General features: G+C 37.2%; 1 protein-coding gene across 1 annotated transcript; it reads left to right on the forward strand.

Annotated features, from left to right (window-relative positions):
* Positions 1–28,405: 28,405 nt before the first annotated feature.
* LOC122045426 (nuclear pore complex protein NUP88-like) lies at positions 28,406–59,501 on the forward strand. Its single transcript, XM_042605649.1, has 9 exons — positions 28,406–28,932; positions 29,907–30,055; positions 42,170–42,292; positions 43,980–44,124; positions 46,610–46,671; positions 46,870–47,086; positions 57,334–58,254; positions 58,652–58,901; positions 58,976–59,501. The coding sequence occupies exons 1-9, from the start codon at positions 28,501–28,503 to the stop codon at positions 59,230–59,232; spliced, it is 2,556 nt and encodes an 851-aa protein (XP_042461583.1). The 5' UTR covers positions 28,406–28,500; the 3' UTR covers positions 59,233–59,501.
* The last annotated feature ends 12,588 nt before the right edge of the window (positions 59,502–72,089 follow it).

The raw sequence follows: 72,089 nt of genomic DNA on the forward strand, positions 1-72,089 counted from the left end.
TTGATGGTTATCACCAAACTTCAAGTTCAACAATCAAGAATTCTATGATGGGGTCCCATCCAAAACCACTCATACCATTCTTGAATATATCATAACTTGAAACCAACATCTTTTAATATGTTTCATACGATTTTGATTCTTGTCCTTATCCATAAGTTTGTCAAAAAAATTTACTTTCAATTCATTCACAATATTTTCAAATGCATAAAGGATCCATCAACCATATTGCTTATATTATGTTGGTTCAAATATGCATCAATAAGAGTATCATCTATTACTTTAGTCCAGACACACTGATTATTCACCTTGCTTGCACTAGCATTTGTAAGTCCTTTTTTGGCATCCTTAAAAAAAAATAGTAATAATCAAACACATAATAACATAAAGAATCATATGATATAAAATTCGAGTAACATAATAAATTAAAATGTCAACATTTATAATCATCCCATTACAAGAGAATTTGTCCAAAATCATGAAGTAAACAATATCACATATTATAATCTAATCACGTAGTCATAGCTATGGAATCCCTAAGCAATTCTCCCCTTCTTGCATCTTCACTATCATCTCTATTACTATGATTTTCCTCTTGATATTCACTATTATTATTAAGTTGATATTCACTATTATTATTAAGTTCAGCATCAACCTCAGCAAGCAATCCCTCATCTGGATCAACATTAATCAAGTAATTGTGTAAAATACAACAATAGAGAATAATTTATTTTTGTGTTTCAATTCCATAACGTGGCTCCATTAAACTTCTTATAATATCAAATCTCTTCTTAACGACTCCAAAAGTTCTTTTAATTGCATTACACAAAGAAGAATGTTAAAGATTAAATAACTCCTGAGCATTTTGTGGTAGATTACGGCTATATTCTTTCAAATGATAACGTTCTCCTCGATATTGTGTAATAAGACCACTTTTCAACATGAATCCAACATCAACAAGATAATATTTTCCTAAAAAAAATATGTGTTATTAAATTGTAAAAGCAAGGAAAGTTTAATCACAATATATGTCATTTAATTTACCTTCTGGAATTTTAAGACACTTTTGTCTGGTTAATGTATTTTTTTTTATTATTCTTGAGTCAGCTGTCCCTTTCCACCCAACTAAGACATAAGTGAATTTCAGAACAAATTTGCATGTTGCTAAAACATTTTGAGTTGGAAAATCCTTTCACAACAAAACTTTGGGGCATCAAAGGGTGAAACTTTAACATGAATATGTGCTCCATGTATTGCTCCAACACAATCTTGATATACTATCTCTAAATTATTAATAATTATGAATATATAGACATGCAGCTATACTGGTCAAACGATAAGAATAATATTTTCACCTTAAAAAATGGGTAGAATCGATTGCTATTGAAGATTTTTTGAAGGAACTTGTGACCCATCTGGTTGTTTGATAAATTTACCCTCCAACACCATTATAACTCTTAAAACATTATGAAAATGATGACTCACTGCTTCTCCTGATCGATAGAAAAACAAACCAAGTGCATGATTTATAACATTGTGACCTAGCAAATAGAGTGATTTTGCTACTTGTTCTTCCATAGTAATCCTTGTTGTATGTTATAAACCACCTTCTTTGACTAAAAGATTACACAATTCCAAAAATACAGAAGGATTCATTCTAATTATATTATGACATTGATTATTAGTTAGCACTTTGTCATTAATTCATTTCGTATACGTTCCCCTTTTAACCATACAACAAGAGAAATTTAATTATTTTGTGTGTGCCTATTTTGTGCATACGAAGCTGCAAATAAACAAACAACTTGTGCTGATGCAAGTTGATGCATATGATGAAACTTAATGAAATCCACTACAAAAAAATAGGTATTATGGGACCAATTTATTTATTAAAAAATTGTCGCATAATTTTTTGTGACGAAAATTGCAATGAAAATAAATTCGTCACCAATCAGCCATCGCCAATTTTGCGACGAAATTATGAAAATTCATAGCAAATTTTGCGATGAATTTAATTTTCGTCACAAATTTCATGAACTCAAATCTGCGATGAAAATTTCATGAACTCAAATCTGCGATGAAAATTTATTTTCGTCGTATATTGGCAATGAATTATTTTTATTGCCAAAAACATTGCATATTTGCGAAGAAGCCATGCCAAAAAAATGCTCTTTTTTGTCATAGATTTACGACAAAAACATATTTTCGTCCCAAATTTGTGATAAATCCAAATTTATAATAAACTTAAGTTTGTGATGAAAATATTTTCATCCTAAATTTTGTCACAAAAATCAAATTTTTTTCACACTGTTTATGAATTTATGATGTTTACATTTTTACATATCACATATCAAACATATAACACATCATAATCATCCAACACATCCTACAATTAACATTTCCAACACATCCTATAATTTTCATTTCCAACACATCAAATTAACATTCAAAGAAGTCATCCAAAATGAAACACTTCATATTCATACACAATTAAACAATATCCAACACATCATATCCATAACAACTAACATCCTACACACATCATACAATATTAACATTCAACACATCCTACAATTTAACATTTCCACCACATCCTACAATTTAACATTTTATCATTCAAAGAAGTCATCCAAAATAAAGTTCAACTTGAAACTATCATATCCATAACAACTACAACTACAAGTCATGTAACATATCAAAGTTCAACAATGTTAGGACCAAAAGTAGCTAGAGGGGGGGGGGGGTGAATAGCTCATCGCTCGCTCGTTGCTTGGCGTTGCTTGTTTCTTCTAAGATGTGCAGCGGAAAATACAGAAACAAATCACACAACGCTAACACGGTTGGTTTACTTGGTATCCACCTCACACGAGGTGACTAATCCAAGGATCCACACCACGCACGCACCTTCCACTATGAAAACACTCCTTTTCGGTAACTACCGAGGGCGGAGAAGCCCTACAAGACTCTCAGTACAAGAAGAAAGGAAAGGGAAACAAAATACAAGCGCAAAGCTTACAATGAGTACAGAAAACCCTAACCCTAGCTTCTCTTCTTGCCTTTGATCCGCCTCTTGACTTGGAAAGCTTCCAAGATCCTTCAAGAACTGGCGATCTGATCTTTGAGAGCGCTGTGGAGGAGTTGGCGAGAGATCTGGAGTGAATCGGTGAAGCGATACCGAAGGAATCGTGCGCCTGCGGCCTTTATCGACGCCAACGGTCGGATCCCGATCGATTCGATTATTCCCAATCGATCGGGGAGGCTTTGGATCGATCCATGGATCGATCCAGAGCGCCTCTGTGCTCTGGGAAAAATACCTAGATCGATCCACGGATCGATCCAGCGCTTATTGCGCGAAGCAGCAGTGTCCCAATAGATCCACTGATCGATTGGGACCTCTGGATCGATCCACTGATCGATCTAGAGGCTTTCTGTTCGCTGGGAAAGGTCTGGATCGATCCACTGATCGATCCAGCACTTGGTTTTTGCCCAAAACCAAGTCCCAAGCCTCTCCAACCAACATCCGGTCAACCTTGACCTGTTGGTACATCATGCCTAGCATCTGGTCACTCCTTTGACCTGCTAGGTCTTCCCACCAAGTGTCTGGTCAATCCCTTTGACCCACTTGGACTTTTCTCTTCGTGCCAAGTATCCGGTCACTCCCTTGACCTACTTGGACTTCCACCAGATGTCTGGTCAACCTTGACCCATCTGGATTTCCTCGTGCCAAGTATCCAGTCAATCCTTTGACCTACTTGGACTTCCACCAGATGTCTGGTCAACCTTGACCCATCTGGATTTCCTCGTGCCAAGTATCCAGTCAATCCTTTGACCTACTTGGACTTCCCAACACCAGATGTCCGATCATCCTTGATCCATCTGGATTTTCCCTTGCCTGGCTTCACTCACCAGGACTTTCACCTGGCTTCACTCACCAGGATTTCCTTCTGCCTAGCTTCACTCACTAGGACTTTCACCTGGCTTCACTCACCAAGATTTCCTTTTGCCTAGCTTCACTCACTAGGACTTTCCAGTCAAGTATCCAGTCACTCCCTTGACCTACTTGACTCTTCCTCAAACAATTTCTTATTGTCAAACATCTAAACCCAAACCAAGACTCAGCTTGGTCAACCAGGTCAACCTTGACCTGAGGGATGTTGCACCAACAATCTCCCCCTTTTTGATGTTTGACAATACCACAATAACACTTACAATGCCACATGTAAGTTAGGCTAATCCCATAGCCTCATTCTTCATGCCACTAGGTAATGAAAGCATAAGTTAAGCTTTTTATTCTCCCCCTAAGAGGGAAAACTCCCTCTTAGATAATGAAAGCCTAACTTACTCCCTTTTACAAGTCCTTTCATTCTCCCCCTATTGGCACACATCAAACTCCCTCGTAGGGCTTGCTCAACCCATCTTCAGGCACACATCAACCCATGCCTCAATTTCGGGCATATACTTCAACAAATCCATTGTTGACTCTCCCCCTGAAGAGTTGCCCATCGTTGTTCACAACATCACTCGTTGTGATCAACACGATAATGAAAGTCCCATACCCTTCATGTATCCTTCACTTCTTCCTCAATGTAGACAAATGCCCAACCTTGAGCATTTTTCAACTACTTGAGACCACTTGAAATACTGAGGATATCCACTCCCCATTTCAAGTTCAGACACTCATCCATGAGCAATTTCTTAACGGAAGGTTAACCACCTTCCAAGGTTTATGAATAATAATTTTCATGTCTTTAAAGAGCCCCTCCCCCTACAGACATGGTGGTAAACTTCTGTCATTGCACCAACAATGACTTGGAATCCCTAAACCTTTAGGAAACCCAAATTTAGAAGTTTTGAGGTTCAAATGTTCAAAATTTGAAACAAACCTCAACCTAAACTTCAATTTAGTCTTCCTTAACCGATCCATTCTTGTTTTCAACATGAAAACACCCTTTTTATGTATACAAATGTATTTTGAGGGTTTGGAATGGTTACTTAGACTAAACATGGTTCAAAGATGCTGAATTCAGGCCTTCCCAGCCAAAATCAGCAACTTGAATCGATTGAAGTTGGGTTCCAATCGATTGAACCTCTCTGAATCGATCCACTGATCGATTCAGACTTCCTGGATCGATCGGCTGATCGATCCAGCGAGCTTCTGCTCGCAGGAATCATCTTCTGAATCGATCCACTGATCGATTCAGTCTTCTTGGATCGATCGGCTGATCGATCCAACGAGCTTCTGCTCGCAGGAGACTTGCCTTCTGAATCGATCCACTGATCGATTCAGGCACTCCAATCGATCCATGGATCGATCGGAGCTCTGATAGTTGCCGAAATTCCATTTCAGTCAACTTCAGAAACCCCTAGAAAATTCTACAAAAATCCAAAAATCATGAAATTTCGTGTAGACATTATTTAGGGCAAACTTTATCAAGGAAAAATATTTTTCTATGAAAATACATCATATTTTCAAAGATTGACACAAACTTGAAACCTTGCTAAAACTTTAGTGTTTTCTTCAAGTTTATGTCTAACTATCCAATGGTGATTACTATCAAAAGATAGCCTTCACCAAGGTTTTCCAAAAGTTTTTTAAAACATTTTTCAAAACCAATATCCCACCATGTTCCTTGGGCATAATGCACATGACTTGTACATTAACTTTCCCAATGATGGGAAACACACATAACTATGTGTTTTGATGAACCTAAAACTCAAAAGAATGTACTAAATCAACATCTTGAGTTTTGTTCATCTTCCTAACATCTCACTTGTATCTAATGTGCACTAAAAACACATACAAGTCACCTTATAGTCTTTGTGAGATGTAGATTTTGGTTTTGCCCTAATCTAGGGATCATGCATATCTATCTAGGCATTTTAGAGATATTAGACATCCACCTAGGATGTCACTTGTTAATAAGTGTTGTTAAATGCCATTTGTCCTTAATTACAAGGAATTAAACTAATGCATGATAATGTTATGGCATACATCAAAATAAAATAACTTTCAAAAGAAAGATTCCTACAACTACATGATGTATGAATGTCATGACATGGTATTTTTGGATTTTTCATAATAAAACATGAATGCTAAAATAGACATGATGTCATGACATATGATGGGCAAACAATCATGGCAAGATTTAGCATAAATAAAATATACCTAGATTAACTATCTAAGTATCCTTAAAACCTTAGCTAAACTTACAATTTAAACCTAGATTGCCCTAAAGTGCTTCAAGAAAATGCCAAAGCCTAAATTGGCATTTCTAATTCCCTTGATTAATTTATGCCAGTCGAAATTAAGCATATCCTCAAATGTTGGCATATTTCATTTTTTTTTTCACAAGAGTAGCACTTCAACATAAGGCCCGGATTGCCTTAAATTTTTCAAGAGAATACCAAAATCCCAACTTGGTATTTCTTAAGGTTTTCCCAAATTTGTGCCATTTTAAGATAAAATCAATTTTTCCACCAATAGGCACATTTCACTCTTTCAAGGAGTAAACGATAATTCCATTCCATTTTCAAAGGTTAACAAAAACCTTGAAAATGCTCCTTGAGTGTCAATTTCCTCAAAGTTGGGTTAACTACCCTTCTAATCGGAGTTGACACTCTCTAACCCATCTATGGGGTAGAGAAGATGTTCCTAGGAACCCAACACCTATTGGTGCTCCTTGGATGCTCTAGGTAATCACTAGGGTTAACTTCCCTAGATACCTTCCTAGTGACCTTGTTGGGCTTCTTAGAAGCCTTGGTCACATTTTCTAGGTCAACTCTAGGGGTGGCCTCCCTTGTGACCTTGTTAGCGACTTTCTTAGACTTCTTAGAAGTCTTAGTCACTTTGGTTGCAAAGATACTTCTAGGGATATCTTCCCTTGTATCCTTGACTTGACCTCTAGACTTAGGGTTCGTTCCATAACTATATGGAACTCTATGATAACTAGGCACATCCTTCTTAGCTTTTGGTTTGTATCCCAAACCTCTATGGCCATTGGATGGCTTTGATTTTCCTAACCCTAAGTTATGCTCATTTTGCCCTAATAGGATATTTTCCATCCTTTTTAGGGTCTTTTCCATTTTATCAAGTCTTGACCTCAAGACTTGATTTTCTCTCACTAGGTCCTTAGTATTTGATCCATGAGCATTTTTGTTTCTAGGCTTATATCTAGAATCCTTAGAGTTATTGCCTAGATTTTTATCTACATTTCTAGCCTTAGGGATAGTAGTTTTGGCATGTAAGGCCACATGCTTCTCCTTAAAGCCCTCATGCTTCCTATTCTTATGGTAAATCGCATTAAAATGATAAAAATTAGAACTATCATGCTTTTTACCATAACGTAAAGGAGTAGGCTCAATAAATGTTACCTTCTTCTTTACCTTGGAGGCTCCCCCTTGACTAATGCCTCCTTGAGCCTTGACCATCTTCTTCCCCTTGGGGCATTGATTTCGGTAATGCCCTTTTTATTGACACAAGAAGCACACAATGTGCTCCTTGCTCTTCTTTGTCCCGGGGGTGGTCTCCTTGGGCTTCTCCTTGCCCTTTTGTGTCACTTGACCCTTCTTCTTGGCCAAGTTGGGACACTTGCTCTTGTAGTGCCCACTTTCCCTACACTCAAAACATATTATATGATTTTTATTTTTAATTGAAACATTTATACCTTCTTGTGTAGGGATGACACTTTCTCCTTTGGATCCGAAGGTAGAAGCTTCCTCTTGATCCGAAGATGATATTCCTCCATTTGATTTTGCTTGACTTGTAGAGGTGGAAGCTTCTTCATCCTCTTCTTCTCTTGACCCGGATGTGGAGGATTCTCCTTCTTCTTGATCCGGTGTCACCAAGAGTTGCTCCCCCTCAATCCTAGAGGTGGAGGCTTCACCTTCTTCTTCATCCTCTAGTACATGAAACAAGGAATATGCTCCTTCCTTGCTCTTTTGATTACACTCCCTTAAGAATGAAGCTTCTTGGATTTCCTCTTCTTCGGAAGTTGAGCATCTCTCAACTTCGGAGTCCTCCTCTTGATCTTGCTCCAATGAGTCACCCTCTTTGGATTCTTCTTGGTTAGGTACAGTGGAGGGGATCTCATGAGCCTTTTCCAATTTGCTCCATAGCTCTTTGGCATCTTCAACTTCTCTAATTTTCTCCAAGATGTTGCTCTGTAATAGATTGACCAAAAGCTTGGTCACTTTGTCATTGGCCTCACATCTTTGGATTTGTTCTTGGCTCCATTTGCTCCTTTTGAGAACTTTGCCCTTTGAATTCCTTGGAGCCTTAAAACCTTCCATTAGAGCAAACCATTGCTCTATCTCCATCATCAAGAAATTTTCAATTCTTGATCTCCAAGAATCGAAGCTTGTGGATGTGTATGGTGGAGCCACCCTTGTATCAAATCCAAGTCCATCTTGGAATTGCATCTTGAAGTTGAGCTTCTTGAATTCTTTGACTTTGATGAATTTGCTCCAACTTCTTCACCCTCTAGCTTTGCTTGTTATGTTTGCCCCTTCCGGCGGTGATTCCGGTGAAGAGCAACCTTACTCTGATACCACTTGTTAGGACCAAAAGTAGCTAGAGGGGGGGGTGAATAGCTCGTCGCTCGCTCGTTGCTTGTTTCTTCTAAGATGTGCAGCGGAAAATACAGAAACAAATCTCACAACGCTAACACGGTTGGTTTACTTGGTATCCACCTCACACGAGGTGACTAATCCAAGGATCCACACTACGCACGCACCCTCCACTATGAAAACACTCCTTTTCGGTAACTACCGAGGGCGGAGAAGCCCTACAAGACTCTCAGTACAAGAAGAAAGGAAAGGGAAATAAAATACAAGCGCAAAGCTTACAATGAGTACAGAAAACCCTAACCCTAGCTTCTCTTCTTGCCTTTGATCCGCCTCTTGACTTGGAAAGCTTCCAAGATCCTTCAAGAACTGGCGATCTGATCTTTGAGAGCGCTGTGGAGGAGTTGACGAGAGATCTGGAGTGAATCGGTGAAGCGATACCGAAGGAATCGTGCGCCTGCGGCCTTTATCGACGCCAACGGTCGGATCCCAATCGATCGGGGAGGCTTTGGATCGATCCACGGATCGATCCAGAGCGCCTCTGTACTCTGGGAAAAACACCTGGATCGATCCACGGATCGATCCAGCGCTTATTGCGCGAGGCAGCAGTGTCCCAATCGATCCACTGATCGATTGGGACCTCTGGATCGATCCACTGATCGATCTAGAGGCTTTCTGTTCGCTGGGAAAGGTCTGGATCGATCCACTGATCGATCCAGAGCCTGGATCGATCCACTGATCGATCCAGCACTTGGTTTTTGCCCAAAACCAAGTCCCAAGCCTCTCCAACCAACATCCAGTCAACCTTGACCTGTTGGTACATCATGCCTAGCATCTGGTCACTCCTTTGACCTGCTAGGTCTTCCCACCAAGTGTCTGGTCAATCCCTTTGAACCACTTGGACTTTTCTCTTCGTGCCAAGTATCCGGTCACTCCCTTGACCTACTTGGACTTCCACCAGATGTCTGGTCAACCTTGACCCATCTGGATTTCCTCGTGCCAAGTATCCAGTCAATCCTTTGACCTACTTGGACTTCCACCAGATGTCTGGTCAACCTTGACCCATCTGGATTTCCTCGTGCCAATTATCCAGTCAATCCTTTGACCTACTTGGACTTCCCAACACCAGATGTCCGATCATCCTTGATCCATCTGGATTTTCCCTTGCCTGGCTTCACTCACCAGGACTTTCACCTGGCTTCACTCACCAGGATTTCCTTCTGCCTAGCTTCACTCACTAGGACTTTCACCTGGCTTCACTCACCAGGATTTCCTTTTGCCTAGCTTCACTCACTAGGACTTTCCAGTCAAGTATCCAGTCACTCCCTTGACCTACTTGACTCTTCCTCAAACAATTTCTTATTGTCAAACATCTAAACCCAAATCAAGACTCAGCTTGGTCAACCAGGTCAACCTTGACCTGAGGGATGTTGCACCAACAAACTAGTCATAATATTCAAACAAGTCTAACAAGTCATCCAAAGGACAAAAAAATATAAATCGTCCTACCTCAAGAGCTTCCATCGCCTTTATAACAAAAAAAAAATATGTCTAACATATCAATGATATCCATGTTATACATTTATAATAAACAAAAGTTAATTCATTATCATAACATATCAAGGGATTAGATGCCAAAAGATGTCATTCATCCTTAATTGCATGAAACATATATATACATGAAACTTGTAACTAAGCGTAACAAAAAAAAGAGTATAGGTTATGTAATAAAAAACTTTGTATCAAATGTTCCATAATATAATAAAAGTATTGAAACCTATATAGTTAACTTTGCATGGATTAATAGTAGGCAAGTCAAAAATATGAAAAATATGGCATAACCTACAAAGTATCAAGGTAAAATAAAACATAGAAGCAACTATAACATGGCATGCAAAAAAAATTCTAACATAAAATTTAATAGGTAAAGACTTACTTCCTTCAACATGGATTTACCATCCATGTTCAAAACAAATTAACAGTATTAAAAATATATATATAAAACAAACTCAATAACAAATGTTTATACAAAAGAAATTCACAAAGAATCATCACCACCACCATCATTATCACCATCATCACCATCATCAAGAGGAAACTGACTTGGAGCGAAACCTAACTGAAGATGTTGCAAAATCAAGACTTGTTGTTGGCACATTTATCTCATTTTTTGATCCCTCTCCAATATAATACCCTTTAAATGAGTAACCTCTTCAGTCAAGTTATGTGTTTGAGTCCTTACTACTGGTGAGGAGGAGGAAGATGTACGATCAATTCTATGGGTTCCGCTCAAAGAACTCATTCCCAATATCCTTCCTCCCCCTTTTGGCCCCCACTCGCCTGCAGTCATAAATCCAAATCATTACCAACAGACGTCTCAAACCCCTCAATATTATCACTAGTAGCACTTAAACATCTCCGAGGGTGATGTATAAGTAGTAAACATTTGTTTAACTATTGGAGGACAACTAGAACTTTCACCATGTAGTTCAGGAATGAAATTTTGACCAACTACATTAATTACTATCCTCTAATATAAATTTAATTAATTATAATACCTTTGATCCTCACTAATTAAGACTTATATATTTTGTCTATAATTCTCATCAGATACAAATGGATCACCATGACACATCCAATAATAATAATTCAGTGTAAAACCAAATCTATAAAGATGTTCTTCAACTTTATCACAGTGTAAAAATTTACCATTGTGACACTTTATACATGAACACCTTATCTTATTGTCATCCATATACTCAACATTAATAGATACAAAATTCAAAAATTGGGTCAACCTAGTCATAAACTCATCAGTTATACCCTAACGGCCAGATAATTTTTTTTATACATCCAACTTCTTTCATTCTACATTTTGTCCATTTCTAATAAATTACTTTAATAAAAACTCCTAGACAATACACTAATGGTCAATATGTACTTAGTAGGGGTAGCCAAGCCACTCATGAGCTGCTCGTGAGCGGCTCGGTCAAAACTCGATTCGAGCTCAAAGTTTACCGAGCTCGAGCCGAGCTCGAGCCTAATCATTATTGGCTCGGTGGCTCATCTAGCCAAATGAGGTAGTAATAATATATATTTTTATAATATAAAATATATTAATTTATTTATTAAAACAATTTTTAAAAAATTGAGCTCAAACTCATAATTAAATATCAAGCTCGAGCTCAACTCTGCAAGCTCAAGTGAGCTCGAGCTTGAGTCAAGCTAGTATAAATTGAATTGACCTAAGCTCAAGCCTAGGCTGGCTTGAGCTAGGCTCGACTCATTTACAACACTAGTAATTAGTTCACATACAAATGAAAATAAAATATAATAAAGAAAATAAAGACATAAGATAGTACAATAGACAAATTAGTATCACTATTAAAATAACAACGGTCGATATTACCTAGCAAAGGTAAACAAGGATAGAGGAAGCTCGTGATCGCCCATGGCCAGCGGTGTCCTCCCACGGCCAGCAGGGGTGAGCGGTATCCTCCCTCTATCATTCCTACACTAATGCCATCATTGTTAAAATAACATGTTTAGATATATATACCTAACAAAGGTGAACAAAGACGAGCGTCTCTCCAAGCCATATCAAATACAAACTTGCACAAACAACAATATGAAGTTTACAATCAAATATAAGAGTCCATAAACAAAAATAGCCTTGAGGCCATTAACATACCACATCTTGTAGCTAGCTCATGGCTAGGGACTAGTAAAGAACAACCGGGGACAGCCTCAGACACCCGCGGAGAGCCAGGGCCAAGCGCGGACGATTACGGCTAGCCAAGGAGGGCCAAGGCCAGCAGAGTTCGACATCGGCCCTAGCGGCTAGGCAAGGTCGGCAGAGGGCCTCCATGGTCAGCCAAGCCCCGCAGCAACTCGTTGCGACCAGCTAACGTTGGTAGCAACACCCACGGCTAGCCAAGGCTGACAACAGCTCCCCACGGCTGGCAGCAGCCCTCGGCACCAAGCCAAGGCCAGCCCTGACCCCCCGCGACCCATTTTGTAAGGCCAGCCGCAACGACAAGACGCGATCACCTGCGGTCCGCTGCACCTGCCGAAGAGTAGAGAGGAGAGAAGATAGGATGCTTACCCACCGGAGATCGTGGCCGAAGAAGATGAATCACGCTGTTGCCGTCGATGCTTGAGTTGGTTACGATATTATTTCATAATTTAGTAATTTCTAATCAATTTCTCAAGTACTTCATCTAAAACACAAAAAGTATTGCTCCAACTTTCAAATGCTATCTATTTTTTAATAGCTGAAAACCATGCATAGTATATTCTGTTGGATTCTAACATCGAGAAACACATCCAAAGAAAAGAAGAAGATCATGCATAGTAGAATCTCTCAAATTCTACCTAGTTTTTAATAGCTAAAAATCGTGCATCTAATTCCAAAGAAAAGAAGAAGAGAACCTAGCACTGAAAAACACATCCAAAGAGAATAAAAGAGAAACAACCTAGCACAACCGAGAATAGAACACCGAGAAACAACCTAGGTTAAATATGGCCATATTCTAACATCGAGAAACAATGCAGAGAATAGAAGAAGAAGAAAAGATTAGGGTTACATGTCTTTAGAGAGATACACTGCAAGAGTCGGTGTTGGCGCCAACGCCATGGAGTGCAAGCTGTTGTAGTCGCCTAGTCGGGCGGTGCAAGCAATTTCTTGTCAGATGAAGTGTCACTACAAGAAAATTCTTATTCAACAACATTTAAAAGACAACGGTTTTATGTCAAAATCATTATTTTTTTTTTACTTTTTTACAATGATTTTAACAAAAACCATAGTCTTTGAGATGTTTTTTTTTAGGCTACGAAAACCATTGTTTATATCCGCCTTTTTTGGGGCTAAGACAACGGTTTTTGAAAACCATTATTTATTTGAACTTTTTTGAGGGCTATGACAACAATTTTATTAACCATTGTGTATTTATTTTTATATAGGAAAAGACAATGGTTTTTTTCCCTTCGTCATTCCTCCCCCTTCGCGTTTCCCTTTGCTGCCACATTTTCGCCTAGAAATTTTTGGCCAAAAATCATCCGTGCCTAAACGCCTTTGTGTTTTTCGCCCTTCACGTTGTTCTTCCTAAACCCTAAGTGCCTAAATGCCCTTCTGAACCCTAAGCGGCAAAACACATCTCCACCCAACCCTTTGCCGTTGCATTTTCTCCTAGAAATTTTTACCAAAAATTATTTGCACCTAAATGCTTTCACTTTTTCCCCCTTTGTGTTTTTCTTCCTAAACCCTAAGTGTCTAAATGCCTTCTTAAACCCTAAAGCGCCAAAATGCATCTCTGTCCAACCTATGATCACTTCGCATCTGTTCACATTTTTCTTTACCTCTCTACCTACTGTCTGAGTCGGCGCTCTCACAATCCACAGTTACCATTGATATACCTCAAATATAGTTGTAAAAAGTGCTTCTTCTAGCTAGTTCCATGTGACCATTATAAAATCTCTTTATATTTGATCTGGTTGAACCTTATGAATGTAGCAATGTTTGTGTGTCCAAATCTCATTTCGAATTTATTTTCATACGTTTATCTATATTCCTGAGATTACATCATGTTTTCATCTGTATTCCTAGAGACATTATTGTAGTTTGTCTAAAAGCATAGAGATTGAACTATTCAAAATCTCATTCTAATTTCAAATTAGTTTGAATCTCATAATTTTTCTTTAAGTGCATAATAGTGATCTACCTAATCAAATGGACTTAATTTGATTTACCTAAAAGTAGAGAGCTATCATGCTTTCTTTGATTAATTTTGAAATATTTGTAATCTGTTGGTACCCCAAGGTAGTTTTGATGTGATCAAACAAGTTAAGTTAGATCCTGTTGTATTTAACCTTATGTCTAAGTATACAGGAACTTAGGAGCACAAAACGTCGAGCAAAAGACGCAGCTAGCGAGAAGGACAGCACGGGAGAGAGCCGACGAGCTCAATGCATCTGAGGGACGAGGTGCTACAGAAGAGTATGCTGGTGGACAAGAAGGAGGCGCGTGGTGTTTCCGAGGGACGAGAAGCCGGAGCGAAAGCTTACTCGAGAAGGCCGGAAGTTGGGTTCGGGTGAGCCCTATTCTAGATGGCCGAAATCACCCAAGCAAGCGAAGCCAAAGTGAAAGACCCGGACTGCATTGAGTGGAACCAAGCAGAAGATCGGGACCAAAAGTCAACAAAAGACTGACTTTTGGGGCTCGGGGCGCCCGGACTCTGGGTGCCCGGAACCCTTTCGAGCGTTCGGAATCCAAATCTTAGCCACATTTGACATGACATGTACCGTTGCATTGGAGATAAAATATTATCTCATTCCAGGCACCTGGAACCCTTCCAAGCGCCCTGAGCAGGGCTATATAAACAACCCTACTCCCAGAAGCTAAAAACAACAAGAAAAAGAGAAATAACACTGGTACTTCTTTAGTTTTCTGTTTAACTTCTGTTTCTGTGCATTCATTGCTGTAAAGAGGCTTCTACGCCTGAAGGAGAAATTAGTGTGACTTCATCTTCCTTGGATTAACAAACTCCCTAGTTGTAACCAATTAAACTTGTTGTGCCTCTTTCCTTTTAGTCTCTTTTATTATTCTTATGCAAGTGTTATTTTAATTAAGTTATAAGTCGAGAAGGGTTCATTTCTTAATTTGTACAGGGGCAATTGCCCCTCTAGCCGCCAAGGGTCCTAACAAGTGGTATCAGAGTAAGGATGCTTCAGGAGGACTAACCGCCAAAGGAAGCACACAAGATGGATGGACCAAGCATCTACCCACTAAAGTTCAAGGGGAGTTAGCGAGCTGGAAAAAGTGAATAAAGGTATTTTTTTAAAACTAATTTTGAATTGATTTTAATAATAAAGTTCAATTTTGTAGCACCTGAAGGTAAGGAAGAATACCAGTGGATGAAGAAGGAGCAGGTCGACTTCGTGACAAACGACAAAGCAGAGTTCCATCTGCTGAACGTCCTACCGTCACAAGAAGTCAACCAGATCGGCACCTATAACTTAGCAAAGGAGCTTTAGAAGAAGTTCCTTGAGCTACACGAAGGAACGTTCGAAACCAAGTTCGCGAGACGGGATTTGCTAAGGAACCAGCTGAGTAACATAAAATTGGAAGTAGAAGAAACCGTTGCACATCTTCACTCGAAAATGAAGGAACTAATCATCGGACTCATGAATCTCGGAGAAAAGGTAAGCAACCAAGATTCACTAAGGTACGCGCTTAATGCATTTCCTAGAACTAATGAGTGGGCATCATTAGTAGATGCTTACTGTATATCTAAAGATTTAGAATCTGTCACCTTAGAAGAAATACTTTCAACATTTGAAGTCCATGAAACGAGATGTGCAGATTCAAAGGAGCCGAAGCACAATATTGTCCTCAAGGTGAAGATGGATGAACTAGATTCAGAATCCTCTCTAGACGACGATGACGAAACGACGATGATGGTAAGGTAATTTAAAAAATTATTTAAATCTAGAAAAACTAACCATCTGCAGGGTAGAAAAAAAAAGAAAAATCAAATGCAACCACTGTAATGAAGAAGGACACGTTAAAGACAATTGTCCTAAGTTGAAGAACAAGGATAAGGGCAAGAACAAGAAGCCTGTCAAATCTAATAAGTACAAAATGCTAAAGGCAACGTGCGACGAAACGTCGTCCAAATCAGAAATTGAAGCCATCATCGGACTTGCGTTAGTGTCAAGTCATCAAGAAGACGAAAACGAAGCAAGCTCGCCCGAAATGAGCATCGATCATGGAGGAGCGACATCGGAAGAAAGTAGCGGTTCAGGAGGAGCTAATGACAACAGGATCGACAAGGTAAGTTAGGTACGATATCTGCCTCCTGATAAATTATTCAAGTTTGTTAAATTATTATCGAAGGATTACTGTAAGCTAGAAAAATAAAACCAAGAGTTAAAATTAATTCTAGTCAAATCTTGTCCATTAGAAGAATTTGACAAAATAAAATTGAAAAATGATAATTTACAAAAAGAAATAAAGAACTTGAAAAATCATACATGCTCATATAATAAAGGTATTAGAAAATTCAATGGTCTAAATTGGTACCTAAATTACCACAAGAGACAAATTAGAAAATTTTCAAAGAAATATCCTCCTAAAATTTTTTTAATTAATCAATAGGTTGGAACCTATATTGGGTTCCAAAATCTTGTCTAAATTAAAATTTAATTGGACTTAGGACTTTCAAAGAGTAGATTAAATGTTTAATTTTCTTAAGAGACTTTGTCTAGAATGTGGTTGTTGCTCCAATAACCAAGAAGGTCTAGTGTCTCGCCACAACCTAGAAGTCAATTAATGAAATAAAATATTTAATTGACTAACTAATAAAGAATTTAATTGTATTTAATACTTTAAATAGTTACACAAACATTTTTTTGACTTAGAATTTTTTTTTCAAAACTTAAAGTTTCTAAAATTATTTACGTTGTAAATTTTTTAAGTGATATCAAAATTATTTTCAAATTTTTTCAAAGTTTTCAAAAACTTGATAAGTTTTTCAAAATTGTTGGAAAATCAGAGTTTTTTTTTAAAACTAAAAACTTTCTTAAAGTTACCCTTAGATTTTTTTAGGTACCCCATTTTTTATGTGATCAAAGGAGGAGAGGGAAGATTAAGTTTAGGGGGAGGTAGTTTAAGCTTTTTTCAATTTTTACACTTTATTGTAAAATTTATTTCTTTTACTTTATGTTGGATTACCCTAACTTAACTTGAGTTGCTCACATCAAAAAAGGAGAGATTGTTGGTACCCCAAGGTAGTTTTGATGTAATCAAACAAGTTAAGTTAGGTCCTGTTATGTTTAACCCTGTGTCTAAGTGTGCAGGAACTTAGGATCACAGGACGTTGAGCAAAAGACGTAGCTAGCGAGAAGGACGACACGAGAGAGAGCCGACGGGCTCAATGCATCTGAGGGATGAGGTGCTGCGGAAGAGTATGTGGACGGACGAGAAGGAGGTGCGCGGCGTTTCCGAGGGACGAGAAGCAGGAGCGAAGGAAGTTTACTCAAGAAGGCTGGAAGTTGGGTTCGGGTGAGCCCTATTCCGGATGGTTGAAATCACCCAAGCGAGCGGAGCCGGAGCGGAAGACTCAGACCATTGCGAGTGGAACCAAAGCAAGAGACCGGGACCAAAAGTCAGCAAAAGGCTGACTTCTTGGGCTCGAGGCGCCCGGAATCCTTCTGGGTGCCCAGAACCCGAAACTTAGCCACATTTGATGTGGCACGTACTGTTGCATCAGGGATAAAATATTATCCCATTCCAGGCGTCTGAAACATATTCAGTATGTTTGCCAATTAACTTTTATAATTTCGTATAGGAATATTTAAAGTATTTTTTTTACTATTACTACTAGAATTTCTATATCAATTCAATGCAGTAGTGCTTACTATTGCAAGAAAGTAAATTTGTGTGCTAAATCCACAGATTAAGCTGTCATTGATTCAATTATGGTAAACCTTATTTGCTCTTGTTTTTGTAGGTTTGAGCATCTAAGAAATCTAAAGATACCGCTAGGTTTAGTAGCTTATGAGTTGTAAAAAGATGTTGTGTAAACATTATGCATGTATACATATAATTTTGTAAATGATGTTGTGTAAAGGATGTTGTGTATTGTAAAAACAGCCGTGTCAAAGATTATGTATATTGTAAAAATAATATTGTAAATAGATGTTGAACATGTATTGTAAAAGACAACGATTAAAGATGTTGATATGCTTACTAATTAATTTTGTAAAAGATGTTATGTATTGTAAATAAATGTTGTGTACAGTTTATCTTACAAAGAATTGGGTTTTTAATTATTGAAAAAATGAATAAAGACAATGGTTATAAATTATTATGAAAAAAATTCAAAGAACAGTTTTTAACCGTTATCAACATATTTTCTAATCAAGATATTTTTATTGTTGTTAAAAGCATTCAACTACAACGGTTTTTAAATATTGTGAAACTGTTGCCTTTGATATTAAAAAGACAACAGTTTAAAATCATTACAGAATTGTTGTCTATGGTGCTCAAAGACAAAGGTTCTAAACTTATTATCGTTTTAGTGTACTTTTAACAATAGTGTCAATTACAACAGTTTTTAATAGGAAAAGACAATGGATCAAGCATTTTTGTTGTAGTGTGTGATACCTAAAATAGCGCTTGGGAATTAGTAGTATGCAGTAAGGATAAAATTGAAATAAAAGTTTTTTTTATTCTCCCAACCCTTCCTTACACCCCAATTTGGGGTGTAAGCAAATCTTCCGTTTCATGGATAAGGAAAGTTAAAGCTTACCCCTCCTTGCCTTTCCTTTCCTAAGTTCATCCCCTCCCAAACAAGGTTAAAAAATTCTCTTTCCCCTTATTTGCCCTTTCCTCTCCTTCCCTCACCTTGTCCCAAATAGGTAAGTGTTTGAGAGAATATAGGGTGAATAAGTATTTGAGTGGGAAGAATAAATCAAAGTCACAAGTTTATGTTGAAATTAAATATTGTTTATGATCGAGTATAATTGATTATATGGATGATTCAATTAACTCATAGTAAAACCAATCAATTGCTATTACTAACCCAATAGACAATGTTCTATAGTTGTATATCAATTCAAATTCTAAAAATCTATAACACTTATATAAGTCTCTAAAAAATCATGAAACTTTTTCAAGACACTTATTATGTGATAATCTATCAAAGATAAATAATTTTTTTAATGAAAAATGCATTTTATTTTCCAAACTTAGCACAAATTTAGAAACCATTAAAAACCTTTTTTTTTTAACTCTAATTGTATATTAAGCATGAACCTATACATAATATGTGTTCATATATTTTTCTAAACTATCTTCAAAAATATTTTGAATGAGAATTTTTAACCATGATCTTTAGATTGTGAACATGACTTGTACATAAGTTTTTCCCATAATCGATCATTTTCATAAGGCCTTTAATTTGATGATATTTAGCTCAAAACATTTTGAATTAAAAGCATCATCCTAACATTTCATTGTTAAAATAAGTGTAATGGATGTCAAACAAGCGGGGAGGAGAGGGAGGTGAATAGAGAATGATGTAGGTCACTTGCAGCCGGTAAGAGGGGGGGTGAATTGTCCTGCATAATAAAATAAGTCAATACCTTTCTCAAACAATCGGGCATAACACAATTACACACTTAATTAAACAGAATAATAAAATCAAAATAAGTACGAAATAAGCAAGGTTTTTTACTTGGTTAGCAACCAGAGGATTGCTACTCCAAGGAAAGTAGACTCACTAAGAAAATCTCCTTCTCGAACAAAATGCCGAAGGCGGAAAAGCCTCAAACACGAAAATGAAACTTGAAAGTGAAGAACTGAATAGAACTTGAAGTATAGAGTGTGAAGTTCAAAAAGGAGAAGACCAAAGCTCTATTTATAGCCCATTAGTAAAAAACGACCGTTTATTGATGTGACACAGTCCAGACGCCCAGACCCACTTCGGGTACCCCCAGCATGGCAAATCTTATCGTCATGCAAACGGCTACACAATGAGCGTAGGATAAAATTTTATCCCGATCGGAGTGCCCGAACACCCTTCCTCAACGAGGCGGGCGTCGAGGTGCCCCTGGGTTGTCCCAGGGGGTCCGGGCGCTCTAACCCAATCCGGATGCCTGGACTGCTCTAGGCACTCAGACTTCGTCTAAGTGCCCAAACAGTCAACATCTCATTAAATGTCCGGTTCTACTCTGATATGTCTTCATTCGCTTAGGTGATCTTGGCCATTCGGACTAAGGCTCACCCGAACTCATTTTTCGGCTTTCTCGAGCAGTCTTTCGCTCCGACTTCTCATCCCTTGGAAACTCCATGCGCTTCCTTCTAGTCTGCCAGTGTACTGCAGCACCTCGTCCCTCGGACACACCGAGCCTGTCGACTCTCTCCCGTGTCGTCCTTCTCGTTAGCTGTGTCTTTCACTCGACTTCTTGTGCTCCTAAGTTCCTGCATACTTAGACACAAGACATCAAAAGATAATAGGACCTAACTTGACTTGGTTGATCATATCAAAACTATCACGGGGTACTTACAAATGATAGTTAATGCTTCTATTTTTGCTACAACACAATCATTTATGCAAATATATAACATAGTTTGAAACCCTTAATCCTACTCTATAACTTATGGTTTGTAGTGATGTTAGATGGGGGATGGTAGAGAGAGATAAAGCATTTGAAATTAATTTGAAACTTTTTCCCTAGTCATCTAAATGCACAAGAAATAAAGTGTTTTCATGTTCTTCAATAAATATCGTAGCAATAAAAAAAGAGTTCATGCTCTTTGAAAAATGCAATTGAGATATTAATATTTTCAAAATCCTATGAAAACACAATGGAAATTAAATGAGCTTTAAAAAAATGCAAGGATATATTTTAAAAGAATAAGTAGTGATCTTACATCAATAGAAAATAATAATCAAATGACTTAGAGCTAATATTGATCAATCGATTGATACAATTAACTAATGTAATTCTTCCAGTGAAGAAGATTGATGCAATCAGGTCAATAATCGATTGGAAGCTGGGATTAGTTGAATAATCGAAGGTTGAAAAGTAGATTGAAGGCTGAAACAAAAATGAAATGTTTGCTTATAAATATGACCAAGGGAGCAAAAAAAAAAACTACTAAAAGTGCTCAATTTAATATATTAACTTAGTGTTCTTGTATTATTATTGTTATTCTTTCCACATGTCTTTTTTACTTAATTCTCTCACTTTGTAATGAAGAGATTTCTTTACTTTCGAAAAGCTTCAGAGAAGGAGGAATTAAACATTCATAAATAATCATGATGGTCAGTGTGATAAGAGCATGTTTATTTTTATTCAATACTCACAAAATTAATTCAATAAATAAGCTTAAATAACTCGTTAAACTAAAAAAAAAAAGCTTGAATGTATATATGTTCAACTCTTTAATATTTGTGAATAATGTTTGTGAACCATATTCATTAATAAGATTTTATCAATATGCTAAATAAATAAAGACACTTTTAAAATGAACAAAAATAAATAAATTATTAAGCTCAATAACTATTCAAACAAACTTAAATTGAGAGCTTAATAATATCTAAATGAATCATGCTCAAGCTAAGCTTGAACCAGTCTCAAGCTCATAAAAAATAAACAAAGTCAAGCTTGAATAATTATTTCAATAGCTTGGTTCAATTTAAGCTGAACTTGACTTGACTTAATTATCTTATTAAACAAGCTTGAACACTCTAAAGTTTGGCTTGGTTTGACTTATTTATGAGCTCAGCCTAGTCCCATGAAAATTTCCTATGGTCACTAGGATAAATCAGAAAGTACTTATGGACAGGGACGTAGCCAACAATGTTTTCTCTAGTGGGCAGAATATTTTTAAATATTAATTTGAACTTCACATAATAAAAATAAAAGAAACTAAAGAAACATACTGAATTCTTATTTAAGTCATATTTTACGATTTTTCAATACATCAGACTTGTTTATGATAAATTTTGTATCAATACCTAGAGCAATATCCCTCTCTATATAAACAACCGTGGTATTGGCTAGAAGGTTATTTTCCATTTTATTACGAAGTGACGTCTTAATGAGTTTCATCCCTAAAAAAAGCTCATTATGTAATTGCTATAGAAACTGGAAAAGTTAAAACCAATCGAACCAACCTATCAATCAAAGGATAGATAACTGACTTCTTCGTTCTGGCCAATGTTTGACACAAATGATGCAAAGAATCAAGATTCTGAAACTGCGCATGATGCGGTACATCAAACTTATAATGATCCGATTCTCTCTTCAAATCTCCTCTTTCTTCTTGATTAAAATCGTGGTAGTAAAACTTATCAACAAGAGAACAAATGTCAGACAGAGAAAATAATTTGAATCCAAATGGGACTCAAAGCATTACTGAGAGTAAGAAATTATATTGTGCCCTCTGGAAATCTCTTGTTCAATTTCATCAACTGGAAATTTATTATGCTTTGAATATTTCAAAATGTTATGATCATTGATTGTTATATTATTTTTATGCTGACAAGAACATTTTATACCTCGTGTATAGCAATCATCAAAGTCTAGCACCTCAACATCATTTCTTTCACAAATCTTCAACACATTCCAAAGAAATCCTTCCCATCTATCATCTCGGATCTACTAAAGATTTAGTCTAGTAGTAGAAACCAAATTCATAGCATTTAAATATCTATGTCACTCTTCTATAATGTCTGACACAACTTATCTGATATTCCCAAAACTTCATGCATCAAAAACAAAGTTTATTCTGAAATCAAATGATTTTATATCCAAGTACAAACCTTTATCCTCTCCTCAAATGTTACTATTGAGACCTTTGCCTACAAGATCTTGAAGAAGTATACTCATTGAACCAAACAAACCAATGAATCTCCTAACAGAGTTGAAATGTGAACTCTAATGAGTAGCTCCAGCTCGTACCAAAGAACAATCTTGATTAGATTTAGAATCAGTGTCAATTTCTCCCAATTTTATCAAATCATTAATTTCAACTTTTCGGGTAGATTTCAATTGAAAATGACGTTTAGCAGATGAACCAACAAAATTAATAGCTGAAGTTAATGTTGAAAGAAATGCCACACATCATGCACCTCTTTAGGAACTACAACTAAAGCAAGTTACAGTCTATGAGCAAAACAATGAATATAATAAGTATATAAAAAATCTTTAAGAAATAAAACTTGGAATTCATTCCATTCTCCACACATATTACTTGTGCTATCATAGTCTTGCCCCCCTAAGATTTTTAATTAATAGATACATTGCATATATCTGTTTTCAAAGTTAATGCACTTGTATTTTCAACGTGAACTTCAAAAAATCGTTCTCCAATGAACCCATTGTTGGAGCAATCTAGTGGCCCTAGGTTTTGATGTTTGGGCAAAGGTTTAAGTTAGGTTTATTGTTGTATTTGATATGCATTGTAAGTGTGCAGGATACAGGTACAACAAGGAAAGTCCAAGGGTGAGTCTTGGCGGTGTAAGTCCAAACATGTAGTCTTGGCAACGTAAGTCCAAGTGTGATCTTGGCAAAGGAGGTAAGTCCAAGTGTGACTTGGCAATGGATGAAGTCCCGGAGGCACGACCTCTTGGCAAAGGAAGACCCGACAACAATGACAAGGCCGATGGAAGCTCCAGAACGCAAAACGTGAAGGATGGGGAGGCATCCGAGGGACGCAAAGCTGATGGAGGAGGCTAGAAGGCTAGGTCTAGGTTGGTCGGGTGAGAACGAGTGCTGAGTGAATGTACTCGGGGTAAAATCTCAAAAATTAGGGTTTACTGTAGCAGCACTATAGCGTTACTGTAGCAGTCGACTGCATGTTTTAGCAGTCGACTGGTGCAGTCGACTGGGGCAGTCGACTGGCAGCGAACAGAATGTGTGAAATCGAGCCGTTGAGGTGTAACGGTCAAATTTCCACAGAGGGCAGTCGACTGCATGTTTTAGCAGTCGACTGGTAGGCGGGGTTTTCAACCCGCGGGCTATAAAACCAAAGCTTGGGAGCTTGGTTTGAGCTGACGAAATTAGACTTGGTTAAGGTCTAATTAGTAGTCTACAAGTGCTCAAGAGTTTTCCTTGTGTCCAAGAGGTCTTGGTGAGTTTGTGGTGAGGTTTCTCCACCCACAAGGAGTTTGAGCTAGCCGGAGGTCTTCCGGGGAGTAATCCACCGACGGATAGGGATCGTCCACCTTACGGACACGCCGTGGAGTAGGAGCTTTATCTCCGAACCACGTAAATGATCGTGTAGCTTGGTTTCCATTCTTTCTTGTCTTGTATTTTGTTTAGCTTGTTTATTTTTGTATTATTCCGCTGCGCAAGCTAACAACGTAGGAAGCGAACGATTTGGGTGAGCCTCTATTCACCCCCCTCTAGCGGACGTCAAGGTCCCAACACCCATCCCGATCAACATATCTTAAAATGATAGCTATTTGTTATTTACTTGACTCATCAATTGCTTCATCAACAAGGATATAAAACTTGGCTTCTCCAATTGCTTTATGAATTTTATCCCTCACAATATCAACAATAATTTTCAAAATCTCTCTTTGAATTTCTGTTGATGTGTACTTTGTATTTTTAAATGCTTATTTTAAAATACTACCGATTTCTGGATTCATTCTTCCCAACAAAGTTACCAATTTCATACAATTTTCATTGTTTTTAGAGGCAACTGATTCATCATGACCCCCTAAAAGCACAACCTTATTTGCAAGAAACTTCACACTTTCTGTGGCCACTTTTAAGAGCAACCGATTTCACTCAATTTTTGCTTAGAAGATTGTTTTTCTAATCTTCTATCAATATGCTGATCAAGATTTTTCAAATCTCTCCATTTTCGCATGGTAAAGCTATGCCTTGAATTCCCATCTCCTTCATGTCTCTTGAATGGACAATTTTTACAATTAACTATTTTTCAATTTTTAAATCCCGTCATAGTGAATGTGTCAAATTGTGCTGAATTAGTGTCAAAGACATAGCAAGGGAAACAAAATGCACTTTGCTTCTCAATAGAAAATTCAAGCCATGGATATTTTTGAAACCAAGAAGATTGAAATCTACGCTTTTGACCTTCACATTCAGTAAAAGGATGATCATATATAGATTGAATTGACCCTTTATCAATATATGCTCTTCTTACCTCATCTTGTAATTTAATGGGATGTTGTAAAATGGGGATGTGAATTCTTGAATTAGAAACATATTGTAAATTGTTACTCGGAAGCGGTTCATCAAGAGTCTCGTTTCCAAGTCTTGGTGTTTTAGTTGACGTTGATTTTGAAATACAAGGAGATATATTATTTGGCCCATTTAAATCAATTGTTGATTCATCATTATTTTTTTTAAAAAAATTAAATATTTTTTGATTCCTCATTGTAATATTTCACTTGTAATCGTAATAAATTTAAGTTTAATTTATTTAAGCTAATTCAATTCAAACTACAAATTCTTTATTTTTTTACATATAAGTTCAATTTTAAAAAAATTCAGCTCAATTATAAATATAAAATAACAAATAAAATCATTTTTGAAAAATATTTTTTTAGAAAATACACTTCGAACACATGAGAAGCTAACAAATGAAACAAATTTGTCTACATTTTTAAATATAAATGATGCAGTAATAAGGAGGGGTCCCACCCCGATGTCACGGGAAAGGTCAAGGGAGGTTAAAGTCAAAATGGTCAACGACCCACTATAACTCGTCGGTCGGGCAAAGTGGTCCTTACGACTGAGATACGAAGAGGTCCGACCCGACAGCATTACTGGTTTGGCTACCAGCTGAGCACCTGGCTACTCCGCTCGGCCTTACATCAATACTCAGAATAGTGGAGTAGAGTCATGGCCGAGCAGACCATACACGGACAACGCTACTACACCAAGTGGCAAGCTTGTTCGGTCAAGATACACGTGTAGTAGTCAGACAGTGGAAGTATCTGTCTAGCGGCTACCTCGCTCGGCCAAGTAGATTCATCAGCCAGACAATGGAGACTCAGGCCGAGCGGCCATCCTGCTCGGTCTAGCAACGGGCAACACTATAGAGGACTTGTGGCCGAGCGTCCATTCCGTTCGACTAAGCAATAGATACAGTAGGATATCCTTCTGCATCCTTTTGGGAGTTAGTGCCGTCGACGGACAGCATGATCAGACAGAAGATCGTACGGTGGAAACTTCCACTTCAGAGATATGTTCGACCCATTAAGGTATTGTGTCAGAGACACTTTTACTGACATGTCTCTTCAGGGAAAACTTGTAATATTGTGCCTGTTTTAAGAAGCGTGCACATACGCTATAGGAGCCTTATATAAAGGGGTTCCAAGTATCGACGGAGGTATGTTTTTCTCGCGAATTCTACTCTTGTACTACAATTCTTTGCTTCTTGCCTAATTGGTGTCTGACTTGAGCGTCAGAGGGCTAACGCAGGGACCCCTTCCCTGGCTCGGCATTGACGTAGTTGTGGTTGCAGGTCGGAGCGGAATCAACACGCGGTCAGCAGGAGAGCCACATATGCAACATTCGTCACCTCGACTTTCGGACATGATCAATGAAGATAAAAAATGTCAACCCTACATTTTCAAATTTTAACCCTAAAATTTTTCATAAATTTATCTTTTTTGAATAAATATAAACTAGATACTAAGTTCAATGTATTCATTTTCAACACTAAATATTAGAAATCTTAAAATATCCGATGTTAAATTTCAACCATAAAAAATAAAAATCTTAATATATTCACATAATATTTAAAAAACGTAAACTATATAATTGATTATACTATTACATATAAATAAAACACAAACCTATAAGAATTTTCATTTCTTCAAACTTTTCCAAAGTTGTTCTTGTATGGTCCCATGGGTCGCTTCTTCTGCGAATGATTTTAATCAGTTACTTTAATGTTTTGTCAAATAATAATTTGACAATCTAATCTAAACATTAATAACCTAACTTCTAAATTGAATTGGGCCTTAAAAATGAATTGAGCTTATTTAATAATTACCTCTAAATGAACTGATCTTTTATATATATATATATAGCTTAAAATTTCTATCGGACTTATGCCCAATTTTACCCATATTATTCTCAGCCCCTATTTACGGAGATCCATCTAAATGATAAGTATTTTTAAGTTTATCATCTCATTATAAAAAAAATCTTTATAGTGCGGTGCAATTGAGCGTTCTTAAATTTATTGTCCTATTAAAAAAAATTCCTATGATACACCATAACTAAAATTCAAACTTAAATAATTATTTGAAGAGCTTTGTACGAAATTGGGGGCAAAAAAAAAATTTCTTGTCACCAAGAAGCGAGGATCCAGAAAGTTGTAAGCCAATCCAATCAAGTTCGAGAATAAGGTTAGTGAGTGAGGAAACAACATTTCTGTATAGTGAACGGCTCGGCTTTTAAGAGAGATATATATTTAAGGGATTTGTGAGGGGGTTTTCTGAATTCATATTCTTGTTATCCATCTGCCCAATTTTCAACGCAAGTAAACGGGCGTTTTCTGAATTCATATTCTTGTTATCCATCTTTATCTTTAGATGATAATTTTCCCCACCGAAAAAATTTGAAATGGGGATGAAAATCTTTGATTTTTTTGTAGAGATGAGGCATGTATGAGAATATTAATAAATTTAATAATCTAAATTAAATTTGAAGATGGGACGAGGATGAGGATTTAATGCCGTGGATTCAGATTTGGAAAATTTCTGAATCCGAAAAAATAGGACGGATGAGGATGGGGATGACAAGTTCGCCCTAGCTCCACCCAACCTAGGGGTGTAAACGAATCGAAATGAGCCAAATATGTAGAAAAATTTAAGGCTTGAATTCGGCTCGAATTAGGTATATTCGAGTTCGAGTTCGATTCGAAGCTCAAACAATTCAAAATGTTTGGTTCGAATTAAGGCTCGGGTTCGAGTTCGGCTCGAAATATTCGAACATGTTCACGAACTATTCGAATTATTGGTCAAAAATATATTCGAAAGGCTCGAAATTTATTTATTTAATATATATTTAATTTATATTAATAAATATTAAGGCTCGCGAGCAACTTGCGAGCAGCTCGCGAGTGGCTCGAATAATATAATTTGGGCTCGAGTTCGGCTTGAAAAAAAGTTTGAACATGTTCGAGTTCGGCTCGAATTTGATAAATTTGAATATGAATCGAATATTTTTTGAGTCGGATCGAAAAGCTCACGAGACGACTCGATTCATTTGCAGCCCTAGCCCTAGCCCTAGCCCAGCCCGCCCAATTACCATCCTTATAGTCCATCTGCCAATTTTCAGCGCAAGTAAACGGGCGTTTCAGCGTCAAATCGAAGCCTCGTCCACTTCGACGAGCCCTCGACTGCGCCTGCGCCTGCGCCTGCAGCGTCATAGCGCACGAAAATGACGAGGATAACAGCGCCGGATGACGAAGACGGAGATGGCGACTCCCCTCCTCTTCCTACTCCTCCTCCTTTTCGTCCTAGTCCGTCAGCGTCTGCCTCCAGTAGAACTCCCTCACAGCGAGCGCTTCCGGACTTCCACAGCAGCTCTCCTACTCTTCTGTCGTTCACTTCCACCAGACCGCCACCTCAGTGGGTTCCTCTCGGCAAGCACCGTTTCTTCTCCTCTGCCGATGGCAGCGGCAGCAGCACCGGGGAATCACTGAATCATTACCCCAGAAGCAGTAATCTCTTGAGCTGGGATGCCGATTCCTCACGCCTCTACGTGTGGGATCCCCTATCCCAAAGCGTACTTCGCCTCTCCTTGCGCTTCCGCGACCCTGAACCCCATTCCTCGTTATCTGCCGTCTTGGAGGCTGCCATCCCCTTTGAGGTCACTACTTTCTGTTATCGTCTTACGAATTTTGTGATCTTCTTTTAAAAAAATATTTTGTATGATGTAAACTCAGCAGCTGTTGAAGATCGTAGTTTTACCTTCCCTGCTCTTTATATTTTTGTCGAACAATTTGAATGCCATTATTTGATTGGGTTCTGTAATTATGTCTCCACAAAGTTGCCACCTGTTGCTTCAAGTTCGTCGTTTGCTTTTGTATTCCCGATCACCATGCTTTGATTTTGCTTATGCACTTACGCTTTTCTTTTCCTCTTCTTTTTTCTTATTTCTCTCCTTACTCCATCCAAAAGAAATTCATTCGTCTCCTTTTTAACTGGGAATACAAAATAGAATAATAGCATAGCAATCAACAGTGCATCTTATGCTATAGAAAGAAGTTAAGTGCAGCCATTCGTATTGCCAGAAAAAAGTGTCATTGATAAGGAAATAGAGTCAGCTTAAGGGGTGCGGCTGCTATTATTCCTTCTAGCAGGATGCAGTCTAAAATGTTGCTGGCAGATGTTTCTAATTACAAAGGCTGGTTATTATACAAGTACTGAAATCTTCCTTAAAGTAATGGAGCATTTAGCATGCTTATCAATAGCATATAAGAAATAGCTAAAATCAAGAAGATTAGAGATTCTTACTTAGTTGTTCTACATTAGCGTGAAAATTCACTATACCTTGTTGATTATATGTGCTCCAAGTTGGTGGATTTTTAAACAATCATGATCTATGTGGACAACATTATGACATATTTTTAGAAGTAAACCGCAGGCTATTATCTAAGTAATACTATCATGGTTCATTTGATTTGACATTGTTAAATTTTGCATGCAGTTGATCTATTTCTTGAAGGATATCTCTTACTTTGTGAACTTCTACAAGTTTTATGTTCAAAATATTTTTCATCTGCATGACATATTCTATAATTACAATTGATAAAATCTACTACTTTTATTCTCCTTGCACAGGTATTGGCTTCAGATATTCAGATTGAGGATAAGGTTGATCATATCTCTCTCAACATAGATGGATCATTATTACTTCTTGCAGGATCCAACAACGTAAGGATCATGCATATAAATGACAAGACACCTGCAATAGAACAACTGACATGCAGGTTGGTTAAGAGAACACTATGCTTCCCTTTTACTATTTTGTATTCTCTCTTTTACTTAATTAGCTTCTTAATGGTGGAACATGAAGTTTGCCTCGACAATATTCCTTTTTGCGAAACTCAATGAACTCTTATGTATGTATATATGTGTGTGTGTGTGTGTGTGTAATATTTTTGTGGAAGCATGAGATGCCACGAAGTGATCTTAATTTTTTCTTCTACCAAGTTTCCTTAATGGTTTATCTCTTGCCAAATGTTTTAGCTTGCGAAATTGTTAATTAAAAGAAATCATTTTACTAATTTTTCTTGCACAATTGAATGTCTAAGGACCACATTTTGTTCAATATCACATTGGTTTGTGTTATCAGCCGGCGATGGAGTTTGTTTTAGTGCACAAAGATTATGGTGAAGAGGAAGGGTTGAGAGGCAAGAAGGAAGAAGGTGGGGAAGAAGGAAGAGAAGTTAGGAAGGGTGAAATAGTAGTTTACTTTGAATTTCTATTCTCTTGTTTCCATTGGTAGTGGTATCGCGAATTCTGTTGTTGTCTGCAACATTCATCAGATTGCTAGTAATAAAAGCTGCATGAGTAGACTCCATTATTCAATGTGCTAGATGACATCATTTACATATTTGTATTAAGAGACTTAGGTGCTTTAAGGTGTGGAAATTCCTTCTATGGGACTAAACAATTGCTCGAGTGAGGCATGAATTTTTAATTTCAATAGAAAAATTATACTTAAATTATGTGAATGACTGGGATACGCAACTATTGAGTTTTCGTATGAACAATTGTTAAAGTCTCTCATGCTGTGATATGCTCTGGATTTATTTATTGGTTAAGAGACTATTTTTTGGGAAAGAATATAGAAAAAGGATTAAAGAAGGAGACCGCAGTGATTGAAAATCAATTTGGGTTCATGCCTGGCAACAACAGAAGCTATACATCTTCGACAACAAATTGAAAAGTATCAGGAGCAAAAATAAGATCTACATATGATATTCATTAATTTAGAAAAAACTTATGATAGAGTCCAAGAGAAATTATATGGAAAATTCTAGAAAAGAGGTGTTAGCATAACATATATTAAACTAATTACGGATATGTATGAGGTTGTAACGATCAGAGGCGAATTAACTGAAGCATTTTCAATAATGATAGGATTACATCAAGGATCAACTCTAAGTCTCTATCTTTTTATACTAATTATGAACGAACTCACTAGATACATTCAAGACATAATACCGTGATGTATGTTGTTTGCAGATGATATTGTTTTGTTAGATGTGACATGTGAAGAAGAAAATACTAAACTAGAATTTTGGTCGGAAACACTAGAAGTGAAAGGTTTTAGGCTTAGTAGAGTAAAGAAAGAATATATGAATTTAAGTTTAGCAATATTAGATGGAATGAGACAATTGTGAAGATAGGAAATGAGGAGTTGTTTGGAACTGAGATCTTTAAGTATTTATGATGAAAGGATTGAGAGAAATGTCTTACATAAAATACAAACATGGTTGAAATGGAGGAGAGCGTCGGATATTTTATGTGATCGTAAAGTATCTCTAAAACTTAAAGGGAAAATCTACAAAATGGCGGTTAGACCCAAGGTTTAAAATTTCAATTCGTGCCGAGGTTTCGCTCCCGGACCGGAACGATACGATTTTGGTATCGTATCGTGCCGTGACGATGCAGTGTTGGTATTTTTTTTATTTATATATAGTAATTATTAGATAAATATATTTATTGTGTATAATTTTAAAATAAGTTGTATATTGATTTATATAAGTTGTTTAAACATGGTTAAAAAAATGATTAAATATAGTTTTCTTAAAAAATGTATTAATTACTCGAATTAAAATTGATACATGATAATTATATAAATGAATTGTTTATTCATTTAATTAATTATTAGTTTAAATCTTATATATTTTAAATAGTAAAAAAATTTAAAATATCAATTAAACAGTAAAAAAATTAAAATAATAATAATAAAGTATCAGAATATAAATATGATTTATTAGAATTTTTTTAATTTTTTTATTTTTAAATAAATTTTAAATAATAAAAAAGAATTTTTATAATATCAATTAATAATTTTTAAATTTTTATTTTTTTAAAAATTTTAAATATATTTTTATATATTTTATAGGGATAATTTAATTAGTGTTTATAAAAGTCTATTCAAAATATCATAGTCTAGTTGGAAATTATTTAATTAATTAAATCTTTTCTTTTGTGTAATAGTGGTCCCGATCCCGTCGCGCGAGTCCTATGAGCAATGCTCACGCAACACTTCCGCCGGCGGCGGAGGCGTCGCGTGACGCCTTCGCCGGAAGCGTCGCGTGACGCGCTTCCGACGACATGGAGGCGTTGATCGCTAATGGATGACGAAGGCGAAATTTGTTCGCCTGTTGTGCCGGTTTCGCTTCCTCACCGAAACGGTAAATTCCGATGGTTTCAGACGATACGACATAACACTTCAAACCCTGGTTAGACCTGCTATGTTATATGACATTGTTGGGCTATGACTTGAGCACATGAGCAGACGATAAGAGTTACAGAGATGAGGATGTTAAAGTAGATGTGTGAACATACGAGGATGGACAAAATAAGAAATAAGAACATTAGAGAAGAGTTGCATCTATTGAGAGAAAACTCTGAGTGACATGTTTAAGATAATATAGACATGTACTTAGACGACCAATAAATGCTTTAATTAGGCGATTTGAAACTATGACAAATGCACATATTAAACGAGGAAGATTCAAAAAACTTGGTTAGTAATAATAATACAAGATAAATTTTATTTAAGTATAGATAATGATATAGTAGGAGATAAAGGCCAATGATATAAAATGATCTATATAGCCGACCCTAGTGGGATAAAGTTTGGTTGTTGGTGTTGTAGACTAGATTTGAAGGGGAGTCTTGGCGTAATAGTAAAGTTGTTGTTGTGCAACTTAGTGGTTACGGGTTCGAGTCGCTGAAACAGACGTTTGTAATGCTAGTAAGACTGCGTACAATAGACCCTTCCCTGAGACCTCAATTGGCGGTTCCAGTCGCAGAAATAATCTCTTGTAATGCGTAAGGCTGCGTACAATAGACCCTCATCGGGATCCCATATTAGCGGAAACTTCATGCATCGGGCTTTTTTTTAGATTGGATTTATTTTAAGTGTAAAGTTATTATTCAATATATAGTTATAAAATTTGAATAGAACTGTCTGGTCAGATTGGAAAAATCCAAATAAGAACATTCAGGAATTTGAGTCTACTCATATATAAAGAACGCAAAAGATCAAGTTGGATTGGTTGACTTAGCCTATCAAACACTAACCAAAACTCTCAAATTTCCTTTCAATGAAAGTAATAGATTGACAAATTTGTCCTTTTATTTTAATAATTCTATCACATGTAAATTTTTGTTAGGGTTGTGTACCTAACAATTTAATAATGTCATATTCTTTACATTTAATATTTTATAATTATATTTGTTTTTTTAATTTTAGCTGAATTATTATGATCTTGTTTACTTTTAATCTTTTGTTATGCATATCATTGTACATCGTTTCACATAATCCTCTACCTACGCAGCTTATGCTGCTGCATAAGCTTATACAACGACATACTATAGGATATCTTATCACCACACACAAAAAATATATTTCCTTGTTAGAGGTTTTAGTATCAATAGGGTTATTGGTGTTGTCAATTTAGTCAAACGTTAGTATTTTAGATTTAGGGTTATGCAAAATTAAAATGTTATGTGGGAATTTTGGTCTATGACTGAAATGATACGATTCTTATATCTTATCGAGCTAATACGATTTTGGTATTTATTTACTTTTAAATATAATATTTTTTTTTTGTAAATATTTGAGAGCAATAGATTATACATTATTATAACAATCTCAACTAGCTTGCTAATAGAAAAGGAGCATTGCGTATTAGATTCGAGCATTAGTTCTTACCACATCCTTGGAAGATCAACACTATAAATTTTTAAAGATTTAAATTAAATAATTATTCTAAGATATGTGATATTGACATTAATTTATCTAGATGTTTATCAATATATCTCAATTCACCATTGGGAATAAAATTAATATAATTATCTTATAAGATAAGGATACATATATGGTCCTGAGTTTTGATATAACGGATCACTGTATGATGCATCAGAACTATAATAAAAAGGTTTACATTATGATGGACCTTGATCATAATCAATCTAGTTAAATTTCCTTGTATATCTTGGTCACAAGCTTCATTTGGTTTGGCGAGTTACTTGAAACTAACACTTAATAGGAGTGTCATGACCATCACCTTGCATTGCATGTGTATAACCTTATCTGTCCACTGTTCAAGTGCTGAAGTCAAGGGAACATAAGTTTACCACACCTAGTGCATCTCTATGGATAATGCCTTCCTTAATAGTTGTCATGTTGTTGGCGTCTCTATCATCATTTCAAACTTCTCGTTAGATTACAGAATGATCTTTAGTCACTCACATCAAGTTCTTGCTTCTTAATTACTTTGAGCGGATTATGATTGGTTATCAGTTTGCTTTTCTCTTGTCAACTACTTCCTATAAACCAGATTAGGGATTTTTCTCTCTTTACTAGAGATTTCGAGGGCTTTGACTTTTCCCTTTAGCTGTGACCTTTGGTTGTATTTGGGGTTAAGGCGGTTGTTTTGGTTGTAGTTGGGGTCAAGACATTTGAGAATGTTTCGATTGAGATGCAAACAATAGAAATTCAGGTCAAAAGATTTAACATCATCATCTTCCTTACCAATATCTTAGCTTGCTCTACTTCAATTTGTTTGGCAAGGAATTGAGTTCGTCATGATGGATATCTTGGTTCATCAAGTAATGAATTTTTGGCTTCAACAACTCTTCATTAATCCATTATTGAATTATTCTCATTCAGGACAAGGCCTATATTAAATGTGTCTACACCACTAGACTCTTATTCTGTTTCTTTCTATTATGACTTAATTTTAGCACTTAATATAATGAACATAGACTATTTTCTTTAAGTGATGATAAGAGAGGCAATTTTAGTGAATAAGTGAGGAAGTTATCAAAATGTCTTTCACAGCCGCATAATAATTATATTTGCCAAGAACTTATACTCAATTTTTTAGGGTTGATCCTTTATGTTGTAACTATTACTTAGCTGTAAGATAAATAAATGAACAAAATTAAAATGGTCTTCTATATGAGTAGATGATGCCTATTTATAAATCATTTTATATTTATCAATATCTAATTTATATGGATATGTGACTACAAAACATCATAAAAAAGCTATACTCCTTGAAGTAATTAACTCTCATTGATAGTTTAAACAACTAATTATCTATTTGATTGTAGTCTTGATATTAACTTTGAGGGACACTAGAAGATAATCATTTGTGGCTAGGTATGTCAATATTAATATTCCGAATTAAGATAAGAACCTAAAATAAACAAACATACATTATTATCAATATTAAAAATTTATTAAAAGAATTATGTGATGCTAAATGAATAATTTTTGTCATTTAGTTGTCTCATCAATATGATTATATAAACACAATTTTAATACGTGGTTGACGACTGTATTTGCTTCTCATGAATCAATTGGTTGAATGTTGCCCATTTGTGGTTTCTTGTCCATGCGGATCTTGTGGAGAACAATGTACAAAGCTTTATTGTCTCAAAAATCTATGCAATATAGTCCTAGAATCTAGTAGATCTAATAATTGGTTGGGCCACACCACCCTCAGTGCAGTATCAAGAAGTTTCTCAATTTTGGAAGTGAATATGTCCTTCAATTTGACTTTCTCCGGGGATGACTTTAAATGAGAAAGTTGCAAATTGAGTTACTTTTGGGTCATACAATCTTCTTTTCAATAAGTTTACTCATTAATTTTGAACCTGATGACAAGTATAAAGGAATTTTATTAATGATTGTCCTTTTTTTATTACCTTTACCATCGAGATTGCCATGCCCATCATCATCAAATCAATGTAGTGTGTTGTGGACGATGACCAGAACAATGTTAGACGATCTTGCTTTAACAACTCTCTCAAGGTTGACACCATTGTTAGTGACCACTGACATTATATGTTCTACTCTTATCTCTCAAATAATATTATCATTAAGTGGTATATATAAGATGTATCACTATATTTTGTAGTGACAATCAACAAATTTATGAAATATACTTGGGTAAAAATCAAAAGAGATCTCTCTTTTATTAGAATCGTCAAAACGACACTCCTTTTTCATTTATCATCAAAACAACGCCCCATCCCTTTTTAGCTCATTTTTGTTTATGAAAATACCCTTGTTTTTGGCACTATTGTAGCAGCTATAGGATCATAACTACTACATAGTTGTAGTAGCTATGAGATTGTAGCTGCTACACAATTGTAGCAGTTATGATCTCATAGTTGCTATACAGTTGTAGTAGCTACGGAACATAACTACTACAATCAAGGTATAGAGTGGCGTTCCATGCCGCTCGGCACAAATGGTTTTTACCTTTTCGTTAGGTGGGTGAAACCGGCAGAGAAGGTGTCTCCGTCTCGGCAGCGCAGGAGTAGAGAACGCATCCGACGGCGCCAGAATCATCAGGACGCTTCTGAAGGCGTCCCGCAATGCCTTCGGCACCGAAGGCGTCGCGGGACTCCTCCTGCAGCGCTGAAGGTGTCGCCGAAAGAGTCCGACGACCCTTCCGACGCCTCCAGACGCGTCCAGTGACCCTTTCGGCAGACGTGTCTCGTGACCTCAGACGCGTCCGACAACCCTTCTGGTGTCACCGGACACCCTTATTTAATTAATTTAAATAATTTATAAGGATGTGTGATATTTTGAAAAAGCTTTTATAAACCCTAATTAAATTATCCTAATAAAATATATAAAAAATATATTTAAAATTAAAATAAATTTTATTAATTATATTCTGAAATTTTAATTTTTAATGTTTTTAAATTTCATTTAATTTTTTTTAAAAAATATAATAATTCTTATTTATATTCTAATATATTTTTTTATCATTTTGTATTATTTTAAATTTCATTTAATTTTTTTTAAAAATTCTAAATTTTTAAAAAAAATTCTAATAAATTAGATTTATATTCTGATAATGTTTATTATTTTATAAATTTTTACTTGATATTTTTTTACTATTTCAAATATATATTATTTAATTAATAAATAAATAAATAAATAAATAGTTAATTTATATAATTATTATATATAAAGTAATATCTTGTATTAATTTATATACTTATTATTATAGATAGATCCATTTTAATTCGAGTTATTGATATATCAATTTTATTTAAATAAAACTATTTTTACGTATTTGTTCTATCAATATTAAGTTGCTCAATAATTGAGAACTTATATAAAATCAATATACAACTTATTTTTATATATACCATAAACATATTTATCTTATAATTATGATATATAAATAAAAAAAATACCGAAATCATATCGACACAGCACAATATGATACCGAAACCGTATCGTTCCTGTCTGAGACCGAAACTTCGGCACGGATCAAAATTTTAAACCTTGACTACAACTACACAATTGTAGCAGCTACGATCCCATAGCTGCTACAATTACATAGTTGTAGCAACTACGATCTCGCAGCTACTACAACTATGTAGCAACAATGATCCCATAACTGCTGCAATATAATGTTGACTAGTGTTGACCAAAGGTAAAGTGTCTATGTTGTAGCAGCTATGATTCATAGCCGTTACAACATAATGTTGACCAATGTGTGATCAGAGATGAAGTCTCCATATTATAACAACTATGGACTGTAGTTGCTATAACATGGTGTTACTAGGATTGATATAATTGAAGTATTCATGTTGTAGTAGCTATGAATCATAGCTACCACAACAACGCCGAACAAGGGTATTTTTGAAAACAAAAATGGGCAGAAGTGGGACATTGCTTTGATGATAAATAAAAAGGGGTGCCCTTTTGTTTTTTTTACCCAATATACTTTTTGTAGTATGGTTAAAAATTGATAATACCCATTCACATTAGTTGGGTTTAGCTATTACACATAAATGTAACCCCATTTTGATTTCGTTGCTTCTTGCACAATGGGATTTATGTCATGATCTTCTTTACTTGTTTGTTTAGGTATGGACTAACAATTACATATGTAGTCTGATTGTAGTCAGAGGTTGGATACCAAGATCAGACTATGTTGGCACCATTCTATAGTAGGATAGTATTGTATGCTGCATTAGGTAGAATTCAATTAAATAAAAACATTTGTCAATATCTACTTCTCCTTTGTGTAGCATTACCAATTCTGGTCTGCTTGTTAGCTTAGTCTAGGCAAGCTATCTGATTAATATCAACAATATATACCACACCCTATAAAAGGAAAGCAATGACCAATACTAGCTTGTGATGAGAGAACATGAATGCTCACACTCCTTCCCAATGTTGTTGCAACGGTTGAACCACTTTCACTAGCATTAGTTGAGCCACTTTTACTGACATAAATTGTGCCACAACTATGCCACATTTGTTGCTCATAGAATTATTCAATTCGAGAAACATGAAGAACAACTAAAAATTCTTGGTCATATTTGTGATAGGAGATTATACGAGTAAAATAAAATTTATGTGCTAGTGAGAACTCAGAGCAACTTCTTCTCCGTGATGACTACTTCACAACTTGCGAATATCTTCAAGCTAAGGAGCTCCTTTAAAGTTTAAACCTTATAATGATTCTGAATTAGTTTGCATGGACTATGACAAGTTGTGCAACAGCTCTGCAAGGATCACACAACTTAGAATATAGCTCCACGAGGATTTTCTTAATCTCGGGAATTGCATCATGAGGACCACAAGAACTCAATGAGTGTTTTCTTCAACTATCAAAGCACCTCTTGAGGGATGAAGTTTCAAATAATTTATGTAAGGAAGAAGTCACAAAATAACTCCTCCAGGCACACAATTGCCTCTTCTTCATTTCCTTCCTTCACGTTTAATTTGTTGTCGATACCATGTTGAAACATTCTAACACAATATCAAATTCCGTGGAGTTTATATCTTATCTACTAATGAAACCACTATGACATAACATTGAAACTATGCAAAGGAGATTATGCTTCTCACAACCCTACCTTTGAAACTAGAAACATCCATCACAACATAACAATTGACCAATCACTGAAATATAAGCTGGAACACCTGCTGGGATAATTCTTGAATCAGGCCGAGGGGACCACGAATCTACTCGCAACTTGGCCACCAAAATTATTGCAAAGGATAGCTAGCTGACATTTGTGCCTCAATGCAAGCATTAGTACCATCAGCTTTGCTTGCAATCCTATTACCTCTATACTTCATCAACTCTCTCCTAAGCATTGTTGGTTAAGGTAGTATCATTGTTTGCATGCTCAAATAACTATCATTGTTTGCATGCTCAAATAAGTACATAAGTGTTATTTTGCTTGCATGTGAATATAGTTATTTTCGTTTTTTTATACTTGTGTCTAATTTATAGTCTTTTTCTAGTTCATGCAACATGCTGGACATAAATAATGTCATCTTGAGGGTTAGTGTTTGAGGGATTAATATTAGGATTAATGGTGTAGCTAGTTTAGTCAATTATTGTCAAGTGTCTTGTGTATATCTTTGTAATGGTTATTCCATTCATAATATAATTATTTTATTTTTCCAAATTTTTACAAGGTTAAAGAAATACCTAGCTCATCAAAGTTCCAATAATTTTCGAGTTAATATTCATATGATTTTTCCAAATGGACAAATTAGAAGCAATATTTATATATTATTTATCCCATAAACAAAATTATTACTATAGATATTGTGGAAAATTATTATTATAGGGTTTGTGACAGTTAAGATGCATTGGTGTATCTTATGTGCACATACACACAAATAATATGTCTCAATAAATTTTTGTACTTGTCATTTCATATATAACATAGTCATTATATTAATATAAATCCATTAGATAAATTTAAATTTTTTGTTCTGATCCAAAGTTCCAATGTCTAGTCGGAAAAATACAATGCTAGTGTCAACTTGGATACTATATGCCAATATGAGGTGTTGCCAACACCTAATTACCAAAATTGTCACTCTCTTTGTGGTGACTACTACATAGTATGCTAAAATTGTAATTGTTCATCATTGTTGTCACCTCTTGTAAAGCAAATTCATTAATGTCGACCTGTGGTGATTTTTCTAGACTATGAAACAAGAAATTTTAGTTGTGCTGAGTGCCGAGATGCTAGGACATTTTAAATTTTGAGTCATCAATACAAAATTTATTTGATAATAATATACATGTAAATAAATATATGGATTTTTTTCATGAGAAATAGAAATTGCTAGTATTTTTACATTTTTGTTTATAATACCAAAATTAATATTATACTATAATTGTTTTTATAAATATTAAAATCATTAAAAATAATTAATCATAAAGTTTAATTTATGAAAAATTTTTATATGTGATTTTCAGATATTTGAAAAATATTTTATCATTATTGATAGTATTAATCCAAAATATCTAACTAAATGACATTAATGAAGAATTAAAAAAATTGTTATGACATATGTCAAATTTTATCTTTTAAGATAACTTGCTAAGGAATAAATATGTGAGAATTCCTTCTGAATAAATATGGATTTGACTTTTGCCAATTCGATTAATAATTTTGATGCTAAATTGCCATGCTATTCCACCTATTGATCCACTGGGGCTACTTGATTAATCTCGATATTAATTTTGCAAATATGAATTATTAGGAATAATTTGGATTTGATGATAAAAGATATAGTTCCAAATAATTTCAAAGATGTCATTGCTATTGACGCACAACTCATTATTACTGTTAGATAATCTTGCTGTGAATGGTCTGCCTCAGTTTTCACCTTCCATCTTGGGGTTTTGTTTCTTTATTATTTTATATTGAATTCTCCTTTAAGAACAAAAATATAAAAGCCAACTACTTGGATAAGTTATTAGGTGTATAATTTGTTAGCCTTTTGCATAGGTTCAAACCTATCTGTAGCAATATTGAGTCTTCCAGTCCAACTATATCCAAGATGGCTTGTGCAAGTAGAATGATATAGCCATGAGGATATTTCTCGATATTTGAATTCTTTAGGTGCTCTTATGGTGTCCTTGAATCATGACATTAGAGACTTGCATGACTGATGCTTTTTACTTAATTTTAAAAATGCAGAAATATACTTAAGAGTATTTGACTGAGTATCTATGGAGTTGTGATTGTTATTCTTGATAGTCGATAGCATAGAGTGATTGCTCAATTAGAACAGTAGAGATATAATTCTGAGTTGAGGGATAGTGATATCAAATTGCTTCTGGTCTATACTAGAAATGTGCTTCATTTCATTGTTGGTGACAAACAAAGTTCATGATTGCCATCAGATAATTCTATGCCAAAAGTTGGTCTCCAATGTTGGGAAAGTCTGTGCTCCTTTTCTGAAATCAAGTCACCTTATGTTTTGAGGTTATGGTTTCTTTTATTATTGCACAATATGTTGCAAAGTCTTTCTATTAGATAGGAAAGCTATCATGCTTGCCATGCCTACTGCGATACCTTACGTGAGTGCCAAGTTCCTAGACAAATGCTCTCCTAAAGTTGGATTGAAGCACCATTGTATTACCTATACTGTCCTGGACACCTAGGTATGTGCCTGGTGCCATTAATGACAGGATAGAATATCTAAATGAAAGAGAAAGATGCAATCTGAAAATCAAATCATTGTACTTATCTTTAACTTATTGGATTGTTTGTAGTAGTTTGTTTTGACATCTCACTTATAAGTCTGTGATGAACATATTTTCCCTTGGTTAAAATTTTGACCTTTTGGATTAATTTGGTGTACACAATGATATGGTGGTTAAACTAGGAAAGTCTCCTACGATCAATAAACATGCACATTTGCTATTCTCTTCATTCCCATTTTTAATATATTTTTGTTCTTGAAACTTATAAATGAGTTTTGCATTGAGTCATGTTAGTTATTACAATCTAAACTCTGAACTACCCAAATTAATGGTGTTTGTTAATGTTTCAAACAGGACAGACTCTGTTGCTGCACAACTATTTTGTGGCCTAAACAATGGCCTACAAATTTTACAAGTATCCTGGCATCCATACAGCAGTTGTCACATAGGCATTTTATCATCAGATTCTATCTTCAGGTAAGTATAAACTTAATAAATATCTAAAGTTAGTTTCTTGTGTGATGAATCTAACAGCTATACAATCTAACTGCTGCATAATCTAGCTGCTGTTATTGTCATGTTGTGGTAGTTAAACTGCACTGTTATTCACTAATTCTGTATTACCGTCTTAGTTATTTATCGTGATATCAAAATTAATCTTGATGGATCTAGGCATCTAGCAATTCATAATCAAGAAACTTTCTGCTTCTTTTATTGTCTTTTAATATTGCATCTCCAGCACATAAACCAAGCTTCTAAATAGCTTGTGCCCACTTATTCATGTAATTGTTCAAGTTTGTTTGATGTCTATAACTAGGCATGTTGGATTTTACTGCATGGTTTAAAAGAAAAGGAGCATACTAGAACGTTTAAAATCTCAAACCATATTGGTGAACTATATGATTTGGGTACCATATGTTCACGCCCTAGTATGATTTTGATAATAATAATAAATTTATTCTATCATTTATATCAAATAAATTTACCTAATCCTAATTTATTTATCATAAATTATATAAGCTAAGTTGTAAATCATATAACAAATTATATAACAAATAAATGTGTACAATCTTGGCAATGGGAGATACAACACCAAAACTTAAAGTCGTGATTTGGAAGTTTGAAAAAGGCTTATATACTACATAATGAATACGACGAATTTTAAGGGGTGATATTGAACATACAAGAGAGGCTCTCTTAGCCTTTCATTTAGAATAAATTCATATACTAACATCTACTCTTGATTAAAGCAGAAACCCACTAGTGATTCTAGGTTTTTGTGATGAATTCTTGGCAACAACTCAATATCACGCTTGAATTCAAGTGCACCTTGTGCTGATCCTTGATATGCCCTCCTGATTTCAACTGTTTATCTACGTGGAAGCATTCCTCTTAGACAAGGGAGTTGGGTAAAAGAATTTCATTTTTAGAGTGTTTTCTTTATAGATGTTTGGCATATGATACTCAACAATTACCATTCCGTAACCTCTAGAACCAATCTCATTGGACGCCAAAAAGTTATTAATGCATCTTTTAAGTTCCTCAAAAGAGAACCATCTTTCTCCCTTTCAATCGTGGTGCTCCATTCCTTTCATCTCCGTTGTGTCATAGGAGGAGGAGGAGTATGAGGTTAAGGACAAGGCGGACAAGGCGGACAAGGCAAAGGAACATGCGAATAAAGGTGGAGGAACAGTAGTAAGAGGTAAATGGCAAACCTCAAAGAAGTCTCATTGTGTAGCCGGTTCTCACAATTGTGCCCTTGCTGGCGTGATGTTTGCCTGTTGCCTTCACACACCATGTTGCTGTCAACCAACAATGTGACATAAGCTAGGCATGCAAGATTTAGATCATTGAATTAGATTGGGCGATGTTAAGACGGTTGGGTTTTTTTCCTCTTGGTTATTTTCTATAGCCAGTGTTGTGTTAATCGTAGAACTGTTTCTTTTTTAACTTGCCATTTCAATTCTATGAACTCACTTTGCTCTATTTCGATAAACTTGGTCGGTAGAGATGTCCTTCTTCAAAGTTCCTTAAATTACAATGAGCTTGTGAGTGTACAATAGAAGTCATTTCTATTCTATGCTGCAGATGCTTCTTTTATTTGAAATTCTGATGCTATATGGTCATATTGCTGCTATCAGAAATGTTAAATTTTTATGCCCAGGCTTTTCAATTTGTCATGTGACGTGGAACATCCAGAGCAAGAATATTATCTTCAACCTACTGAACCTGGAAGATGCCAAAGTGCTGCATCATTCTGCCCTATGGCATTCTCATTCGGAGGTGAACATTTGTGGGATAGATTTTCTGTGAGTATTATCATGAACTTGATTCCAGAAACTGTGATATATTTCTTTTCTTTTGGTAGATTTACATCTATTATGGATGCAATTTGTTGTCTGAATTATATCATCATTGTCATCACATGCCCATGCCTAGTGTGGAAAGCCTTAGCCCCTAGAATGAAACTAGATGCTTTCCCTCAACAAGGTGAACATCAAACAAACAACTCATCTAGGTAGCCTTGTGTACCCTTAAATATGACTTACTTTATTACAAAGTAATTTGATCTAAATAAAAACAGACCATGTTAGAAAATACATTAATCCTATAAAATAAACTATTCATGTCGTAAATTATATTTTATTCTATTTATACTTTTTTGGGAAAAAAAAGTTCCATCTTTTGTAGAATACATACCCTGTTTTGCTTGTCTTATGAGTTTATATTATTGTAGAGGATATAAAAGAGACCCCTATCCCATATTACATTCAAACGATAATTCAGTTTCTTTGATGGACATTACTTCTTATCTCACTGGATTGCTAATAGAGGCACTTAACCCCATGAGAGCCGCCTTAAATTCACAAATCTATCTCATGTCGCAGTTCATGGTATCAGAGTCCAGTTTCATTCTAGTCCATACCTAAGACCATCATGTTGCGTTGCTGCCCATCTCTGAGACTCCCCCCATGACAAAACCAACACTATCAATATAATAGATCATGATATTTGATCATATAACTAGTAACGTGTATAGACAAATCAAATAGCATTACAAATATTATGTAACTCATCTATCGTGCCTAGAAACAATAATAATGATGATGATCCATCAATTGTACTTATGTAAATGATGTAATTTCACACAACATGCAAATGACTTTATCTTGATCTATGTGACCAACACTATACCCAAGGAAAATGGCAATAAAACATCCTAAACAATCATCCCTATTGCTTCAATCAACACCTAAACAAGAGAAAAAACATCCTAAGTGGACTTGACAATCAGAAATTTAATCTAGATGGAAAAGCTCTATCTTGATGGCCTCATGAAGTTAGAGACACAATTCGTCTTGTTGCTAGATTGTGGAGTCACAAGTCCTAGAAAATCCTTGATGTCACTCTCGAATCTCCAGTCTCATATTACATTGTGTTGCCCATTGTCTCATTGCCTAACCATTCACCATTTTTATGTTGAAGTTGACTCCATGACTTAGTTTAGTATATTGCAAGCCAATATTTGGTTCTCTTCACACGACCTCATCCTTCTAGTCTATGTTACTTGGATTTGGATACAATAATTTGACACAGATATGGATCCAAGACATTATTTCTTTCAAAGTGAAGACAAACGAACTTCTTAGAAAAGAATCCAAATTTAGGACACGGGTCTTTATAGTGAAAATAAATTTGTTAGTTTAATCTATCTAATAATTTCTTAATATATAACCTAATAGATAAGATAATTAATCTCTTATGAAATAGGTATTGATAATCTATTCTAAGATTACATATTTTATGAAATAATTCAATTGTTACTAAATAGGTAATTTTCCTGGTTTTTGCTCATTCTTATTACAAAATCCATTTTAAGAATTAATTTGTAAGATAATGTCCTAATTTATAAATACTATTAGTATCTAAAATATATACTACAAAAAATAAAAAAAGATAAAAAAGATAATGACATGAACAATTCATGAGGTATAAGCGATTAATTATTAAAAAGATACAATAAAGGAATTAACATGAAGATTCAATTAAGGAATTAGTGAATTAACTGATCAAGAAATGCACTGAAGGAGGATGGAAGCAGAGCTTAGTCTATAAGAGGAGCATGACATTACATAATATTGTTCATAGAATATAAACATTTCAATAAGTAAAAAATGAGTAAAGTAGATAACTGTCTAAATATTTATAATTAGAATGAGTATGGAAAAAAAGGTGATGCAGTGCTGATAATTATCTTCTTAATAAGACATTCAAACTAAGATGCCAACTAAAGGGTTTGTAGGCCTCTCTGCAACTGCACCACCAATTCAAAGTCATATTTTCTGCTGTCAGTGTAATGAAGTATACAAAGGAATCATTTGGAGTACCGATCTCTTCATGTCAGATTGAGACTCATCACAATATGGATATGGTCATCTGGACAATGTCAGGGAGTGATGACCCTATGATTATGAAAACTGGTTAAAAGTGGGTAGAATTTTAACTACATTGTTTAAATTTAAAAATTATATAAATATAAAAATTTATTTTTATATTTATTATCAAAAGGCCGAGGTCGCAAAAAATAAAAAAGAACTTCCAATAGTCTGCTTATATATTTATATATACATATATACTGATTAGATAACATTACCCATTGTATCTATATGTAATATGCTTTTTTACTTCCACTTATTAAATCTTTAAACTTATCTTTTGCTTTGGGTTGAGAAGTAACAATTTTTGTCTACACTTTCTATCCCGTGTGTCCTTAAAAGCACTATTCTCATGCAGGTGTTTTTTGTTTTTAGTGATGGCTCAGTTTTTGTCCTCTGTCCAATCGTTCCTTTTGGAAGGTAACTTAGAACATTTTATGTTGTTATTTATTTTTAATTTCTTTGTTTATCATACTATGATGATCTAATTGGGACAAGAAGTATCTGTGCTCATTAAGTAGAAATTTGATGGATCAAAAGATTAAAATGTGAATCCATTGGTGATGAAACATTGATGAGAAAGCTGACTCAAAATGCATTTGATGTTGATTTTTGCAGTTCCTGTCGTCGGTCACATATTGAAGAGATTCAGAGTGACATTACTATGTTTGGTTTGAACCCTTCGTATTCGGAATCTGTTTGCAATGCCCATCTGGCCATTGATTGGTTAGAAGCTACATATCCTGAGCTAAAGGGTCATTTAGTTGAGGGAGACAACACATTGGTCTTGGTGGCTCATCCTTATGCTCCAATAGATGCTTCACTTTCCTTGCAGGCACGTTCCGAGAACTTGCTTGAGATTACCTTTGAGTGTACTGTACTTCAGTGCTACATTTTTTTTTTAAAGATAGACAAATTAACTTGATTCTGGAATATATGTGGAGCACGTAAAGTAATTTCTTCTGGAATCTAGTATAGTGTGACTGCATTAGAATGCAACTATCTTCTAACCAATTTTTTTTTACTAATTGAGCAATTTAATTAGAAGTAACATAGGTATTTGATGCGTAACTTATATGTTTATGTTTGAAATTTGAATAGTTGTAGCTCAAAACTAGGACACATTTTTTTTCTCATCTCTTGAATTTCTTGTGCTTTTGGGATATCATGACTTAGCTTACTATTGTTGCCTTTTTCTCTAAACCATACATTTCTAGTGCTTTTGGTTTAAAAGAATAGTTATTCTATTTATTATGAATTCCTATTAAATAATAATTTATATGTTTAGAGAAGTGTCCATACCCCTCAGAATGCAGTGTTAGTGAGTGTAATTAGAGATGAAAAGAATGTCTATTTCTTATTGAAGAGGAGACATATTTATATACAAACTAGGACCCATATTAGGAAACTCTAATTAGGCTAATTTACAATTAGCCTAATTAACACATATATATTAACTAATTTGTACCAACAATATGGTAATTATTATATACATATATAGTAACTAATATATACAAATATGGTAACTAATATATATGATAATACTCCCCTTAGATATTAATCATACCCAATTTGTTACAGAGATAATCAACCCAAACCCCATTTAAAGTTTTTGTGAAAATACCCCCGAGTTGTTCTCTAGTCTTCATATATCCGGTAGAAATCATGTTTTGTTGAATTTTCTCACGAACAAAATGACAATCAATTTCAATGTACTTAGTTCACTCATGAAACACAACATTCGATGTAATATGAAGAGAAATTTGATTATCATACCGCAGTTTAGCTAGTACTGAAATTTTAAGTTCTACTTCAGTCAAGAGTTGATATATTCATATTATCTCACACACAAACTGTGTCATAGTCCTATATTTCCATGAAACTAAATTTCCTCCAACCAAAATACAATAACCTGAGGTAGATCTTTTATCCATTTTAGAACCTGCCCAATCTGTATCTGAAAAACATTCAATATATGTGTGCCTATGATTTTTATATATGATACCCCTTCCGGTGTTCCCTTAAAGGAACACAAAATTTGTTCTAATGCTGTCCAATGATGAACGGTTGGAGATAACATAAACAACACTAATCGAATATGCAATATCTAGACGAGTTACGGTAAGGTAATTTAACTTTCCAACTAACGTTCGATATCTCTCAGGATGTTTAAATAGTTCCTCATTTCCTGTGAGATACATCTTCTGAGTCATTAGAGCGAGCACTACAAGATTTTGCCCCCAATTTTCCTATCTTAGTTAATAAGTTGAGGATATATTTTCTCTGAGATAGAAATATACCTTTTTTACTCCTTATAATTTCAACACCCAAGAAATATTTTAGCACTCCTAGATCTTTCGTATGGAACTGAGTATGAATGAAAGATTTAAGAGATGAGATCCTCGTAGCATCACTTCCAGTGATAACAATATCATCTACATATACAACTAAGGCTGCGTTTGGTAGCCTGTAATCTACCTTGTAATGTAATCCAGATTACATTACAAAGTCGATTATTTTGTTTGGTTTGATTTAAAACTTGTAATGTAATGTAATCTGGATTACAAAAGGTAGTGAAGATTTGTAATCTGGATTACAAAGCAAATGCTATGTAATCCGATTACATTACGAGGTCATTGTTTCACCAAAGTTTAAATGCCGAATATACCCCTGTCTGTTGTCGACCGCTGCCCGCCACCGGCCGCCGCCGGTTGCCTCCCGCCGCCGCCGGTCGCCTCCCGCCGCCGCCGGTCGCCTCCCGCCGCCGCCGCCGCCGCCAATTTGGTCAGAGCCGTACTACTGCCCGCCTCCGCCTGCGCCACCGCCGCCATATTTACATAGTGGGGTCGCCGGCCAACCTGTACCCGTATGATTCGTGGCTGCCGCAAACTCCGGCAGAGATGTGGCGACCGCCGATAGAGGTCACAGGATATTTTTGTCATTTTATAATAATATGAATTACATTCCTTATAAAAAATAATGGACACCAAACAAAAGAATGTAATCACCTTTGTAATCAAAGATTACATACATTACATTACCAAACGTAGTAATGTAATCAAGATTACATTACATTACATTACAAATTTGATTACATTACAAGCTAGATTACATTACACCCAACCAAACGTAGCCTTACTGCTGACTACTTGTCAAACACAGAATGATCTGACTTGCTTTTCGTCATACAAAATCTTTGAACAATCTGACTAAATTTTCCAAACCAAGCACGAGGACTTTGTTTTAACACATACAAAGATTTTCGAAGACGACAAACTTGCCCTGACTCCCCCTGAATAATAAAATTAGGAGGTTGTTCCATATACACCTCTTCCTGAAGATCACCATGAAGAAAAATATTCTTGATATCAGGTTGATGTAAAGACCAATGATGGATAGCGGCTATTGAAATAAATAATCGAACAGATATTAGCTTTGCAATAGGAGAAAATGTGTTAGAATAATCCAGCCCATAGGTCTGAGCATAGCCTTTAGCAACAAGACGAGCTTTTAATCTAGCAACTGACCCATTCGGATTGACTTTAACTGCGAATACCCATTTGCATCCAATAGTCCGTTTCCCTGAAGGTAGATTAACTAAGTCCCAAGTGTCATTGTCATCTAAAGCATTCATCTCCTCTATCATTGTATCTTTCCAACTAGGATAAGATATGGCCTCACTCATAGTCTTAGGAATAGAAATAGAATCAAGTGAAGCAATAAAAGAATAAGAAGAAGACAAGCCATTATAAGAAACAAAAGTAGGATAAGTACACTGTCATTTACCTTTGCGTAACACAATAGGAAGATCATCATTTGGGACTGGATCTGATGATGAAGTAGTAGGTGCAGGATATGAATCTAAAGGGTGACGCCTGGAGTAGGTTGGCATAACAGGAGGTTTGACAGGGGCTGGTTTCGGAACAAGTGCGGAGAGTGTGATAGAATACATCAACAAATCCTCCTCCTTTTGATGAGTCAGAATAGGTGAGGATGGGAAATAAGGTTTGTCTTCCATGAAGGTAACATCAATTGAGGTAAGATATTTGTTAATACTAGGACAATAACACCTATAACATTTTTGAAGTCGAGAATAACCAAGGAAAATACATTTCAAAGACTTGAAATCTAATTTAGTGACATGTGGACGAACATCTTGAACAAAATAAGTGCTACCAAATATCCTAGGGCTAATAGGAAACGACGACTTATTGGGAAAAAAGATTTTACAAGGGATCTCACCATGAAGAACAGAGAATGACATGTAGTTAATGAGAAAACATACTGTAGAAACTGCATCAGCTCAGAAAGATTTGGGAACATTCATTTGAAATAGAAGGACCCGTGCAATTGCAAGAAGATGTCTATGTTTTTTTCGTTCAACTACACCATTTTGGGATGGGGTGTCAACACAAGATGTTTCAAGAAGCATGCCATTCTAACCCATATAAGACTGGAATAAACTAGACATATACTCCTTAGCATTATCACTTCGCTTAGTATGGATGGATGTATTAAACTGAGTTTTAATTTTGGCACAAAAGACACAAAACAGAGAAAATAACTCAGAACGATTTTTCATTAAATATAACCAGGTTACATGAGAGTAATCATCAACAAAAGTAACAAAATACCTAAAACCAGGATTAGATAAGACAGGACAAGGACCCCAAATATCGGAATGAATTAATTCAAAAGGAGCAGTAGCACGTTTATTTACGGACTCAAACTAAGACAGTGATGCTTTGCAAACTGACACGACTCATAATCTAATGAAGACGCCTTACCATATTGTGGACCAAGCTTTTTGAGCAAAGATAAATGCATCAAAAGAAGGGAGCACAGCTACAATATCGTGGGCAAGAAGAAGAAGACTGAAGAGAAGATTGTTGCGGGTGCTAGGAAGGGCGGTCGGATCTCTCCTTCTAGTCCGAAGAAGATGTCAATCGGTAGGATGGATGTGAGCTGCGATATGTGGAGACGTGGAGACTTCTCTTCTAACTCAAAGATAGAAGAAGAGACCCTTAGCTTCGAACCCGGCGGATGAAGATGGTTAGAGATGATCCTTCCGGCAGTGGTAGTGGTACTGGACGACGAGAAGAAGTAGTGTCGTGGCTGTCACGACAAGAAATGATCACAATCAAGAAACTAGGAGGTTGGTACCGACAAGCTTCAAGCCCCTGATCCTAGCAATGACGGCTAGGGCTTAGCCGCACAAGTATATGGCAAAGTCAGCAACGAGGAGGGAGGAGGCAAAGGACGGGATCTGCATAGGCATTGGTGACGGACACGGAGATGGAGACTTGGTGTTGAGGCGGTAGCATATGGGACGGAGGCCTGCAACCTTGGTAGCCTTCACGATGGCGCGAGACGATGGCGCGAGGTGATGGCGCGTGATCGGGAAAGCCAGATGGTGGCTAGTGGCTGATCATGAGGACGACAGAGCAGCGATAGCAGCCGATTGTTTGTCGTGATGCCTATTGGTCGCACGACGAACAGAGCACCTGCGAATGAGAAATGACGGAGAAAGAAGAAAAAGAAAAGAAACCTAATTTCGACGGGAGAGGAGATAGAATCCTAATTTAATTTTTATGGTTATGATACCATGTAATTAGAGATGAAAAGAATATCTATTTCTTATTGAAGAGTAGACATATTTATATACAAACTAGGACTCATATTAGGAAACTATAATTAGGCTGATTTACAATTAGCCTAATTAATACATATATATTAACTAATTTGTACCAAGAATATGGTAATTATTATATACATATATTATAACTAATATATATAAATATGGTAACTAATATATATATAGATAATAGTGAGGAATATTTTCTTCATTAGACTGAAAGGGAAAGTTTATAAGAATATATAACTCATTGTACTCTATGGATTAGAGTGTTGAGGTGTTAGAAAACAAGTATAAAAAAGTTAATGTAGGGTTAGGAATGCATGCTAAGATTTTTTGTAAAATAAATTCTATAGTTTAAAGATCTGATTCTATTATAGTGCAAGATACAAGGGGTAGAAGGATAAAAAATATTAGTGAATGAAATTTAAAATGCAATTAATTTGAATATTACTAGGGAAATTGCCTTGAATAGAGTAAATGAGGGATAAGATTTATAGTTGACCCCAAGGTTTACAATTTCAACTCATGCCGAGATTTCGGTCCTGGACTGGAACGATACGGTTTCAGTATCGTATCGTGCCGTGCCGATATAGTTTCGGTATTTTTTAAATATAAAATATATTAATTAAAAATTAAATTATTTAACATAAATATTTAAAAAATAAACAAAATAAACAATAATCTTTTGAAAAAGGAAAAGATATGAAAGTAGATAAATAAATAAATAAAAATTTTATTATAATTTTTAAATTAAAATAAATGAAATATAAAATTATTTAGATAATTTTATTAGGGTTTAATAAAGTTTCTTTAGATTATCTTCACCATAACTAGGAGTTAATTAAAAAAATAACCTAAGTTTAATTAAAAAAAATTTGAAATCTGACACCACTTACGAGCCCGCACGACTTCGGTGTTGTTGCAGGGTTGCGCTACCAACCATAGCCGCGGGGATTGCATGACTCCTCGGTGCGACCACGTTGGTCGTGCGACCCCTCTACAGTGACCGTAGGGTTGCACGATGCCTCCACGGCGGCAACAGAAGGATTATGCGGCCTCTCCGCTATTGTTGCAGGGTCGAGCGACCCCTCTACTGTGACCATGGGGTTGTGCAACATGTCGCACCTATCGTGGGTCTGGTGCCGAGGTCGTACCGTTGCCGGTCGCTGAGCGGAACGAGACGTTTCGCCTGTTTCGACCGTTTTGGCACGACACTTTAAACCATGGTTGACCCTAAATAGCGAGGGCAAACATGGCGTAATAAAAATAACAAACACAACATGCAAAAAAAATCATTATCAAGTATTTGGTTACTAGCAAATGATTCACAAATTAAAAATCTATTTGTGGCCAAATCAAATGCAACTTGTTGGTACAATCATGTTTCAAGTTGCTCGTGAACAATCAATATGTTTTGATTAGTAGGCAAAGGTTTATGTTTGCCTTAAGTTCTCAAGTCAATATGTGTCAAATAGGTTAGGTTGACTACTTGAAAATTGGGGAATTGCGACGAGTGTTGATATTAGAGAAATCCAACAAGTGTTGGCAGTGGGCGAAGTCCTAGCAGGTCACGTGTTGACCGAATGCATGGTAAGTGGAAGTCTCGGTAAGTCAATGTTGACTAGATGCTTAGTAAACAATGTCATGGAGGTAAGGTCTCTTGGCAAGTGAAACTTTTAGTTGATTAAGGTTGTTCAAGATCTAGTAGACAAGGTGTAGGATCGTTACGCATATGGGGGGGTGAATCACGTGGTTTTTAAAAATCTATTTTTTTCGGTTTTTAACGCGAGTACGCAGCAGAATAAAATAAAGCAGAAATTGAAAAACACAAATAGACGAGGAGTTACTTGATTCGGAGCCTTCGACAACTCCTACTCCAAGACCCACGATCCCTCGGACCGTATCGACGGGCAATCCACTAAAAACCTCTTCCGGAACCGTCAGAAAAGGGAATCAAATACAAGTACGGAAAACTAGGAAAGTGTAACAGCCTACACTTTCCTTTTGCAAGTATGAAAAATGTACAGTAATATTAAATCGTTACCAACACTTTTGGAGTGTAGAGTCTGACTGGGCTTGTGTGTTGGTGTCGGTCTACAGGTCGCGGTCGGATGTCTCGGAGTTGCAGTGCAACAACAGAGCATAAGAGTTGTTGAAGTTCGTATGCAAGTTGTGTCGAAGCTGCTCAAACAGGGCTTATATAGGCTGTTGAAGGCGCCTCCAGCTTTGTCTGAGGCGGCTCCAACAACAACCTTTATCCCTTTATCTTCGGAAACGATAAGCAACGCGGACTGCGGCCTCTATCCGTTTGAGGGCGTCTTCCAGGCACTCCGAGGCACTTCCGCGCCAAGCTCCAGGTCGCCTTCAACCATATGGAAGGTGACTCCGCTCTTTTCCGTGCGGGTCTTCGGTCAAGGCATCCGAGGCGCCTCCAATCGCTCAGGAGGCGTCTCGAGCACTATCCACCTGAGTTTCTTGTTCATTTTTGCTTTTGCAAAACACATTAGTCCAAAAACAAAGTGTAACTTACAAAACAAAGTTAACACAATAATAACATAGCATTATTAATTAGATCTTGTCTGTCAAGACCAGGATCTAGTCATGGTCTCAGTTTAGGTATCCAAAATAGACCTAAACCGGGCCTGCGCTAAAGTCCCTAATTGGGACTTGTCCTCACTACAACACTCTCCTCCAGTGACTTACCTTAGTTACCATGCAGAATCACTTAACTCTACTTTGGACTATCAGGTCTTCCCGCCAGTTGTTAGGTTCGTAGACTCAACTGGACTTCAGCCCGCGGATCCAGCCGGACTTTCCGTCAGACATCGGTTCACTCTTTGATCTATCTGGATTTTTACTCTAGCTATTAGGTCCTCTAGACTTAGTTGGATTTCAACCTGGTGTCAGACCAGTCAAGTCCTACACACTTAGTAGAAAGATTAGATCATAACACATCTAACTTTAGTCCATTTGTCGTTCGTATCATTGGTGTCAACTGCACTAACACAAGGAAGTCTTGGAGGTGTGACCTCTTAGAAGGAAAGTCTAAGTGAGATGAGAATCTACTAGGGACTTGGACTTTGATTTTGGGTAAACCTTGACTTAGAAAATAACCCAGTCTTAGAGTTAGTCATAGTCGATGATCCACTCAACTGAAGGCTTGGTTTAGTGGACTTGTAAATGAGTCCACTAGGCAGCCGACCTAGGCTCCTACTAGCGAACAAAATGTTTTTGTTTGTTGTCGAGTCAACTGCTAATCCAACACAAATGCTAGAAGATCGTTGATTTGCTAGAAGATCATTTGACTCACGTATCCATTGGTAGACCGAAGGCTAATGCAGTCATGAAAACAGTTGGCTGGTTTAAGTCAACAACAAGCTGTTGGCAGAACATGAAGGCTATGAAGAAGCTTGGAAGGGTTTTGAAGGCTAATAAACTGCAACTTAAGTGAATAAAATGGAGTGAAAGTAGTGCTAAGAAAAGCTTTGCTTTGTGTATTTGTTGTTGTTTCACTTATACTATGTTATTCTTGTTGTTGTAAGGAAAGTTATATGAGGAGAAGAAGAGATAGAAGGGACTCAAACCATGTAAAAGAGGAGTGTTTCGGGTTTAAAATGAAGTGAAAGAAGTGCTAAGAAACACTCTGCTTTGTGTATTTATTGTTGTTTCACTTATATTATTGTTCTTCTTGCTCTTGTTGTATGGAAGGTTACATGAGGGACTGAAACCATGTATAAGAGGAGTGCTTATATTGCTCATGGTTTAAAATTCCGTATCGTACCAGGCGAAACGGATGAAATTTGTTATTCCACTTGCTGCCCAACATCGGCACCGTAAGCCACAGCGGGGTCGTCAAGGTGTCGTGATGGGTCGTGAAGGCACTGCGATGGGTCGCAGAGGCATTGCGATCTCGCATTTTTTTATATAATTATTTTTTTATATTTTTAAAAAAATTTAATATTTAAATCAAAATTTTTATTTGTAATTCAAATATTTTATATTTTAAAAAATATTGAAACCATATTGACATAGTACGATATGATACCGAAACTGAATCGTTCCGGTCTGAAACCGAAACATCGATACTTGTCGAAATTTTAAACCATGATATTGCTTGAGTTTGTTATTTGTGTTTTGAAATATCCCCTACATAACTAACTTTTATTATAGACTCAAGTGAGTAATCTTTCAGACTCCCCTCTAGCTTTACCAACCCATCCAACAATTGCAACCTTAAATGACCTTATTTCAACATTTGCAACGAATATCAAAATATAAAATATAGTATAAAAAAACCCATAAAATATTATGTTAAACATAATTGTAATTGGACTTTGTTGATTCAGATGTTAATCATGGTTTCGGATGTATTTATGCCATTTTTATTTAATTATTACTTATGGGTACTTGGTATGGTCATTTGCATGCAATCAAATGCTAGTTAATATTTTTTTTCCCCAAAAATCTCTCCGGTTTTTATCTTCCTAATTTCTTTTCAGGTTTTCAGGTAAAAGATCAGTTTCACATTTGTTTCTCTCCCTAGTCTGTATTGTTTTTGTAGATCTCTACTTATAGGTTTTACATTCAAACCATTATAATTTTGTAAAACATGGCATAATGAATTATAACTAGTAATTAACAGTGGATAGAATGTGGTTTATTGATTTGCTAGAGAAATCATCTTATACATGGAGTCTCTATCCCCTTTTGTATTCATATCAAATATGACACTCAGATACTAACACTTTGAGTAGATAGTTACACATTTTTTTGGTCACGTAGAAAATTTTTAGAAATACCTGTGTCACACATTAGAATCTGGCCCTTTATCGGATACTCATCCCCAAGCCCTACTATCATAGGTGAAATCCAAACCAAAATGATACTTTGAAGCTGTAATTTTCCAAATCGAAATGGAACCAAAACCAAAATTAATGATAATGGCATGGCAAGCAAACACAAGAAACATAGCTGGTTTATTATGGTGTGAAGCTAATTTCATTGTCCTACCCTGGTGCCTACTTATGAAATCACTGTTGCCAAGGATATTATTTGAACCCTATATAAAATTTTCTTTTATTTTGACTCTTGTCCTTATCTTGTTCGTCAACTGAATAGTACAAATGAAAGTATGACAACTACACTTTTTATTCAGAAATGTGGCTTAAAGGTAGTGTCTGTTAGAAGTTCCATATTTGTTTGAGAATTGATCCTATTAACATTTGAAACTACAAAACCGCATGCTAGTCTTGATAACTATAATACTTGTGCCCCTTTGTCACTACCATTAGCTCATCAAGTTTAATATTAGTACTTTTGCATCTATCTTCTTCATGACATCGAATATCATTACTATAAGGTTTTCAACTTTTTTTCTTCCAATTATGATTTCGTGTAAAAATGCCTTTTGACTACCATAACATTATTCAGTCTTGATAATCCAGGGACCTCTTACTAAAGTTTATCTCCGTGAGGGAAATACCAATTCTGAGGTGGACAGTGCAATTGGCGAAGGCAGGGTAGTTGGCTTCCTTTACAAATCTGTAGGCAAAGATTCTGTTCTTATAATTTCTTGGAGTAGCGGTCAGTTGCAGATTGATGCACTTGCAGATGAAGTCCAACCGCAGTGGAATATTGACGCTTCTCCTCACATTTATCTTGATTCAAATGGTCATATAAAGGGCATTGCTATGATATGTGAACCTAGTCCAAGAGAAATTCTCAATGAAAAGCTTTGTCTTCCATTGTCTAATATCTCTGCTACAGATAAAACCAACCTGGGACATCCTCCTCATCTAGTACGGCTTGCTATTGTTGACTTAGCACTGCCAATGAATGTGTTACATTGTCTTCCTTTGTCTTTATTTCCTGACCCACTACTGACTCATCGATTTTATTGTCTTCATGGTGGGGGAATAGATTTGATTGCTCTGCAATTCCTGCCATTCACTGATCTGGACCCTGGTACAAATGTGATTGGAAAGCCTCCTTCAGTGTACCCTATTATAGATACATGTAGCAGTAAATCTTGCTCAACCGTTTTTGGTTTCGCCCCAATCGCTGATTTGTACGGACACTCTCAGATTGTTAGCTTACTGTCCTCATATGAGTTTGTTGTGCTAGAAATGGAGGCTTGGGATGAACTTCTGCACTTTCATTATGATGATGATGGAAAATCAAATGCCAATGTGGAAGGTCATATCCCTGATATCTTAAGCAAACGAGTTCTCACTGGGTCAAAGGCCATTCCTGTTCCTTCTTCAACAAGTCTCCGAACATTAAATGCTGATTCAATAGATGGGCGAGCAACTCTTCACCATTATATTAAACTTTTCCGTGAGAATTATGTAGAATATGGACATAAGGTATTGTGATGCTTAGCATTATTAGAGAAAATATTATTTCTCAGCTTTTCTGCTTTCTAATTCTATACACAAATTCAGGTTGGGCATTAACCAGTTTAGGTGAGAAATGATCATTTACCTATAAAATTTTCTTCTTAACTCAATCGTAATTAAAAAAAATAAATCTACTTTTCTGTTATCTGGGCATAAGTTTCTTATAAATAGATGGGCATCTTAAATAAATATATTTGTACTTAATTCACATGGAATAGTTAGCTGAATCTTTTTTTCGTATTGATTCATAAAGGATTGCTTATTGTATGTGTTGCATATTTAATTTCAAGTTTCTTACAAACATAAAGTTGTTGACTTTGTTTATATGAACCTGTGATTTTTCCATCATGTTTTGTCTGCTCAGGTCTATATTGAGCTCAAAGAACACTCTGGCTATCTGCATAAAGTTCTCAAGGAACAGCACAAACGCTTGAGTGAAGCAAAACAGTCTATTGCGAATGCTGAGTCCAAAGAAGCAGATATAAAGAACAGGATTGTTCGCGCTTTCAAAGTCTATGAGCTTTTGGATCAGCGTTTACAAAATTTCAGAAGCTTACCTGGAGCAAACAAAAAGCCATTGACACGGGCAGAAAGTGAATTCAAGGCCGAACTCGGTATGCGAAACCCCATAAGTAAAGATGCTGACTTGCATTCCATCAAGTAACATATTTCCTTTGCTTCTTTACAGATAGGTTCGCGGAGGTAGAGTTGGATGCCTTACATTCTGCTATTCAAGCTTTGAGTGCGAGGCTAAAGAGATTCTATCAATCTTCTCCTGCTAGTGCAGGAAATGCGATGAGGCAACCGGCAAAGAGTCGCAAGAATGTGTCAGACCAGCAGTTGCTACAATTGAGATCATCCCTTGAAAGGCTCTCGCTTCTGAACAAGGAAAACATAAAGAATCTAAAACAAATAGAAGGTGCGCAAAAGAATCTGGAAAAGTAGTACAATTTTGTGCGCATAACACAACATTATCATGCATCTATAACTTGGATCACTGTCTATTTCAACACGGTACATCCCATAAGATGGTAGAGGAACTTGAGAACACTTACCAACTCTAAGCATAAATTTAATTTAAGTTGTCACTGATAAAATTTACAAAAGTGACCGATTCTCTATTGATTGATTCCTTATCTTTGTAAAAGTAGCAATGTATTCAACCACAAACATATACTGAATCACTAAGTCAAAGTTGCCAAATATTCAAATCATTCGCTTTGTCCCTCCGCATTCGCTCGTGCCTATCAAATCGATTGTTACAATGTAACAATTGGATCAGATACTATATATCAGCACAATAATGTCTCAAATTTATTAAAAAATTTGATTTGTGTTTAAATAATTATTGCTCTTAATATGACATATGGAAATGATATTTAAGGGTATGAATATAATCAGGAAAATTAAACAAGCATATAAAATTTATTTTTAGGTCATTTCGAGTTTTCTAAATCTATTAGTCGATTTCGTCTAAAATCATTAAAATCTAGATAGCTCGAAATGATATAGAAATAGAACTTCTATGCTTATCAAACTTTATGGATTTATCAATCAATTTTGACTAAAATCGATTGAAACTTAAATAGCTTGAAATGACATAGAGGTAGATTTTATATGTCCATCTATATTTATATCCTTAAATATCATTTTTCATACTTCATATTAAGAGCATCAATTTTTTTTTTTAACATGAATTAAATTTTTAATTGATTGATAATTGATTCAAAAGTGTTCATTAGTATAGTAGTGTCCCGATTGATTGGGAGGGATAAAAACGGAATTAGATATGTGACTTGGTTATTTTGAAACTTATCTATATGATTTAGATATTCGACAACTTCAACTACGTGGTTCAATATTTTGCGGAACATATAAACAACCTTAAGGGACCAAAAATAGATGATAAAGTATTCCAATACTGCTCTCATGAAGAGGGCAAGCAACCTCAAGTCTAACGAGGAGAGTTGTAACCTAATTCTTGCATCCAATTCAGACCACAATTGAGTTTGATCAACCATTCTTGGTTCAACTGATACATGACCAAATGAGTTTCCATCTGAACTAAATTTTAGTCCCATAAGAACTGAGTCAAAAATCTACACGACAGAATCAACTCAATAAAATCTCAGACAACCAATCAATTATGTATCGAAATGTCGAAATCAATTCAGTTTATTGATTTCATAAAATTCATGAACTAAATGTGAGAAAATAGCTTTTTTTCCCAAAATTCTGAATATTTCGTACGTCATTTTTTTATATCTTAAGCCTAATATTAGTTTTCAATAATCAAATTAGCAATCCAAAAGACGTAAAAGGTGAAACTTGTCACCCTATCAATGGAAGAGAGTAAATCAATATTCGAGTATGTCCTCGTATAGGAGCAGGGACGGAACCAAGGAGGGCTCAATTTTTTAGCTTAAGAGGTGTATAGGATATAAGAATAGGGGGAAAGAGAAACGCATGAGAGGTAATGACATCTCCCTTCAACATATACATATATATTTTTCGTCCCTTCAATATGAAATTCTTACGGAGGATATTTTTTTACTGATTTCATCGGACCGAATTTCATCAGACTTCTTGTATTAATTACGCCTAATCAATGAACTGGAATCTACTCTACGGCAGGGGCAGGGCAGCATCGGAGGCTGCCGGTCGTCCATCACCCACCATCATCGAAGGCTTCGTCGGAGGTGGCAATAATATAAGCTCGCAAGTCAATGTATTGAAACTAGAGCATTTAATTGAATGTTAGCTCATATGATTTTATGATCGTTAAAATGAATTTTGATCCAAATTCACCGTTCAAAAATATTTAAATCAAACTCATTCTTTATAACTTTTAGTGTAATCGTACTCTCAATATGGATTAGAATATTAAATTTCAGACACCGTAGATTAAGTTCATTGTATCGTAATGAGGCTGTCGACGGTCCACGTAGAAATTGATTGATAATATAACAACAAGCAATGGACCCCAAAAGGGGCCATTAAAGTTGTGAAATTCTTAAAAACCCATCTGATTTTCCAAAGGTGCACTTGTTTTTCATTTTAACCCTCCTGCTAACCAATACAGTATACTTGTTTTTCATTTTAACCCTCCCGTTAACCAATATACTATTACATTCCAATGACAATATCACTGCCGTGCTATATTTTAAAAGTTAACAAGTGAGGTTAATTTTCAAAACACACTATCAAAATGATGTTGATGTTAACTACTATAGATAGTGGTGTTGATTTTTAAAAATAATATCATAGTTATATTCATCTTTAAAAATTAACATCCTGATCACTTAGGATGATCTAGTGACTAACACATGAGGTGAAATATGAGGTTCAAATCTAGATAAAATCGAGATAAATATCTTCCTTATATGCTAGTCACTATTCCAAACTCTAGTAGTCACCCATGATTTATCTCTTCTGTGTTGATGCTGAGACGGATTGGCATGGACACTGGGGGTGAACGTATTCACCTTTTATCACAATTTGAAAATTAACACCATGTCTTTAGAGTTTTGATGTCATAATAGGACATTCAGATTATCACTTAGGTATCCGTGATTTGATCCCAGCTATGACGTATTTATAGGAAATTTTTCTCTAAATGGAAGATGTAATCAAAAGATATTGAGCTTCTGAACTGACGCTACGTACGCTTCTTAATTTACCTTAATGATCGATAAAAAACTTCCATGGAATCATATCGATGATCTTGACACGTTCTAGGACCGGATCAACACCTTTAAAATATATTAAAGTTAAATGTCTTTTCAGAATTTTCTAATTTTAAATACATCCTTTTATTAATTTAATTACCGATATAATAATAATTGACGGTTGATAATATAATAAAAATAAAAATATATTTAAATAAATATAAAATTTATATATGTAATTTAAGTATTAAAAAAAATTGACTATACAATTCAGTAAATTCCCGAATAAACTTAGCTGGGCCGAACTTATTTACATCATAATTGAAATGCAGAAAAATGTTAGCAAAAAACATAGATGATTTAAAACTACAGTTGAAGGTAATAATCCTCATTCAAGATTCTCATGCGATTTAAGAGGGAGGTAGGAAGAAGGTAAATTAAGAGGACTTCATCTAATACCCTTTAAAAAGGATCAGTTTAATTCATGATATATTTTAAGCACGTTAAAAATTAATTTGATGATCTAAATCATGTATAACTACTAATCAAAAATATAAATATCCACGGTATAAAAAAGACATATTTAAATACACCCCATTTTAATCTCAAAATCTCATATAATAATATCATATGCCTACCGTTGAATGAAACACATGCTAAGCATAACTGCATCAACTCGGACAATGAAACTATCGTTATATCATATTAATCAGGCAAAGCTAATATTAACACACAACAGCAACACAACACTGCACAGTCACTGCGCGACTGCGCGGTAATAATGTCGACCTAGGAGTTAACAGTAGGTTAGAGACGAGCTGGGTGGGACATCAATCAATGGATACCAGAAAACGACCCACCCGTTGCCTTTTACCCATTAATTAAATGGACAACTGCAACTCTCTCGAGCTGTTAATTTCACCCTGCAGAGACGAAAGAGACGGAGAAAAACGACGGGGAAACAAAAGCTGCGTAGCTATCGCCCCAACCTTAATTTAGTCGTCAAAATTAATTGCTGGGGCTGCTGCGCCCTATTTACTCCTCCTCAGTCCTCATGGCCGCGCCGCCCGGCCATGGCGGGTTACTGCCGGCGGCTTCCGCCACGGATCTAGGATTGAGTCGCGGAACCTCGAAGGCAATGCCTGGCTCCTCCCTCTCTTCGACCGCACGATCGGGGCCGTATCGGCCTCCTCGTAGACGTCGAGCTGGGCGGCCCAGTGTTCCGCCGCCTCCTTCGTCCTCTTCGCTCCAGGAGGCGTGGGTGGCCGTTGGCCTCCTTCGTCGACCGCGGTCGCTGCCTCTGGCTTGCGTTTGTCTGCCGCCGGGGCGTCGTCGTCAAAGGCGACACCCGACACCTGCCTGACCGCCTCCAGAAGTAAGTCCAGATAGCCGGCCCGGCTGCGGGCCCTGCTGCTGGTGGTGCTACTGCTGTTGAAGACGGCGGTGGCTGCAGCCGCCGCAATTTCCTCATGGCTCTCTTTTCCGTTCTCTATTTCGAGGGGGTCGCACTCGCCCTCCGAGCTCCTTGACCCGGTCAAAGCGTCGCCGCCCCCACAGGGCGCCGCAGAGACAGCGGGCGAGAAGGAGCGCCCGGCTTCCGAGGCGATCTTCCCGGACGCCGCCAGCGCACAAACCCACTCGACAGGGCCTCCGGTCGCCCGGCGGTTCCCCTCGGCCGATCCCCCTGCGATCTCGGCCGGCAGGCCCAATCGGAGCCTCAGATCGACGCGGCCAGTTTGTTCCGCGGGCGGCGGCGTGCCACCCCCTTTCAACTCTTGATCGCCGCCGCTGCAGCGGATGGCGTCGGGAGAGGGACCGGGAGGCGCATCAGTGATGATGGCGATGATCTTGGCTAAGGCGGCTTGCGCTTTGGAAGCGCCGATGCGGGACAAACCGGCACGGCGGAGTTGGCCACGGGCTCTGCGGTCGACAGGATCCAAAGAAGCCATCGACAAAGAAGAAGCAGAAGAAGAAGAAGAATCGAAGCTGCACCTCATGCCGCTTTTCTTCCAGGTCCTGCTGCCTGTAAACCTCCACACCGCCCAGCAGAAGATCACTAAGGAACAAAACTAAAACTTAACGACGATGATAAAATATAATGTTAAAAAAAAAAAACGGACGGAAAATGTCTTAAAAAATAGGACTTTAATTTCTTTCCCAAATGACTATGTTCTCAACCAAACCCGATTGAGCTATGGGGCCCGCAAGCTAAACATTAGTAATATCTTTAAATATTTAAATTTACGTGGCATAATGGTCATTATCGTCGATACTAGAAATGAGCTGAGATTTATTCAATGCATAGGATCGATACTAAAGGATTATTAAAGTAACGTATTTATTTTAAAAAATATATAATTGATCAGTACCCAGAAGAACTTTTCCCCCTTAATTTTATCAAAATTTAAATTTTTACCCTGTAATAATAACTCAGTTTCATATTAATCCATTCAATCCTGTCCTCGGGACTGGACCAAATGATTCTATAGAAGAAAGAATAAGGGTCATATATTTTTTTAATAATTATAAAAAACTCAAGGAATTGTTAACAATTCTTTGCATGGGTCAAGTACATAATAATCAGTGAAAATAAATGACACAGTGGTAATGTAATTAAAATTTGATATGATCACTTCTAAAGAATCTGGAGCTAATCTCACAACTCTCTAGAAATAAATATAAAGTACAATATCAAGAGCTAATCTCACCCTAAAAAATGTAAATCAACATGCAGATGAGGCTAAAGTTATTGAAAGAGGCATCCGGACACCATACGATAATAAAAGGTAGGATGAATTTTTATATTAAGAGGATTTGAATTTATCATAGATTATATTATATGTCCATGTTGTTCAAAGTATTTGTGATATTGTTGTGGATTAGGAGTTATCTATATTTTTTTAAATTTATTCTGATGGTTAATGATTCTATCTAAAATTTGAGTCAAACAAAGATCGGCTGAGATAGTGCTAGACTGATGGAGAGGTGATTTTGACACACTTAGCATATGTGCATCGGAAAAATGGATCCCACGTGGAACTCAGGGACAATAGTGACGAAACTGACAGTACTTAGGTTCTGTACACACTCAAACAAGCACACGGAGGGTTAGATATCAGAAATCAGGGAAAAAGTCCCCGGCGCATACCCTCCGGCGCTCAAGTAAGGTACTTTTTCCCCAGAAGAATAGTGTATGAAGGAAAAAAGAACTGTAAAAGACGAGTGCGAATATGCGTGTACTTGCTCAAGGGAGAGGACCTCCCTTTTTATATGACGACGCGTACCTCTGGAGCTTGACCGATGTCAGAAAATGTTGGGTGTCAAGGTCTGTCGGGTGAGAGAGGACACGTGGCGCTCTCTCATTAGTTGAAAAAAGGTTCCATTCTCAGGAAATGGCAGACCACTGGAATATTCCCTGGAGGATGACAGTTATTCTCTAACAGGAGGTTACGATTCTCTGACACTATTGTCGCTTAGTGCTATCCTCTCTGCCTGAGCAAAGCTGAAGGCTGCTCGGGTTGACCGCTCAATTGTGCTAGAATAATGGAACCCTGGTGAAGAGAATGAGCTGCAGTGGGTCGCCTGGGTGCTGTCTAAGCCAGTGGCGAAGATGATAACTTTCACGATTTGACCGCCAGGGTGTCGATCGGGCGCTGTCTTAGCCAAGTATCCAGGCCATATATAAAGCCGGATCCGGCGCCTGGTCTGACTGTGACCGACCATGAATAATTCAACTGATGACGTGGGTCGGTCTAACTTCCCTCCTTCCTTAACTGTTGACTACCACGTTCTCTGCACTTCTGACTGCCACACCGCCTTGACTCTTGACTGTCACGTCACTTTAACTCTTGATAGTCACGTCCTCTTGACTTCTGACTTCCTGGCCCCCTCGGGGCCCTCATCTATACGTCGTATTACAAGCCTCCCCTCCAAATCTAGTCGAAGGAGACCCAAGTCTGACTAACTAGACCCTAGTCCCTTTGTTGCTCACTTCGGAGTGTAGGGGACCGGGGTGTGATCGACTATCTCAGTACAGGATAAATCCTCCTTGAGTACGAAGATGGAGAGCACCTTCTGCACAACGGTCCTAGTACCGTTGTTGGCCAGGAGCCATTGGCGCTTGAATTAAGGCGATAATTCAGAAGGTCGATCGATAGGTCGTTGGTCGTTGGTCGTGAGTGTTGGTACCCCAAGGTGGTTTTGATGTGATCAACCAAGTTAGGTTAGATCATGTTGGTTTTTAACCCTGTGTCTAAGTATGTAGGAACTTAGGAGCATAGAAAGTCAAGCAAAAGACGCAGCTAGCGAGAAAGACAACACAGGAGAGAGCCGGCGGGTTCGATGCGTCCAAGGGACGAGATGTTGCGGAAGAGTATGCGGGCGGATGAGAAGGGAGCGAGCAGTGTTTTCAAGGGGCGAGAAGCCAGAGCGGAAGGTTGCTCGAGGAGACGAGCAAAAGACACAGCCAACGAGATGGACGACACGAGAGAGAGTCGACGACTCGGTGCATCCGAGGGACGAGGTGCTGCGGAAGAGTACGCCGGTGGGCAAGAATGAAGCATGAGGCGATTCTGAGGGATGAGAAGCCAGGAGCGGAAGGTTGCTCGAGAAGGCCTGAAGTTAGATTCGGATGAGCCCTATTCCGGATGGTCGAGATTGTTGGTTAGTCCTAAGAAAATTGTACCGGTTCCACTGTACAAAAATTTTTGTACAAGTGTCGAACCTTTCCTTAAATAACCTATTGTGTTCTTTATAAGTTAAATTAGGAATCGCAGACGGAACTTAACATCATTGATTCCAAATTTAACTTATCTGTTCTTAATGATTTATGATCCTGTCCGAATGCTGAACCAACGGACGCTGGGCACGGGGCGCTCTCCGACTGTTGACGTGGATCTTCGACTGATAACACGCAGCTCCGGCGAACCTGCACAGAAGTCGGGCCGGGAAGGGGTTCCCGGCGGCGACCCTCCGACGCTCAAGTTAGGCGAAGCTCAAGAGAGAAAAAGTGGCTCCAGAATTGGAAGAAAGCGTACCTCCGGCGAAGAATGAGGGCCTTTATATAGGGCAGCGAAGAAGTGAGTGTACACCTACCGAGGTGTACACGTGTCCATGGCCCATACCCCAGTAAGGGCTTGTCAGTGAGCTTCCCTGACCCATACTGCTACAGTCTCAGCATGTCCTCGATGGGACAGCGAAATCCCCTGTCACAAGATTTGGAGCATGGCCTACACGTAAAACATACCTGCTGTCAAAAAAAGACCTCCTTTGTCATTTTCCCCTTTGCTCCAGATCTGGCGTCCAGGCGGATAGCTCCCTCAACATCCGGCCGGACATATGCGGTGGTTTACTTGGGGAGGTTCTGTTGGAGCAATCCCAATGGTTCGTGGGACCATGTGTTTTGGTGTTTGGGCAAAGGGTTTAAGTTAGGTTTACCCTCGTTATTTGATATGTGTACTTGAGTTGTGCAGGACTGCAGGTGACACATGTGACTCAGGTTGACGGCTTCGGGTCCGATGAAGGATGGCATTGAGGACAAGCCGCGAGCTTGAATGCATCTGAGGGATCGTGGACAAGGCAGCAAGGACAAGGGCCGAGGGAAGCGACTTCGAGGCATACGCGAAGGATGGCATTGGAGACAAGCCGCGGGCTTGGATGCATCCGAGGGACGAGAGCCAAAGGAAGTAGGCTTGAAGGCAAGAGGTCAAGGCTGCAAAGAAGAGTCAAGTGAGTCGTGAGGGTCCGAGTGCGAGTGAAATGTACTCGGGATGGGAAACCCTAAGTTTAGGGTTGTACCAGTCGACTGGTACTGGGACCAGTCGACTGGTGGTGAGCACAGAAGCTTTCTGTGCCCGAAATGGCTGGGATCAGTCGACTGGTCATGGGACCAGTCGACTGATAGATAGCCGTTGGAGTGCCGTTAGGCTGGCACCAGTCGACTGGTGCATGGACCAGTCGACTGGTAACGGGCAAAACAGCATGGCTGTTTCCCCGAGCTCTATAAGAGGGAGCTTGGTTTGGCCGGCCAAGGTTGACGAAATTAGTGGTGGGTAACCTCTAATTAGTAGTCAACTAGTGCCCTAGCAATCCAAGTGCTCTTGATCGAGTTGTGGCGAGGTTTCTCCACCGACAAGGAGGATTGTGCTAGCCGGAGTTTCCGGGGATTAATCCACCGACGGATTGAGGGATCGTCCACCTTACGGACAGCCGTGGAGTAGGAGCAAGTTATCTCCGAACCACGTAAACGAACGTGTTAGCTTGGTTTGCTAGTTCTTTTCTTTGTCTTTAGCTTTTGTATTCGTTATTAGTATTTGTATTTCCGCTTGCGCACTAACGAATACGTAGGAAGCGAGTATTTGGGGGTGCCGTCTATCCAACCCCCCTTCAAGCCGGCCACCGATCCTCCAACAAGTGGTATCAGAGCGAGGACGCTCTCCGTTGGACTAACCACCAAGGAAGCACAAGATGGCCGGGTTTATTATCCCTCCAAAATTTGAAGGAGGAAGCCTTGGGGACATCACGTATTGGATGACGAGGATGGAGGTTTTCTTCAACACGGATTGGGATATCATGATGGTGATCAAGAAGCCATTCAAAGTCCCAAAGGACAAGAAAGAAAAGAAGCTCCGAACACGACATTGGACGGAGGAGCAAACCTCACGATCGGAGGCAAACTCAAAGGTAATAGAAACTTTAATTGATTTATTGCCTCCTAATGTGATAAGTGGTGTAGGTAAATATGAGAACGCCCATGAATTGTGGAGCAAAGTGAAGAAATTTCCATGGGAGGAATTTTTGCCTACACAAGAAGAAGAAAGAAAATCCGAAGAAAGTGATGAAGTGGTCCAAGAGGAGAAGAAGGACCAATCGGATGTGGAGCCCAAGGAGATGGGCTTAGTAGCTCAAGAAGAGGAGGTGGAGCAAATGGAAGTTGAGTCATGCTCAACATCTGAGGAGGAGAAGAAAGATGAGACATCATCTACATCCTCAATAATTGAAGAAAATTCCAAGACAAGTGAAGAAGAAGAAGAAGAGGTCTTGGAAATGGTTAATCTAGCAAGCACCTCCACCGAAGCAAAATCAAAAGCTCACATTGTGTGCTTCGGGTGCAATGAAAGGGGACACTACAAAAGTAGATGTCCTATGGGTAAGAAAGAGGTATCTCCTAAACCCATTCAAGTTAATTTAAACACTAACAAGGGTTGTAGGAGTGAAGAAGCCCAAAGGAGGAGATTGCGCATCATATGCTTCACGTGTGGAGAGAAGGGCCACTACCACACCAAATGCCCCAAAAAGGGAGAAATTAAGAAGCTAGCGCATCTAAAGAAATGGGAGAAGAAGGAGAGAAGCAAGTGTCAAGGGGGAGCTTCAAGGGTAAGGGAGGTATATCCTAACTTGAAGTGTAATTCAAGTTCTTATGTTCCCATGCATGCTAGGAAAAATAATGATTATCATTATGTAGCAATGAAAAATTTTGGATTTAGATATCATGATCGGAATAGGGTAAATGTGGATCATAACCCTAGGAGACCTATGCATGATAACTCTAAAAATGTTAGACCTAAGGAGAACCAAGGCATTAATCCCAAGAAGGGGAGACACATGCCTAGGAAGGGTAGGTCTAGGAATGTCCAAGGTGGACATGTTGACTCTAGGGTTAGGAACCTAGAAAGGGAGAATCAAGCTTTAAAGGCAAAGCTTGATGGTTTAGAGAAATTCCTTAAGAGATTCACTATTGGATCTAAGGGATTAAGTATGGTGTTGGGTAGCCAAAAACCCAACAATGATAGATCGGGTTTGGGATACCGATCTAGTCCCTCCAAGGTTAAAAGGAGACCATGTGCTAGGGTGGCACATGATAAGGGCAAGGGAGAGTCATCCAATGCCAATAAAAAGAAATATGCTAGGGTTGCATATGATTATGGCAAGGATGATGTGTCCAAGGTCAAGAAAATAAGGAGATCTTCTAAGGGACATCATTGTGGTTTGGCCACAATAGATGAGTCACCTAGGGAGGTGGCTAAGGTTAAGAGCTCTAGGGGGAGCTCCAAGAGTCAATTTGGGACCCATGGCCAATGGATCTCAGGTGGGTTCTACTTGGGGGTCTAGAGGAGCCATGGAGGGTGCCAAATGGTTTAGAGACGGATTTGAGTCTCAAACCTAGGGATTTGGCACACATGGTTTGTGTTTCATGCAAGAAATATGACATTTGGGGTCATATAGCATGATAATTGGTTTTGGATGTATAGATGCCATATAAACCAATGCTAGGGATGCATTGTGGGTTGGTATGGGCAAATACATCAAAAGGAAGCCAAAACTAGGACTTTAGGTCAAGGTTCAATTGAACCATTTAGCTAGTTTTGGATTTTGTGTCAATCTTGGGATTGGTGATAGATATATTTTGTAATATATTTTTCCCAAGTAGACACTGGTACAATAGACCTCTCCACAAAATTTGGGAATTTTTGGAGGTCTAGGGAATTATTGGTGCATTTCTGAAGTTGGCCTGAAAAGGCTGATCTTTTCAGAAATAGGGTACCAGTCGACTGGTAACAATGTAAATCGACCACAGAATGTTTCCGTATGGTGGTTTCGAAGGGGGCAGTCGATCGGCACTTAGGGCGGTCGACTGATACCATCTGGATTTTCGGCATTGGTATGTGACCATGTCAACTCGGTTAGATGTATGGGATCCAAGGGGGATTAATACATGAGTTTAGGGTCAGTTTGGATGATAAGTTTTCAACAATTGGGATATTGTTGGAGAACTTTTTGGATGTTAGGCAAAGGGGGAGAAGTAAGGTTTAAATTGGGAAAACCTTAAGTGCCTTTGCATAGGGGGAGCCTTAGGATAGGTTCTTAAAAAGCCCGTGGTAAAATCCTAGCTCATTGGGGAGTTTAGGTGTAGGGGGAGCCTTGGGATAGGTTCTTAAAAAGCCCGTGGTAAAATCCTAGCTCATTGGGGAGCGTAGGTGTAGGGGGAGCCTTGTGATAGGTTCTAATGCATGTTTTCATCTTGAATCGGCGGTTGCCAAGTGTGTAGCCTTGGCAACGTAAGTCCATTCGGCGGTTGCCAAGTGTGTAGCCTTGGCAACGTAAGTCCATTCGGCTGTGTAAGTCCAAGTGTGTAGCCTTGGCGACGTAAGTCCATTCGGCGGAGTAAGTCCAAGTGTGTAGCCTTGGCATCGTAAGTCCATTGGTTTTAGCATGTTTATTTGCTATATGTTTTCCCTAACTTAAACGTATTGCCAAATACCAAAAAGGGGGAGATTGTTGGAGCAATCCCAATGGTTCGTGGGACCATGTGTTTTGGTGTTTGGGCAAAGGGTTTAAGTTAGGTTTACCCTCGTTATTTGATATGTGTACTTGAGTTGTGCAGGACTGCAGGTGACACATGTGACTCAGGTTGACGGCTTCGGGTCCGATGAAGGATGGCATTGAGATTCAGTGAAGGTTGAATGCATCCGAGGATCGTGGACAAGGCAGCAAGGACAAGGGCCGAGGGAAGCGACTTCGAGGCATACGCGAAGGATGGCATTGGAGACAAGCCGCGGGCTTGGATGCATCCGAGGGACGAGAGCCAAAGGAAGTAGGCTTGAAGGCAAGAGGTCAAGGCTGCAAAGAAGAGTCAAGTGAGTCGTGAGGGTCCGAGTGCGAGTGAAATGTACTCGGGATGGGAAACCCTAAGTTTAGGGTTGTACCAGTCGACTGGTACTGGATCGTGAGCACTGAAGCTTTCTGTGCCCGAAATGGTTGGGATCGGTCGACTGGTCATGGGACCATCGACTGATAGATAGCCGTTGGAGTGCCGTTGTGGCATGGACCAGTCGACTGGTAACGGGCAAAACAGCATGGCTGTTTCCCCGAGCTCTATAAGAGGGAGCTTGGTTTGGCCGGCCAAGGTTGACGAAATTAGTGGTGGGTAACCTCTAATTAGTAGTCAACTAGTGCCCTAGCAATCCAAGTGCTCTTGATCGAGTTGTGGCGAGGTTTCTCCACCGACAAGGAGGATTGTGCTAGCCGGAGTTTCCGGGGATTAATCCACCGACGGATTGAGGGATCGTCCACCTTACGGACAGCCGTGGAGTAGGAGCAAGTTATCTCCGAACCACGTAAACGAACGTGTTAGCT

Source organism: Zingiber officinale, chromosome 2B, assembly GCF_018446385.1.
Source record: "Zingiber officinale cultivar Zhangliang chromosome 2B, Zo_v1.1, whole genome shotgun sequence".
Lineage (NCBI taxonomy): Eukaryota > Viridiplantae > Streptophyta > Magnoliopsida > Zingiberales > Zingiberaceae > Zingiber > Zingiber officinale.

What these genes read in the sequence shown, in the direction of transcription:
- LOC122045426 (XM_042605649.1), top strand. Translation starts at nt 28,501, where the DNA reads ATGACGAGGATAACAGCGCCGGATGACGAAGACGGAGATGGCGACTCC. An exon ending in TCATCAGATTCTATCTTCAG is followed by an intron (nt 42,293 to 43,979) that starts GTAAGTATAAAC and finishes TTTTATGCCCAG; the next exon opens with GCTTTTCAATTTGTCATGTG. An exon ending in CCAATCGTTCCTTTTGGAAG is followed by an intron (nt 46,672 to 46,869) that starts GTAACTTAGAAC and finishes TGATTTTTGCAG; the next exon opens with TTCCTGTCGTCGGTCACATA.